This window comes from Bos indicus x Bos taurus, chromosome X, assembly GCF_003369695.1.
Source record: "Bos indicus x Bos taurus breed Angus x Brahman F1 hybrid chromosome X, Bos_hybrid_MaternalHap_v2.0, whole genome shotgun sequence".
Lineage (NCBI taxonomy): Eukaryota > Metazoa > Chordata > Mammalia > Artiodactyla > Bovidae > Bos > Bos indicus x Bos taurus.
Genome location: NC_040105.1, coordinates 114,266,986 through 114,339,074, shown reverse-complemented (window position 1 = coordinate 114,339,074; position 72,089 = coordinate 114,266,986). Strand labels below are relative to the sequence as shown.

Sequence of the window (72,089 nt, the reverse complement as noted above, 5' to 3'; positions counted from 1 at the left end):
TCCTGGCAATCTTGATTCCAGCTTGTGCTTCATCCAACCTGGCATTTAGCATGATATACTCTGCATATAAGTTAAATAAGCAAAGTGACAATATACAGCTTTGACTTAATCCAAATCCTGATTTGGAACCAGTCTGTTGTTCCATGTCCGCTCTAACTGTTGTTTCTTGACCTGCATACAGATTTCTCAGGAGGCAGGTCAGGTGGTCTGGTATTCTCATCTCTTTATGAATTTTCCACAGTTTGTGGTGATCCACACAGTCAAAGGCTTTGGCATAGTCAATAAAGTAGAAGTAGATTTTTTTTTCTGGAGTTCTCTTGCTTTTTCCATGATCCAACGGATGTTGGCAATTCGATCTCTGGTTCCTCTGCCTTTTCTAAATCCAGCTTGAACATCTGGAAGTTCACGGTTCACGTACTGTTGAAGCCAGTTTGGAGAATTTTGAGCATTACTTTGCTCGCGTGTTAGATGAGTGTAATTATGTGGTAGTTTTAACATTTTTTGGCATTGCCTTTCTTTGGGATTGGAATGAAAACTGACCCTTTACAGTCCTGTAGCCACTGCTGAGTTTTCCAAATTTGCTGGCATATTGAGTGGAGCACTTTCACAGCATCATTTTTTAGGATTTGGAATAGTTCCACTGGAATTCCATCACCTCCACTAGCTTTGCCCATAGCGATGCTTAAGGCCCACTTCACTTCATATTCCAGAATGTCTGGCTCTAGGTGAGTGATCACACATCATGGTGCTACTATTCAACCCTGAAAATGGAAACGTGCAGCTTGTGCCAATAGGATGACCATAACAATTCATTTCCATCAAGGCAAAGTGGGACAGCAACCTCAAAGGGAATTACTCAGTCTGGGCCCTAGCAACAATGGGTACTATATACCTCCACTTCCCTGCCTTGTCTTCCCCTATCAGATTACAACCTGCCTCCCAACAACCTCATCCGTAGACCTGTGGTTTACCAGGGCTGTCCAGGGGGCTCCCAGACCCTCTCGCTAGGACAGTGGGAAAGCTATTCTGGAGTAAAGGTTTCCTGGCCCCAGGTTCTCCTCACTGTTTGCATCCAAAAGTGATGCCTTTTTATTTCATAACTGACCCCCTTCACCCCTTTCAAAAGATACAAACTTCTAGGACTTCCCTGGTGGTCCATGCTTTCACTACAAGAGGCACAGGTTCAATTCCTGATCTGGGAACTAAGACCTCACATGCCTTGCAGTGCAACCCAAAAAAATTTTTTTAATATTTTAAATATATCAAATTTTCAAAATAAATAAATAATTTTTAAGTACCAACTTTGTTATAAAATAGATGTCATGTACAGCATAGTGGCTATAGTTAATAATGCTGTTTTACATATTTTAAAGTTGCTAAGATATTAAATCTTAAAAGTCCTCCTCACAAGGAAAAAGAAAAGAAAAAAAATGCCATAACTTTGTGTGGTGATGGCTAGTAATTATACTAATTGTGGTAATCACTTTGCAGTGTATACAAATATTGGATCATTATATTATACACCAAAACTAATGTAATGTTAAGTGTCAATTATGCTTCAATTAAAATAATATCTCCAGATATTGCCAGATATCTCTTAGGGGACAATATTGCCCTTGGTTGAAACCACAATTCTATGAATAGATAGAATATCACACAGCCTTCACAATGATAGGCTTACAAATTACATGTAACAAAAAGTGCCTATGCAGCAACACAAAAATAATAAAAATATATACTCATAATAAGGCCACAATAGGTAATAAAACAATGTGTGCTTAAAAGTTGTGAATGTAATAAACACTGAATGAAAAGATAAATGTCCCTTTAAATGGATGGTGAACACCAAGACACTGTGTGGTAGCTGTTCTGTAGGTAGCTTGAAGTCCCTTTCAGTACAGAGAGCCCAGCACTCTCCCACCTTCACCATGACCTGTCTGCTTTGAGCAGAGCCAGCCACTCTGTTTACCCACGCCTGAGCAAGCAGCTGATGGGAAGGTAGCCGATGCAGGTGGACATTCAGCTCTGGACAGTCCATGGATGAGTGTGCATATGTGTCGCCATTCCTTTGGTGCAGATGGGGACACCTGATACTCATTCACTCAGCACCAAGGTCTGGCCCAGAACTCAAGACCAACTCAGCAGCAGCAATCTGTCATCTGTCACTCACCTTCTTGGGTTGCCTTTCTCAGCTTGGCTGGAGCCTCTGAGCCATGCCCCAGTAATCATTTCAGAGATTGCCATAGACACTAGAATTCTGTTGTGGTAGAAGCTTTCAGAAGACAGATGCTTCCAAGAGAGGGATGGTGACCAAGATTTCTGGGCATGCTGACACCCAGCAGCATAGTATAGACTGGCACAAACTGGAGAGATTTTGAAGATGCAGAGGAATTGGAATAGTCCCATGCACAATAATGCAGGTGCTTTAAGGAACAAAGAAATATATAGCTGCCAGGGCCTCAGTGAGCTCCCTATTAGATGCAGCAATATGACGGAGAGAGAGATGGAGATAGGACTGAACATGAGTGTGTGAAAATGATGACAGACAGAATGTATTGGACCACAGCATGTCAGAGAATGGCTTCCTTAGGTTCCGTTCACAGCGCTGATTTCTGTTCTTCATGGATTCCTGGACATTCTAATACTGTTACTTCACAGAATGATTATCATCAAGCTCCCAACTTCCTACTATTTTTCTCTCTTTGGGGTTCTGTTCGCCACTCATCTTCCCTTCCATTACTCTGTGTCCAAAAATGTGATGTCGTATGATACAGAAAATTCATTTCAGTAAATCTGCAGTTTTTAAATTCCTTATTATTTTAAGAAACACTTTGTAAGGTTCTACTGTGTGCAAAGCCCTATGTTGGATGTTGGGACTATTGTGATGAATGAAACAAACATGGTCCCTGATCCGGTGGGATTTACTTTTTTTAAAACTTTTTATTTTGTATTGGGGTATAACCAATTAACAATGGTGTGATAGTTTCAAGTGCACAGCAAAGGGACTGATCAAACCAGTCAATCCTAAAGGAAACCAACCTTGAATATTCATTGGAAGGACTGCTGCTGAAGCTGAAGCTCCGATACTTTGGCCACATGATGCGAAGTGCTGACTCACTGGAAAAGATGCTGATACTGGGAAAGATTGAAGGCAGGAGAAGAAGGATGAAATGGATGATCGACAAGATGGAAGAGAAGGACGACAGAGGATGCGATGGTTGGAAGGCATCACGGACTCAATGGACATGAGTTTGAGCAAGCTCCAGGAGATGGTGAAGGACAGGGAAGCCTGGCATGCTGCAGTCCATGTGGTTGAAAAGAGTCGGACACGACTGAGTGGCTGAACTGAACGTGGACCTACTGTATAGCACAGGGAACTCTGCTCAATGTAATGTGGCAGCTTGAATGGGAGAGGAGTTTGGGTGAAAATGGATTGTTGCTGTTGTTCAGTGTCATATCTTTTGGCCTTTTCATACTGTTCATGGGGTTCTCAAGGCAAAAATACTGAAGTGGCTTGCTATTCCCTTCTCCAGTGGACCACATTTTCCACCATGACCTGTCTGTCTTGGGTGGCCCTACATGGCGTGGCTCATAGTTTCATTGAGTTAGACAAGGCCGTGATCCATGTGATCAGGTTGGTTAGTTTTCTGTGATTGTGGTTTTCCATTTTAAATACAGCAGTGTGTACATGTCCAAAATCCAGGGGGATTTGCATTCTATCAAGGAAGAAGGATAGTCAGAAGTAAGCACATAGGCATAATGGAAATGCCACATAACATTGAGCAGAGTTCCCTGTGATATATCATCAAATAATGAAAATGACTTGGAAGACAGAGTAACAAAGTGACTATAAAGACAAAATAGCACTGGAGTTAGGGTGGCCAGAGAAAGCATCTGTCAACAGATAACCTTTGAGTTGAGAGGTGAATGAAGAGAATGAGGAAGCCACACAAAGACAGGGGCAGAGGGAGAAGCATTTCAGGCAGAGGGAACAGATGATAAAAATGGCAAGGCAGAAATGAGCTTAGATTGTCTAAAGAGCAGCAAGAACAAGGAAGAGGAAAGGAGGGGTCGGAGACAGCACTGGATAAGCAGGGTGGAAATGGATCATCTAAGTCAATGGTAATATGTTAGGGTTCTATTGCAAACCAGATTATCATTTACAAGAGAAGATTAAGCATCCATCCCTCCATCTTTCAGTAATGGCACCACAATTTCCTTACTGGATTCCCCAAGGTGAATAGTTGAGGTTCAGTTTAGGGCAAAATAGCAGTGAGGTGGTGGTGGATGGCTTCAGGTATTTATTGTGGTGAGGGGATGGAGCTGCAATGGGTATTTGTGGGGAGGGGGGCTGGGCCTTTCATGGTTTGAAATTCCCAGTGGTGCCAGGACAGTCCTGGAGAAGGGCATGGCAACCCACTCCAGTATTCTGGCCTGGAGAATCCCATGGACAGAGGAGCCTGGCAGGCGACAGTCCATGGGGTCGCATTGGACATGACTGAAGCAACTTAAAACACATGCACACCAGGACGGATCACCAGACTTGCTCAGACACCAGGCCAAAGGGAAAGAAGGATGAATGAGGCTTGAAAGCTTTCAGCAGTCAAAAACCATGGGACTTCCCTGTTGATCCAGTGGCTGAGACTCCGCACTCCCAGTGCAGGAGGCCTGGGTTCCATCCCTGGTTGGGGAACTAGATCCCACATGCTGCAACCAAGAGTTCACAGGCTGCAACTAGAAGGATGCCACATACCTCAACTAACAACAGAAACAAATAAATTAATTAATTAAACAAAAAACAAGTAAAACCTTTACAACAGGGCTGTGTACAAATTAATTTCTAATAGCCCACTAGGCTTCTCTGTCCATGGAATTCTCCAGGCCAGAATACTGGAGTGAGTAGCCTTTCCCTTCTCCAGGGGATCTTGCTAACCCAGGGATCGAACCCAGGTCTCCTGCATTGCAGACGGATTCTTTACCATCTGAGCCATCAGGGAAGTCCTTAATAAAGATTAGCTGCTATTATTTTTAGCATTTTTAAAAGCATTCTTTTTTTTTTTTTTGCTTTCCTAAGCCAGTATTGGAGTACTCCAGAGGCTGCTTCTGAGCTCTCTTTCCTCAGTCTACACTTCCTCCCCAGAGTGATTTCATCAATGCCTAACCCTTTCAATGGCACACAGATGGACCTCTGCCCAAGATCCAGTTCCCTACTTACCACCTCTACCTGGACCTCTAATAGGCAACTCAAGCTCCATCAGTCTTCTCCTAAGCTGAAGCCATGATCTTCCCCTGCAAATACTGGTCCTTTGGCCAGTATTCCCTACTCAGTTGGTTCACACTACTTTCCTTTAGGTTGTTCAAGCCTCTGATAAGGATACATGGGACTACATTTAGAGCCATTCAGGTAATCCAGGATAATGTCTTCATCTCAAGATCCATAACTCCATCACATCTGCACAGACTCTGTCTTCAAAGAAGGTAACATTTCCAGGTCCCTGCAGTTAGGGCCTGATGTCTCAAGGAGCCATTTTTCAGCCTACCACACATACATTGGTGCCCATACATCCTTGTTCCAACCTCCAAAAATCCTTGTATGGGGGAAGGTTGTCCAGTAACCCAGCCAGGGATGGCAGACACCTTGATCAAACAGCTATATTGTTCCCAATTCACAGACAACTGGACAGAGAGAACGGTAGAGCTCGGGGAAATGGGGGAAGATGAGTTTGTTTTATTTCTGTCAATAGGACTACTCCCTCACTACCTGAAAAAAAAACTCTTGGGTCCTTAATAGCAAACAGGCAAGAAGTGAAAAGGCCCTCTGCAGTGCGGTTTGCTGGCCTGGAAGTGTTGGAGGAAAAGAAGAGAAAAAAGTCAAGACCCAAAGACACCGATTCCGCAGTGTACACTGAGCTGATTGTAATGGTTGAGCAAAGCAAAAACCTTGAACGCATGCAGGGAGCTAGAAAGCAGCTCCAAATTACAGTGGATGTTTATATTTGTTGACATGGAAGTAAGGCTATAGTCACTATTCACCACCCTACTTTTAGTAAGCAGCACATACCGAATTTACCTCAATTGTTACTTCGACAGTAGTTTCTCTGATATAGTTTGTCATAATTATCAGGCTACCTTTGACATTTGTTCTTCACAATTCTTTACCAGTTTCCCCTGACAGTTAATCTAGCACATATGACTAGTTGCCTTCTTCAGCATTCCTCAGTAAGGCTGGATTAGGTTCAATTTCCCCACTGAAGTGAGAAGATCCGGGTTGAAGCCTCGTTTCTGCCACCCTTACTGCATAACATGGACCAAATTCTCCCTTCTCTCTAGGGTTCAGATTTTGCATCCAAAACACAAGGGAGTGTGTGGCCCTTTTAAAAAGCACACAATTGTTTCTAGTGGCTGAAGCATTCTGGACCTTCCCTGGAGAGAAGTGATCTAAAAGGCTACTCAAACCACAGCACCGCTGACCCACACAGGAGACTGCTGCTTTTGCAGTGTCTCAAGCTGGTCCTGATTCTAAGACGTGGCATTAGGCAGGGACAGGCCATCATTCTTCTTTACAATGACTGTAACAGAGCTCATTCTTGGCAATTACTGTAGGTGGGAAGGAGAGTTTTTTCATGATGAACAAAAGCTTTTGTGTCTTTTCCAAGCAATGGAAATCTGCCTAGAAGGACACACCAAACTACTCTGATGGAAGAATGTCTAATTTGAAAAACAGGCACATGGCAAGCCAGTGCAGGCTTCTGCTTCTCTTCTCCTCCATCTCTTTGCCTCTCCCCTACTTCTCCCTCTGTGCCAAAATGAAATCACCTTTTCTCCAGAAACTGTGAAACTTTACCATAGTAATTTTTAGTGGTTTTAAGTAAGTATTAAATTCCCTAGTAAAATTGTGTAGCCAGATAACCAGTTCAGTGAGCTCCTGGATGGACAGCCTTTAAAGAGGCTCTTTATTTCATAGCAGTTAACTAAACTCCCTCTAGCATAGGACAGTGGGGACCTGGGCTTTGAGCCTGATAAAGTCATGCTACCATTTGAATTCTATGATTTCCTAACTGTATGACTTTGGACAAGTTGTTAACCTTTCTGGTCTTCCATTTCTTCACCTATAAAATTAGTCTCTTAATAGCTATTTACTATGGTAAGTGATTTACATGGATTCTATCTTGTAATGCTCACAGCAACTTCAGAGGTTGGTGTCATCTGATTTCATTGTGAGGATTAAGAGGGATAACTCAGGTAGGTGACCGGTAGGTAGTAGGGTATTCGAGAAAATGGTGGCCGGTTATTCCTGCATGCTCAGCTTTGTGCCAAGAACTATAAAGCAAATCTCACTGAACGTGAATTGATCACCTACCATGTATTTATTTAAAAAGTGGAGATGAGGGTGTTCAAAGAAAGCACATGACTCAGTTTCCCAATCTTGACTGGTTCTCTTGTGTTTGGAAGGGCTTGGGTGAGGTTGGATTAAATAACCCTACTGGCCAGATGAGCCTCTAACTATCATATGTTTCTCTCCTGTATTTCTTAGTTCAGAGCTAAGGCTACAAACTGGGACCTGATGCTCTGGTAGGAAGTCGGGGTGTGAAGGAAGCCTCACTGGTGTTGCAAACGAGGCTGGATAGAAACCAAACTGAGGGCAGAAAAGATTTTGGCCATTCAAGTGGTCTTGACAAGAGAAAGTGGGGCTTGCACTCCCTTCCCGCACAGAATGACCTTGCCCACTGACTCTCCTTCCCACCTCCCCATCTGTCACACAGGCTCCTTGCAGATCCTGCCAGACCCCTACTCTTTGATCTTCTTGGCATCTTCGGTTATTCCCTAGGTCTGGCAGAAGACTTTATATGCCCATTGAAATTCAACTCATCTTGCGAGTTTGAATGGCCCCTCTGGAGACACTAGCAGGACTAACAGTTGAGGCTGCCTTTCTATGGCATATGGTGAGAATGGCAGCTCTTTAATATGATGTGAGCTGATTAGAGTTTAATCCATATTAAAGCCATCACAAATGTATGGTTAATTTTTTAATAAAAATAAAAGTGGTATTTATGTAGTATGCATAAATCAATTATAAAGATAAATCAATTAATAAGAAGTATCTGGTGGTACTCCACACCAGATGTCAGCTTATTGCCAGATGCCAATGTTTATAATCTTATCTCTCTATATTATACACATACCCTGCTGCATTGATTAACAGAAACACTTTTGAATGACATGATTACATGTGATTTATAGATTTATAGATGAGAAAATACAATTAACCAAGGGAAAAGCTATGAAGATGGTTGAGGCACTAAATAGTCTAAACAGCAAAAGAATGCCAAAGATTAGACTACGGTAAATGCAAGCATCAGTGATTTAAAGTGAGAAATGTTGTGCGTAAGAACCTCACACCTAGCTTTTAGGCTACCATGACTACAAGGAAACTCTGGTTCCAAGTTGCAGAAAAATAAAATAAAAGATTTTATCCGCTTAACCTTCCTGGGCCATTGTAGTAGGTTGAATAGTGCTGCACCCTCCCACACACCAGCCCCAATTCATGTTCACTTGGAACCTCAGACTGTGATTTTATCTGGGAATAGAGTTTTTGCAGTTATAATTAGTTAAGGATCTCAAGATGAAACCATTCTGGATTTAGTGTGAGTCCTAAATGCAATGGCTGTCCTTATGAGAAGACAAGAGGACACAGAGAGACACACGGGGAAAGCCACCTGGAGATGAAGGCAGAGAGTGGAGTGATGCGTCTGCAAGTCAAGAAATGCCAAGAATCACTGACAACCCCCAGAAGCTAACAGAGAGATGCATAGAACCAATTCCCTCATAGAGCCTCTAGAAGGAACCAACCATATCTACACCTTCATTTCAGATTTCCGGCCTTCTGAACTGTGGGACAATAAATTTCTGTTGTTTCAAGCCACCCAGTTTGTGATAACCTGTTACGGCAACCATTGGAAAATAATATAACCACCTTAACTTTTATATCCAAACCTAACAAACCACCAAAAATGAGAACTAAAAATCTAATTTGTGAATATAGAAGCATAAATTCTAAAAGAAATATCAGCAAAGCAATTCCTGAAAAATAATAATTTTTTAAGACTAGTTTACTAAGACCAGGTAGGTTTTATCTTAGATATTCATTAGAAAATTCTATGATTAGTATTCATCACATCAGAATCAAAGCCATATGACCATTCTGATAGATGTTAAGAGGGCATGTTAAAATCCACATGAGTTCTTAATAATCATTCTTAATAAAGTGTGATTATAAAGATACATCCTTAATAGGACATACAATATACATCTGAATGTGTATATATGTGTGTCTGTGTATACACATGTGAACTTTCTAGCTCTGTCTACTGAGAAGACCTGGAAGCAATGACCTGAATGGCAATGACCACACTTAGTGCCCACATCTTGATTTCTGAATATCATTCTTTTTGGAGAAATGGACTGGTGCAGTAAATGTACAAGATGTGCCTGAAGCATCTTATATACGAGAAAGTAGCAACTGTTCGAGGAATAAAAGCATGAAGACATGCCAAAGGAATTTAAGAGCCAACCTGAAACAGGAGTCAATGGTTAAAGTTGGAACAATCTTAGCAACAAAATAAAGTAGTATTGGAGTACAACCCAAAGTATAAAATAATTAATACTTGATTGAATAAATAAATGAGGTAGAAAGAAAAGCTGTTTCAACTCATAAATATAGGCAGAATAATGAAAATAGAAAATCACCATTTGGCAAACATCACAGTTTTCAAGAAGAATCAATAGCAGATGCTAAAATTAGTACATTAAAGTATGATGAACAACAGAATATTTACATGGTCTCAAATATTTTACCAGAAGATACTTAGAATTACTAAGGGAAAAGAAGAAACTTTACAGTGAAAAAAGCTAGCAAACAATGATCAAAGTTAACATGATCAGCATGGGACATAACACCATCATCCACCTCCTGATATGATGCCCTGCTGCCGCTGCTGCTAAGTCACTTCAGTCGTGTCCGACTCTGTGTGACCCCATAGATGGCAGCCCACCAGGCTCCCCCGTCCCTGAGATTCTCCAGGCAAGAACACTGGAGTGGGTTGCCATTTCCTTCTCCAATGCATGAAAGTGAAAAGTGAAAGTGAAGTCGCTCAGTCGTGTCCGACCCTCAGTGACCCCATGGACTGCAGCCTTCCAGGCTCCTCCATCCATGGGATTTTCCAGGCAGGAGTACTGGAGTGGGGTGCCATTGCCTTCTCCGGATATGATGCCCTAAAAGGGCACAATATCACTTCTGCATATTCTTGCCCCAAATGCAAAATACGAGTTTAATAAAGGAAACCTCAGACAAACCCAAATTCAACGACATTCTACAAAAGAAGTGGATAGTTTTCTTCAAAGTTTCAGAAACAGTGAAAATAAAGATTAAAGGACCATCCCAGATTATAGAAGACGAGGGAGACATGAACACTTCATGCCATGTGTGATCTTGGATTGGATCCTAGACCGAAAAAGAAAAACCCCAATGGTCCAGTGATAAATAATCTTCTGCAATGCAGGAGAGAGGGGGTTCGACCCTTTAGTCAGGAAGATCCCCTGGAGGAGGGCATGGCAACCCATTCCAGCATTCTTAGCTGGAGAGTCCCATGGACAGAGGAGACTGGTGGGCTACAGTTCATAGGGTTGCAAAGAGTCAGACATGACTGAGCATGCACACATGTTCATTCATTCACACCAAAAAAGGAAAATATTAATGTAACAATTGAAGCATCTGTATAAGATATGTAGATTGCTTAATAATATTGCATCAGTGCTAATTTCTGGTTTTGACACTTTTACTATAATTATGTAAGATGCTAACATTTGAGGAAACTGGATGGAGGGAATATGAGAATCCTTTGTACTATTTTGCAAATTTTTGTACATCTGAAATTATTTCAAAGTCAAAAGTTAAATAAATTGAAAAAGCCCTCTCAAAGTTTTAAAATCATATTGTATATCATACAATAGAAATTTTATGCAAGTATTAAACTTAGGGTTTTCTTAAAGTAATAAGGTACCAATGAGGAAATGTTCACACTATATTAAATGAAGATATGCCATGTATGTAAATTTTGTGTTCTGTATAATCCCAATTCTGTATAATTATTCATAGATATACAAATAGCAAATCAAGAAAAATGAAGGTAATACTGGAAAGAAGGAGACAAAATGGTCATATTTGCAGATGTTATCATACTCTACTTAGAAATTCAGGAGAATCAACTATAAGAACTCAAGAGAATTCAATGAGGTGGTTACAAAACAAATGTATAGGATTTAGAGTATCCCATATGTCTGCAATTACAAGTTGGAAAATACAATTTTAAAAGAAACTCACAGTTCACAAGTAAAACTTTTAGAATATTAGGAATAAATTGAGATTTTAGCAAGAGGGATTTGAAATCTAAGCTAGTAAGGAGTTTGGACGGAGTTGGTAGAATCAGTTAAAAATGGGGAAAAATAAAGTGAATCAATGTCCTACACTATATGCCATTGAAGAACAGAAGAATATGCCACCCCAAAATGTGACTCTTTGTTGAGGATTATTTTGAGCTGATTATTTTCAGAAACTGCAGACACATGAAAAGTTCTGAAAGCAGAGTAGCAGCTACCCTTTTGTAGAGACATTTACATTAGAAAGCAGTCTGAGCCAGGAAGAGAGCTGTTACCAAAGATTATTATTTTCATCTGAGACACTTTCCTACATGGCAGGGAAATTTCTATTCACTATAGATTTCCTCTTCACACCTTCCTGTGAGTGGCCTTCTTCCCCTTTGAAGCCCCAGAGCAGTGTCCCTTTCCTTAGCCCAGGATGGTACATAAGCCTGAAGTGCCTGGCTGCCTTTCTGAGACTCATATCTTTCTAGGGCTCCTGTATATAAACATGTGCATACGTAATTAAAATTGCTTGTTTTTCTCCTTTTAATCTGTTTTGTATTTCAGGAGAGTCTCCGTCAATAATCTAGAAGGGTAGAGGGAAAATTATTGTTCCTCCTCTACACCATTATAAATATCCTATGAAATAAATAGTTAAATGTGAACTATTTAACCATTAGGGGAAAACAAGCTACACAGCATTGAGTTCAGTTCATTCGCTCAGTCGTGTCCGACTCTTTGTGACCCCATGAATCACAGCACGCCAGGCCTCCCTGTCCATCACCAACTCCCGGAGTTCACACAGACTCATGTCCATCAAGTCAGTGATGCCATCCAGCCATCTCATCCTCTGCCGTCCCCTTCTCCTCCTGCCCCCAATCCCTCCCAGCATCAGTGTCTTTTCCAATGAGTCAACTCTTCACACGAGGTAGTCAAAGTACTGGAGTTTCAGCTTTAGTGTCATTCCTTCCAAAGAACACCCAGGGCTGATCTCCTTTAGAATGTACTGGTTGGATCTCCTTGCAGTCCAAGGGACTCTCAAGAGTCTTCTCCAACACCACAGTTCAAAAGCATCAATTCTTCGGCACTCAGCTTTCTTCACAGTCCAACTCTCACATCCATACATGACTACTGGAAAAACCATAGCCTTGATAGACGGACCTTTGTTGGCAAACTAATGTCTCTTCTTTTCAATATGCTATCTACGTTGGTCAAAACTTCCCTTCCAAGGAGTAAGTGTCTTTTAATTTCATGGCTGCAGTCACCATCTGTGACTATTTAATCCCAGGGGAAGGAATAATTCTTAAAGCATAAGTTGGTAGAAGCTATAAAGGAAAAGAGTGGTAGTTTTGACTACATTGAAGTTTTAAATCTATTTACCTCAACAAGACCATAAATAATAATAAGAGAAGTAACAAATTTGGTGAAAAACTGTAATATATGTGAAAGACAAGGATCAGTAACCTTAATATGTAAAGAGAGCTTACAAATAAGCAGGAAAAAAGACTTGGACAGAATAAAGAGAGAATCCTAAAGTTTCCACCCCAAAACTATTAGAGCTAATAAATTCAGCAAAGAATACAGGATACAAGAGTAATATTCAGAAATCTGATAAAATTTTTTTTGCCATGTCCAGCACTATGTGAGATCTTAGTTCCCTAACAATGGTCAAACCTGTGTCTCCTGCATTGGAAGTACAAGGTCTAAATCACTGGACTGCCAGGGAAGGCCCTCTGTTGCATTTCTATACACTAATAGTGAAATAGCAGACAGAGAAACCAAAAAAAAAAAAAAATCCCATTTACAATTGCCTCAAGAAGATAGTTACTTTGAAAAAAAAAAAAAAAGCATCAAAAAATAAAATATCAGTAAAATACCTAGGAATCAACTTAACCAAGGAGGTGAAAGATTGAAAACATTGATGAAGGAAATTGAAGGTGATTCAAAGAAATGGAAAGATATCTCGTGTCCTTACATTGGCAGACTCAATATTCTTAGTTTGTCCATACTACACAAAGAAATCCACAGATTTGATGCAATCTCTATCAAAATACCCATGACATTTTTTTAAACAGAACTAGAACAAATAATCCTAAAATTTATATTGACCCACAAAAGAACCCACATTGCCAGAGCATTTCTCCAAAGAAAACATACAGATGGACAACAGGCACATGAAAAGATGCCCAACATTGCTGATTATTAGAAAAAATGCAAGTCAAATTTAGAATGAGACACCGCCTCATGCTGGTCAGAACGGCCATTATCAAAAAGTCTGTTGCTATTTTTGTTGTTTAGTCCCTATGTCCAACTCTTTGAGACCCCATGGACTGTAGCCCACAAGGCTCCTCTGTCCATGGGATTTCCCAGGCAAGAATACTGCAGTGGGTTGCCATTTCCTTCACCAGGGGATCTTCCTGACCCAGGGATCAAACCTGCATCTCTTCTTGGCGGGTGGATTCTTTACCACTGAGCCACTTGGGAAGCCCCATCAAAAAGTCTACAAATAAGAAATGCTGCAAAGGGTGTGGAGGAAAAGGAACCCTCCTACACTGTTACTGGGAATGTAAACTGGAGCCCCCATTGTGGAGAACAGTATGGAGGTTTCCTTAAAAAACTAAAGTTGCCATACAATCCAGCAATCCCATTCCTGGGCATATATCTGGAAAAGACAAAAACCCTAATTTGAAAAGATACATGCACCTCCAATGTTCACAGCAGCACTACTTATAATAGCCAAGACATGGAAGCAACCTAGGTGCCAATAGACAGATGAATGGATAAAGAAGATATGGTATATATGTACAATGGAATACTACTCAGCCATAAACTTGATCTGTGCCATTGACACTGCTGCAGCAGATGTATTTGACATACAAATACACAAATAAATATACAACTACAGATTTCAGTAAGTATCTTGAAGAAATATTACAGGTTAATACTCTAGCACATGGGCTTCCCTGGTATCTCAACTGGTAAAGAATCCGCCTGCAAAGCAGGAGACCTCAGTTCAATTCCTGGGTTGGGAAGATCCCCTGGAAGAGGGCATGGAAACCCACTCCAGTATCCTTGCATGGAGAGTCCCCATGGACAGAGGAGCCTTGCTTCTATAGTCTATGGGGTCACAAAGAGTTGGACACGACTGAGTGACTAAACACAGCACAGCACTCTAGAACACAAAGGGGGACTGCTTTGTTATGAGGGTGGGGGTAGTTAGAAGAGCATATAAAAGAACTATGTTTCTTTCTAAACATTGAAAGTGATTATTATTTTAATGGGATCTCACTGGTAATCATTAGTGATTTTTCCTTTTTACAACTTTTTTTGCCTAAATTTTAACAATGAACCTGTATTACTTTTGTAATCAAAAAAGAATAAAAGACTTAGGAGTACACTTAACCAAGGAGGCAAATGGCTTGTATACTGAAAACTATAAAATACTGATGACAGAAATTAGAGCAGATACAAATAAATGGAACAATATCTCGTGTTCATGGACTAAAATGTCCATGTAATCCAAAGCCATATACAGATTCAGTGCAATCACTATTAAAATCCTAATAGCAATTTTTACAGAGATAGAAAAAAACAATCCTAAAATTCATATGGAAACACCAAAGACTACGCATAGCCCAAACAATTATGAGCAAGAGGAACAAAGCTGGATGCAACACACCTTCTGATTTCATAATATATGACAAGCTACAGTAATCAAAACAGTATCACATGGCTATAAAAACAGATATATAAACCAATGAAACAGAATAAGGAAGCCAGAAATAAATCCACAACTACATAGTCAACTGATCTTCCAGAGGGTGCTAAGAATACACATGGAGAAAGGATAGTATCTTTAATAAATGATGCTGGGGAAAATGGATATCTACATGCAAAAGAATGAAATTAGATCCTTCTATTGCACCATACACAAAAGTAAAGTCAACATGGATTAAATACTTAAATGTAAGACCTGAACAGAGGATGAGATGGTTAGATGGCATCACCAATTCAACGGACATGAACTTGGGCAAACTTTGGAAGATGGTGAGGGACAGAGAAGCCTGGTACGCTGCAGCCCATAGAGTCGCAGAGTCGGACATAACTTAGCAACTGAACAACAACAAGACCTGAAACTGTAGAACTCCTAAAAGAAAACACAGGGAAAGAGCTTCTTTGCATTGGTCTCAGCAATGATTTTCTTGGCTAGGACATCAAAAGCCCATGCAACTAAAGCAAAATAAACAAGTAGGATTACATCAAACTAAAAAGCCTTTGCACAGCAAAGGAAACAATACAGTGAAAAGACAACCTACAGAATGGGAGAAAATATTTGCAAACCATGTATCTGATAAACAGTTAATATGCAAAATATAGAAGGAACTCAAAACTCAATAGCAAAAAAAAAAAAAAAAAAACCCACAAATAATTCAGTTAAAAACTGGGCAAAGAACTTAAATAGACATTTCTCCAAAGAAAACATACAGATGACCAAGAGGCACATGAAAAGGTGTTCAACATCACTTATCACCAGGGAAAAGTAGATCCATACCACAGAGAGGTGTCACCTCACACCCATTAGGATGAATGGATAAAGAAAACACGGTATTGTCTCAGTTCAGGATGCTATAACAAAGTACCATAAACTAGATGGCTTAAACAACAAACATTCATTTCTCACTGTTCCAGAAGCTGACTGTACTATATTATATACTTAAAATCTGCTAAGAAGATAGATCTTTTGTTAAGTGTTCTTATCACAAAAAAAAAAATAAATAAATAAAGATGGTGGTAGAAAACTTTTGGAGGTAACAGATATGTTTATGACATAGATTGTGGTAATGGTTTCATGGGTGTATACTTGTCTCCAAACTCATCAAGTTATTTATATTAAATATTGATATATACAGCTTTTAATGCCAATCAGACCCCAATGAAGGATTTAAGACATAACCAGTAGATGTAAAATAAAATATAACAAAAATAAAATAAAACAGATTTTTTTAGGGACTTCCTTGGTGGTCCAGCGGTTAAGACTCCATGCTTGTGAGGGAAATAAGATCTTGCATGCCCTGTGGCATTACCAAAAAAAAAAAACCCAGATATTTTAAATATTAATGCTTACTTTTCCAATCCTCCAGAAGTCATACTGTCTAACAAGGACAAGCTGACTTGCCTAAAAATTGTCCCTGTGGACATCTCCCCACTGTGGCCTGATGAACACAAAGGGACACCTGAGCCTTGTCCCAACTGCCCCTCAAGTTGTCTTTTAAACTTGGTCATGACATTGATATCACCACCACTGGCTTATCTGAAATGCAAAAAGAAAGTCTCTTCTGAATATACTGGGAATCTAGAGCAAAAAATTTTATACATAGTTGAAATTTAAATACTGTGATATTATTAATAACAAAAAATTAAATCATATGATTTGAAGCCATCTTTGAAGTAAACTCCAATTGGATGGAAAAGATACTGTCTTTTTGTGTATTTAGATATCCTCTGACGTTTATAGGATATACATTCAAAAGAGAAAGGGGGCTGGTTCAGACAAAGTGTGATCCCTAAGGAACAATTAATGACATTAGGTGGAAAATGGAAATACACTGTTGTCCAACCAATACAAATGTATCCTTGTGTGTGCTCAGTCACTCAGTCATGTCTGACTCTTTATGTCCCCATGGACTAGAGCCTGCCAGGCTCCTCTGACCATGGGATTCTCCAGGCAAGAATACTGGAGTGGGTAGGCATTTCCTCCTCTAGGCCATCTTCCCAACCCAGGGATCAAACCCAAGTCTCTTGCATCTCCTGCATTGGCAGGAGGGTTCTAATTTGAGGGTTCAGTCTCAAATTGAGAAGCACTCAGTGAACAAAGGGCTAGAAATCAAGCTTCTAGACACACATGTAGTAGGACTGAAATTACTCGACACCTTTGGAGAATTTAAGTTGTATCTTCTTATTGGAAGCTCCAGGAGTTGGTGATGGACTGGGAAGGCTGGCGTGCTGCAGTCCATGGGGTCGCAAAGAGTCAGACACAACTGAGCGACTGATCTGAACTGAACTTCCCATTGGGGTTGACAAAGTCATTGCTTTGGCCAATGAAATGTGCAAGGAAGTAAGAAGATACTAGTGCCATTGTGATCACAGATGCCTGTACAGGGATAGAGCCAAGTTCCTGTGAGCTGTCAGGCAAGGCACATGGGCAACAAATCTGTTTTTATGCTAAACCCCTGAGGTTTGAGGCTTATATGTAACTACATCAAAACCTAACCCATGCTGACCCATACAGTTATTAATCCAAACCATCAGATGTCTTGGATCAATTTATCTAAACCTTTATTTCTTGTAATAGAAAGTTGAGTTGCTGTTATCTAGCCAGTTACAAAAATGACACTGGTCTAACTTTCACAGGAGAATGAGAAAGAAGAGCTAGTAATTAATAGCACAGACTTTGGAGCCTAAAAAAATAAGAAAACCGTATTCAAGTCCTGGATATTTCTATTTATTCTGTGCCATGGGTCAGTCATTAATGTCTCCAAGCACAAATTCTTTTTCATCTTGTAAATTGAATAGTAATGGCAACTATTTCTCAGGGGTTTTGTGTGTGTGTGTGTGTGTGTGTGTGTGTGTGTGTGTGTGTGTTTCCTTTCTCTTTATTTTTTTAATCTTTTCTTGCATTTATTTTTTTTCTTTATTTTAATTGGAGGCTAATTACTTTACAATATTGTGGTGGTTTTTGCCATACATTCACATGAATCAGCCATGGATGTACATGAGTTCCCCATCCTGACCCTCCCTCCCACCTTCCTCCCTATCCCATCCTCAGGGTCATCCCAGCGCACCAGCTCTGAGCACCCTGTCTCATGCATTGAACCTGGACTGGTGATCTATTTCACAGATAATATACATGTTTCAATGCTATTCTCTCAAATCATCCCACCCTCGCCTTCTCCCACAGAGTCCAAAAGTCTGTTCTTTATATCTGTGTCTCTTTTGCTGTCTTGCATATAGGGTCATCATTACCATCTTTCTAAATTCCATATATATGTGTTAATATACCTTATTGGTGTTTTTCTTTCTGACTTACTTCACTCTGTATAATAGGCTCCAATTTCATTCACACCATTAGAACTGATTAAAATGCTTTATTCTTTTAATAGCTGAGGAATATTCCATTGTATAAATGTACCATGGCTTTCTTATCCATTCATCTGCCAATGGACATCTACATTGCTTCCATGTCCTGGCTATTGTAAACAGTGCTGCAATGAACATTAGGGTACACATGTCTCTTTCAATTCTAGTTTCCTTGGTGTGTATGCCCAGCAGTGGCATTGCTGGGTCATATGGCAGTTCTATTTCCAGTTTTTTTTTTTTTTTTTTTTCATGGTGTCAAACATGGTGCAAGATGTTTTAATGATATTTATTTTTCACAATGACATCATGAAACACTGTAAAATAGATATTAATATTCTTGCTTTACAAACAAGGAAACTTAGTTTCAGGAAACATTAACTGAATGAGCAATTTATCTACTGTCATAAAGCTGCTATATGTTATACATGGTCACAAGATATATCATTTCCAGTTTTTAAAGGAATATCCACACTGTTCTCCATAGGGGCTGTACTAGTTTGCATTCCCACCGACAATGTAAGAGGGTTCCTTTTTCTCCGCACCCTCTCCAGCATTTATTGTTTGTAGACTTTTTGATAGCAGCCATTCGGACCAGTGTGAGATGGTACCTCATTGTGATTTTGGTTTGCATTTCTCTGATAATGAGTGGTATTGAGCATCTTTTCATGTGTTTGTTAGCCATCTGTATGTCTTCATTGGAGAAATGTTTGTTAGTTCTTTGGCCCATTTTTTGATTGACTTGCTTACTTTTCTGGAATTAAGCTGCAGGAGTGGCTTGTATATTTTTGAGATTAATTCTTCGTCAGTTGCTTCATTTCTTATTATTTTCTCCCATTCTGAAGGCTGTCTTTTCACCTTGCTTATAGTTTCCTTCATTGTGCAAAAGCTTTTAAGTTTAATTAGGTCCTATTTGTTTATTTTTGCTTTTATTTCCAATATGCTGGGAGGTGGGTCATAGAGGATCCTACTGTGATGTATGTCGGAGAGTGTTTTGCCTGTTTTCCTCTAGGAGTTTTATAGTTTCTGGTCTTACGTTTAGATCTTTAATCCATTTTGAGTTTATTTTTGTGTATGGTGTTAGAAAGTGTTCTAGTTTCATTCTTTTACAAGTGGTTGACCCGTTTTCCCAGCACCACTGGTTAAAGAGATTGTGTTTTCTCTATTGTATATTCTTGCCTCCTTTGTCAAAGATAAGGTGTCCATAGGTGCGTGGATCTATCTCTGGGCTTTCTATCTTGTTCCATTGCTCTGTATTGTTGTCTTTGTGCCAATACCATCCTTTCCTGATGACTGTAGCTTTGTAGTATAGACTGAAGTCAGGCAGGTTGATTCCTCCAGGTCCATTCTTCTTTCTCAAAATTGCTTTGGCTATTCGAGGTTTTTTCAATTTCCATACAAATTGTGAAATTATTTGTTCTAGTTCTCTGAAAAATGCCGTTGGTAGCTTGATAGGGATTGCACTGAGTATATAGATTGCTTTGGGTAGTATACTCATTTTCACTATATTGATTCTTCCAATCTATGAGCATGGTATATTTCTCCATCTATTTGTGTCCTCTTTGATTTCTTTCATCAGTGTGTTATAGTTTTATATATATATATATATATATATATATATATGTCTTTTGTTTCTGTAGGAAGATTTATTCCTAAGTATTTTATTCTTTTCATTGCAATGGTGAGTGGAATTGTTTCCTTAATTTCTCTTTCTGTTTTCTCATTGTTAGTGTATAGGAATGCAAGGAGTTTTTGTGTGTTGATTTTATATCCTGCAACTTTACTGTATTCATTGATTAGCTCTAGAGTTTTCTGATAGAGTCTTTAGGGTTTTCTATGTAGAGGATCATGTCATCTGCAAACAGTGAAAGGTTTACTTCTCCTTTTTCAATCTGGATTCCTTTTATTTCTTTCTCTTCTCTGACTGCTGTGGCTAAAACTTCAAAAACTATGTTGAATAGGGCACCTTTGTCTTGTTCCTGACTTTAGGGGAAATGCTTTCAATTTTTCACCATTGAGGATAATGTTTGCCATGGGTTTATCATCAGTTCAGTTCAGTTCAGTTGCTCAGTCGTGTCCAACTCTTTGCGACCCCATGAATTGCAGCACGCCAGGCCTCCCTGTCCATCACCAACTCCTGGAGTTCACTCAAACTCACGGGTTTATCATATATGGCTTTTATTGTGTTGAGGTATGTTCCTTCTATGCCTGCTTTCTGGAGGGTTTTTATCATAAATGGATGTTGAATTTTGTCGACGGCTTTGTCTGCATCTATTGAGATAATCATATGGTTTTTATGTTTCAATTTGTTACTGTGATGTATCACATTGACTGATTTGAGAATATTTAAGAATCCTTGTGTCCCGGGATAAAGCCCACTTGGTCATGATGTATGATCTTTTTAATATGTTGTTGGATTCTGTTTGCTAGAATTTTGTTAAGGATTTTTGCATCTATGTTCATCAGTGATATTGGCCTGTAGTTTTCTTTTTTTGTGGCATCTTTGACTGGTTTTGGTATTAGGGTGATGGTGGCCTCATAAAATGAGTTTGGAAGTTTACCTTCCTCTGCAATTTTCTGGAAGAGTTTGAGTAGGATAGGTGTTAGCTCTTCTCTAAATTTTTGGTATTCAGCTGTGAAGCCATCTGGTCTTGGGCTTTTGTTTGTTGGAAGATTTCTGATAACAGTTTCGATTTCCGTGCTTGTGATGGGTCTGTTAAGATTTTCTATTTCTTCCTGGTTCAGTTTTGGAAAGTTATACTTTTCTAAGAGTTTGTCCATTTCTTCCAAGTTGTCCATTTTATTGGCATATAGCTGCTGATAGTAGTCCCTTATGATCCTTTGTATTTCTGTGTCATCTGTTGTGATTTCTCCATTTTCATTTCTAATTTTGTTGAATTGATTATTCTCCCTTTGTTTCTTGATGAGTCTGGCTAGTGGTTTGTCTATTTTATATATCTTCTCAAAGAACCAGGTTTTACCTTTGTTGATTTCGGCTATGGTCTCCTTTGTTTCTTTTGCATTTATTTCTGCCCTAATTTTTATGATTTCTTTCCTTCTACTAACCCTGGGGTGCTTCATTTCTTCTTTTACTAGTTGCTTTAGGTTATTTATTTGATTTCTCTTCTGTTTCTTGACGTAAGCTTATATTGCTATGAACCTTCCCCTTAGCACTGCTTTTACTGAATCCCATGGGTTTGGGGTTGTTGTGTCTTAATTTTCATTCGTTTCTATGCATATTTTGATTTCTTTTTTGATTTCTTCTGTGATTTGTTGGTTATTCATAAGTGTGTTGTTTAGCCTCCATATGTTTTTATTATTAATAGTTTTTTTTTTTCCTGTAGTTGACATCTAATCTTACTGCATTGTGATCGGAAAAGATGCTTGAGATGATTTCAATTTTTCTGAATTTACCAAGGCTAGATTTATGGCCCAGGATGTGATCTATCCTGGAGAAGGTTCTGTGTGCACTTGAGAAAAGGTGAAATTCATTGTTTTGGGGTGAAATGTCCTTTAGATATCAATTAGGTCTAACTGGTCCATTGTATTGTTTAACTTTGTCTTTCCTTGCTAATTTTCTGTTTAGTTGATCTATCCATAGGTGTGAGTGGGGTATTAAAGTCTCCCACTATTATTGTGTTATTGTTAATTTCAGCTTTCATACTTGTTAGCATTTGCCTTACATATTGTGGTGCTCCTATGATGGGTGCATATATTGTTATATCTTCTTCTTGGATTGATCCTTTGATCATTATGTAGTGTCCTTCTTTGTCTCTTTTCATGGCCATTATTTCAAAGTCTATTTTATCTGATATAAGTATTGCTACTCCTGCTCTCTTGTGGTCTCTATTTGCATGGAATATCTTTTTCCAGCCCTTCACTTTCAGTCTGTAGGTGACCCTTGTTTTGAGGTGGGTCTCTTGTAGACAACATATATAGGGGTCTTGGTTTGTATCCATTCAGCCAGTCTTTGTCTTTTGGTTGGGGCATTCAACCCATTTACATTTAAGGTAATTACTGAAATGTATGATCCCATTGCCATTTACTTTATTGTTTTGGGTTTGAGTTTATAAACCTTTTCTCTGTTTCCTGTCTAGAGAAGACCCTTTAGCATTTGTTGAAGAGCTGGTTTGGTGGTGCTGAATTCTCTGAGCTTTTGCTTGTCTGTAAAGCTTTTGATTTCTCCTTCATATTTGAATGAGATCCTTGCTGGGTACAGTAATCTGGGTTGTAGGTTTTTCTCTTTCATCACTTTAAATATGTCCTGCCATCCCCTTCTGACTTGAAGAGTTTCTATGGAAAGGTCCGCTGTTAGCCTTATGGGGATCCCCTTGTGAGTTATTTATTGTTTTTCCCTTGCTGCTTTTAATATTTGTTCTTTGTGTTTGATCTTTGTTAATTTGATTAATATATGTCTTGGGGTGTTTTGCCTTGGGTTTATCCTGTTTGGGACTCCCTGGGTTTCTTGGACTTGGATGGCTATTTCCTTCCCCATTTTTGGGTAAGTTTTCAACTATTATCTCCTCAAGTATTTTCTTATGGCTTTTCTTTTTGTCTTCTTCTTCTGGGATTCTTATGATTTGAATGTTGGGGCGTTTAACATTGTCCCAGAGGTCTCTGAGTTTGTCCTTATTTCTTTTAATTCTTTTTCTTTTTTCCTCTCTGCTTCATTTATTTTCACCATTCTATCTTCTACCTCACTTATCCTATCTTCTGCCTTAGTTATTCTATTGTTGGTTCCCTCCAGAGAGTTTTTGATCTCAGTTATTGCATTATTCTTTATTGATTGACTCTTTTTATTTCTTCTAGGTCCTTGTTAAACTTTTCTTCCATCTTCTCAATCCTTGTCTCCAAACTATTTATCTGTAACTCCATTTTGTTTTCAAGATTGTATCATTTTTACTATCATTATTCTGAATTCTTTTTCAGTTAGACTCCCTATCTCCTCCTCTTTTGTTTGGTTTGGTGGGCTTTTATCAGTTCCTTTACCTGCTGAATATTTCTCTGCCTTTTCATCTTGTTTAGGCTACGGTATTTGGGGTGGCTTTTCTGTATGCTGGAAGTTTGTGGTCCCTCTTTATTGTGGAGGTTCCTCCCTGTGGGTGGGGTTGGATGAATGGCTTGTCAAGGTTTCCTGGTTAGGAAAGCTTGTGGTGTTCTAGTGGGTGGAGCTGGATCTCTTCACTCTGGAGTGCAATGAAGTGTCCAGTAGTGAGTTTTGAGGTGTCTATGGGTTTGGTGTGACTTTTGGCCTCCTGTATTTTTGTGCTTAGGGTTTTGTTTCTGCTTTGTTAGAGAATTAGTTTGGTATGACTTGTTCTCAAACTTGTTGGCTCTTGTGTGGAGCTTGATTTCAGTGTAGGTATGGGGCTTTTGGATGAACTCTTGTCAGTTAATCTTCCCCGGAGTCAGGAGTTTTCTGGTGTTATCAAGTTTGAGATTTAAGCCTCCTGCCTCTGGCTTTCAGTCTTATTCCTACAGTAGCCTAAAGACTTCTCCATCCATAAAGCACTGATGATAAAATGTTAATGGTGAAAAGATTCTCCATAGTGGGGCTCACCCAGAGAGGGTCATAGAGTTACATGGAGAAGAGAAGAGGGAGGAGGGAGATAGAGGTGACCAGGAGGAGAAGAGGGGGATTCAAAAGGGGAGAAAGCAATCTAGCTAGTAATCAGTTCCCTATTTACTCTCCACAGTCAGGAACACTCAGAGGTTCACGGAGTTCCACAGAGAAAAGAAGAGGGAGGAAGGAGATAGAGGTGACCAGGAGGAGAGGAGAGGGTGTCAAAAGGAAAGAGACCAATGTAGCCTGTGATCAGTTCCCTAAGTGTTCTCCACAGCCCAGAACACCCAAAGAGCTTCACAGAGTTAAGTAGAGAAGAGAGGGGGGAGGGAGGAGATAGAGGTGACCTGGGAGAGAAAAAGGAGAGTCAAAAGGGAAGAGAGCAATCAAGCCAGTAATCACACTCCTAAGTAAAAATGGGTACTGAAGATTGGATTCTTAAAGGTACAGAATTGATAACAAATACCAAAAAGCAAAGATTAAAAATCTAGAGTAGAGGTTAGACTTTCAAAAATACAATATTAAAAAAATAAAACAAAATCAGAAAAGTTATAAAATATGAAATATTATGAAAATATATGAAAAATATGAAATATGAAATATAAAATAAAAGTTATAAAAGTTATAAAATATGACATTTACTTTAAAAATAGGGTCTTTAGGGATGGTATGGGGAGGGAGGAGGGAGGAGGGTTCAGGATGGGGAACACATGTATACCTGTGGCGGATTCATTTCGATATTTGGCAAAACTAATACAATTATGTAAAGTTTAAAAAATAAAATAAAAAAAATAAAGAGGATAAAAAAATAAATAAATAAAGTATTTTCTGGGAAAAAAATAAAAAATAAAAATAGGGTCTTTTTTTTTGCAAGGTAATAGGTTTTAAAAATGAAAATTAGAGTAATAAAGAAGTTAAAAATTAAAAAAAAATTAAAAATGATAAGAGTAAAATATATCTAGGAGTTTCTCTGGGCTGTTGAGGGCAGTGTGGGGTCAGTTCAGTTTCAGATAGTTCCTTGTTCCAGCTTATACTTCTTCTCAAGGTCTATATGTCCCTTCCAATGTAGCCAGTGCTAACTACAGGATTTTAATCTGTTGCACCTGTCACTTCCAAAGCCTCTTCTTTGTTTATTTTGGCTTCCTCTGTTTGCAAGTCTCTTCAGTATCTAAAAAAGCATCTGTCTACAATGCGGGAGACCCAGGTTCAGTCCCTGGGTTGGGAAGATCCCCTAGAGAAGGAAATGGCAACCCACTCCAGTACTATTGCCTGGAAAATCCCATGGACAGAGGAGCCTGGTAGGCTACAGTCCATTGGGGTTGCAAAGAGTCGGACACGACTGAGCTACTTCACTTTCACTTTCAGTATCTAACTTCCACCCTGGCACAAGAGGGCGAAGTTGTTCATTTATTTTGGTTCACTTGTTCAATTGTGCTGCAGGGAGGGAGGAACACTGCAAACCAATGTCACTGGCATATGTGGGGAGTGCTCACAGTGTCTGGGCCACACTGGATTTGCCACCGCTCACGGCATGTGTTCTTTCCCAGTCTACATTGCTCAGGCTCCAGGTTGCTCTGCAGGGAAACTGTCTAAGGCGGGGCCTGGGTTGTGTGCACATACCAGGTCTGTGCTGCTCAGGTTCAGGTTCTCGGGTACTCCACAAGGGCACAGACTCGGCTGGGCTTGCATTTTGTGCCCTTCCCAGGTCTGAGCAGCTTAGGTGACCAGGTGCTTGGCAAGTGCACTGTCCCCAGGTGTGGTGCGTCTTATCACTTCCCCTGTCCGGGTCACTCAGTTTCCTGGGTGAGCAGCAGGAGCGCCGTCTGAGGTGTGCCCTGTGTCTCCTCTGGGGAGCTGATCTCTGGCTGTGACGCTCCTGGCGTATGTCGACTGTCCAGGATCCTAGGAAGACTTGGTTAGCAACTGGGAGCCTGCTCGCAGTTTGGTAGAGGATGCCGTCTCTGGGGCCGAGTTTGCCCCTTGCCTTCCAGCTCTGGCTGTCGCCCGCCTGCCTCCAGCAGGCAGTGGATGGGCCAGTCTGCTGCTGGCTAGCTCTCCTTGGTATTCACTCAGTCCTTTGTTCTGTGAGCAGGCCAGCAGTGTCTTAGGTTACAGCTTTTCACAGCAAAGTTCTCTCTCTCTCTTTCCTTTTTTTTTTTCCCTGTCTCTCTTTGGCTATCCCACAGTTTGGGTTGCTATCTCACATTAGCTCCCTCAGGTTGTCCTCAGGACATTCGGGCCTGGTCCTTACCCTAAGCAATGCAGCTGTGCCTCCCTGTTCAGCCCCCACTTGCTGGTGGCAGACGCAAGCGTCTGGGCTACTTCTCTGCTGGGAGTTGCAGTTAGGCACGTAATCTGTGGGTTTTATTTATTTATTTTTTCCTCCCAGTTATGTTGCCATCTGAGATTCCAAAACTCCCCACAGACCTGCTGGTAAGAGGGTTTCCCAGTGTTTGGGAACTTCTCCTGTTTTATGACTCCCTTCCCAGGATGAGTCTCCATCCCCAACTCTTTTGTCTCTCTTTTTTCTTTTATATTCTGTCCTACCTCCTTTCGAAGACAATGGGCTGCTTTCTGGGTGCCTGGTATCCTCCACCAGCATTCAGAAGTTGTTTTGTGGTATTTGTTCAGTGTTCAGATAATCCTTTGATGAATTTGTGGGAGAGAAAGTAGTCTCCCCGTCCTATTCCTCTGCCATCTTCGACCTTCCCCCTCTCAGGGTTCTCGTAAGGAGAAAAGAAGACAATGGATTTAAAGCACTTGGCACAGTGGGTGGAAGATGGTGAATGTTCAATGACTATCAATATCATCATCATCATTATTATCACTTCTGTGTATATATTTACAATTCTCCTTTTAAAATTCCATAAGACTGATAACTTGGTAGCCTTATGGCTCTCCACATATCAGGGATAAACATTTTTTTGCATGAAAATGTACTATATTTACTGATTCCTCTGTCTCTCTTCTGTGGAAGAAAATACTGTTGGTAGAAACAAAATATCAGCCTAAACTTGTACAGATAGCCAAAATCTTGTAAGTCATTACAATGTGTTTTTGAGAGTTGCCACGTCACTGCTCTATAAAAAGCTTCCTGGAAAAAGTATTAACAGATGGCCTCTTACTCCCTGAGACTGTTAGTAGCACACCAGATGGCAATCCAAATGAGAAGATTCAACTTAAATTCTCCAATCTGAAGGAAATGTGACACTAGCTTTTTAATAGGTGTGCAGCATTAGAGGTAGCAAAGAAATGATCAGTTAAGATAAAAACTCATTTATTCTCCTCATTTCAGCATGGAATACAATCTTCCTTGACTCACCAGTTTGCCAGGTCATTCTGATAAAATGCTGGAAATTGTTTGCCCAACACAAACAGAAAGTTTATTTGAAAAGACTGACAGATTTATGAGGTGTAAGGCTAGTCTACAGAATGAAAATACAAGGCAGTGCCTCAGGGACAAGTGCTCTGTGCCGCGATACTCCTTCTTCTCCAGGACCAGTCATTAGTCTGCAACATTTTGCTCTTATTGTTAGAAATATTAGGCCCTTGCTCAAATGTCAAGGTTTTGACAGGGAGGTAATAACTGTTCTAAGATACTCATCATCTTTCCAGATGGCCAGCTCACCTACTGATGAATAAAAGCCTTGGCTGGTGGTTCCCTTCTCAGGCATTGCTACTAGACCAATTCTCCCAGGTGCCCTTGTATGCCAAAATAACCTTGCCCCTTAAGGGTTCAGAAAAGGCCAAGGGAGTCTTTATGTGGGCTTAGAAAGGCATCCTTCTACCATCATAGGTTACAAGAGTCAATGAAGGTATTTTTGGATATCAAAGAATACCCAAACATCAGTGTTTCAGGAGGCTATGCAACCCCCAAAGTTGGCATTCAACTATTTCATTTTGCAGGCCCCTTGGATCTTCAAATATGGAAGCCAGTGGGGCACACTTTTCAGATGGATTTTTGGCAAAGTAGCTGGAAATATGGTCTGCAGTACAAACACACCACATTAAAATAGGCATATATGTGCTCTGAATCAGTCATCTGGGGAAAATGGTAGATCACAGCCTCCCTGACCACACAGGCTGCTGTCCTGTCCTGTCCCAAGTGCAACTCTACTGCAGGGCTGAGGTAGACACAAAGGAAACACGAAGGCCACAAACCACATCAAATTGTCAGGAGCTCCTTCCAGTTTTCTTGTAAGCACCTAGAACAGCTAAAGCCAATGAACACAAGGGATGGGCTCCATCCTCAGCTCTCATGAACTTTCCATACCTGTGATCTTGAAGCTAAGACTGTGGGCATCCTTTAGTTGGACAACACACATGGCTCCAGGGTTCCAGGAAACAGGAAATTTCTAAAGAATAAATGAATCCATCGAGGGGACTTATCAGCCTGGAAAATCAAGTTCAAAGAAGTGCAGATTGTCATGTATATCCAGCACCATTGGAAGGACAGAGATCCTGTATCTGAGCTTGGTAAAGAGATGGTCTTTGCTCAAGACAGGAACAGAGCAGCATGGTCCCTCAGTGCTGGAATAAAATGCCCACCCCAAGCCACCCACCTCTCCAAGCAATATTTGGCATAATGATTCTGCTCCTCAGGTCTCTGGATACCAAGAAGGAGACACAAAAACACTGGTTATTATAAAGACGGAAATGCCATTATAGATTCTTTGACTTCTTGCTGATATTTCAGTTTGCATAAGTCTGTCCTCATTTCTGGCACCCTGATGTGACAGCTTCAGACTGAGAACTAGACTGCAGCAACTGTAGGCTACATGTAGGGTTCATGTCCTTTTAGGAGAGGTCTTTAGGAGTTCAAGGAATTCCATAAAGTTACATGTATAAATGTGTACACAGGTGCATATGAGCATGTAGTGATATAAAGTAAAAAAAAAAAAAAAAAATTCTTTCAGATTCCCAAAGTGGCCCATGACTCAAAAAAGGGTCAAAACCACTTCTTGAGACATCCCTGGGGGTCCAGTGGTTATGAATCCATGCTTCCACTGCAAGGGCATAGGTTCAATCCCTGGTCAGGGAACTAATATCCTACATGGCACACAGTGCGGCCAGAAAGTTAAAAAAAAAAAAAAAAAACTGATTTAAAAAACACATCTGTTGCTTCCCAGTTGATGAACACATGTAGGTGCTGGGGAGATGGCTTGCCCAGAGAGAATATAGAAGGTCCATGCCACACCCTACACCAATAATACCTTACCCTATGCATCTCTTTCATTTGGCTATTTCTGAGTTGGGCCCTTTATAAGAAACTAGTAATAGTAAGCTTTTAAAAAATCACTTCTCTATAATGGGGTGACCCAACCAAGAAGCTGCTCTTGAGGAACCCCACCACCACTAGCCATCCCCCTAGATGGCACGTAGGTATCTAGACAGCATCAGTGCATGCTAAGTTGCTTAAGTCATGTCTGACTCTCTGCGACCCTAGGGACTGTAGCCTGCCAGACTCCTCTGTCCATGAGATTCTCGAGGCAAGAGGACTGGATTGGGTTGCCATTTCCTCCTTCAAGGGATCTTTCCCAGACAGCATCACTGCCTCCCCCTAAACTGCAACAACACAATGCCTAAACCATACCAGGCGGGACCATGTCTTTTAGTCCTAAAAACTGTCAGAAAAGATTCTATCACTTCTCTCAGTTACAATCCCAAAAAACAATTGTCTTCAAAGTAAATAATAATTCTATTATTTGCTACCAAGCCTCACTCCACAGAAAGTTTGTCTTTTCTATACTTCTGGGTCTTAGCACAATGGACTCATCTTCTAGGAATTATATGAGAGGTCTACTGGAAGAATAGCTTTTCTTAATCCAAAAAGGTCTGGGTGTTCTTCACCATGTGATGTATCTGAGCTCAAAAAGAGGTAATCTTTTTGCAGTAATCTTTTTTTGCAGTAATTTCCTAACAATTAAATGAATCTGTGATGACCAGTGAACAGCAGAGGACAATGTATGAACTTGCAAACCACACACATTTCCTCTCAGACAAAGAAAGCATTTATAGAAAGTCAAATATACTGATAATAACGTCACATATTTATCATAGTGGTGGATGCAGGCAAAATCCCACAGAGAATGCCTTCCTCTGGCTTGGGCCTTGGCCGCCAGCCAAAATTCACAGACTATAAACAATGAAAACCTTTCCATGAAGAAAGTCCAGAGTGGAACTCACTCGGGGTCCACAACTTTCTGAGGAAGTGCTCAAGCCATAAGTCAAAGTAACATTTTCATCAGCCCAAGGTGGCAGGCAGGATAAATGACCTGGCCATGAATGCACACGTTGAGAGGGAACTGTGACAGGGGCCCTCAGGAAATACCTGAAAATTCTGACTCCCATCTCCGTGGGCTGCACTGGAGATGAAGGCCCCATTGAACGTGCTACCCCACCGTGGGAAGTGGAGCTCCTCTGAGCCTGTCTAACTCCAGTCAAACACAACAGCTTCATTGTTGACTTTCTATAGAAATAAGGTTCTGGTTTCACGAGCAGCCTAATTCAGGGAATGTGATGCCTGGCCTTGCGTGTTATACGAAGCTAAGAAGCTTGAAGATGGCTCTAAGTTAGGTCATAGGCCCTGAAGCCTAGTCATGCCCTGGTCCAGAAGATCACAGTTCTGTGATCACTGCCACTCCACGCAAGCAGATGTCCACAGATTTTCCACTCCATTTTTCCGAGGTGTTGACGTTTCCCTGCTTTTGAAGATGTAAATTTGTGATGTGTGAAATGAAAAGTCCAGTACTTGTTCCTTTGAAAACATAAAAGAAAAAAGTCACTTAAAAAAATTCTTTCCCCTTGAGGTCACTGGGTTGATTCTACCCGAGGCTGGTTGTTACCAAAGTTCATTACTCAGACAATTTCTAAATATCAAGGTTTCAGTGCATTGAGAGAGGAAGGGAGAAAGGGGAGCTGAGAGGAGGCTAAGGGAAAGATGAGGGCACCAGAAGTCTTAGCAGCTGGGCCAGTTGGGGTCCAGACTCCAAAGAAGGAGTCCATTATTGTTAGGGGGCCAGAACAATGGTCTCAAGTCCGTGTGGAGCCTGTGGGAATGAAACCTCCTCATTCTTTTTTCCAGTAGTGAAATATCTGCAGGGTGTGCTTAGGATAAAGGAGGGGATCCGGTCCTCTCCTCCTGCCCAGTGAATCACAGTCACTCCCTGCACAAGAGTGTTTTCATGATCCTGGTCTCCCACTAGGGACAAGTAGAAAGTCAGAGGTGATGATGAATACTTATGACTCCCAGAAGACTTGCCATCACAGAATCAGGGTTCAAAGATGACTGCAACACATAGAGTCATAGAGTCCCCAGAAAAAAGAGGTATCACTGGGAAATTTAATGGGCATTTTTGAATCCTTAATTAGAGCTTTTCTGTGGGCAGGGATGGGTAGAGAAGGGCAAAACCATGTGAACCTGCAGATGCTGGATCCTGGGCTAGCCTCCTTTCCATTTACCAACCTCCCAGTGCCTCCATTAGAGTTCCAAATGCTGACATATTCGGAAACAGTCATTGAAACGACATAAAATATATATACCCCTAAATGCCAAAGTCCTACTGAATATGTCAAGTGCCTGGCACAGTACAGAGAAGTCAGCACATGGTAGACATTATTATGACCACATAGTTGTCTGAAACTGTTACAAGCATCTTCAACTGGATAGAGTTGCCTGAGAGAAGATACTTCTTTCTATCTCCCTGCTGTACAGAGCACAGTTCAGGAAAAATCGAGTCAATGTAGGCAATGGCACCCCACTCCAGTACTCTTGCCTGGAAAATCCCATGGATGGAGGAGCCTGGAAGGCTGCAGTCCATGGGGTCGCTGAGGGTCGGACATGACTGAGCGACTTCACTTTCACTTTTCACTTTCATGCATTGGAGAAGGAAATGGCAACCCACTCCATTGTTCTTGCCTGGAGAATCCCAGGGATGGGGCATCCTGGTGGGCTGCCATCTATGGAGTCACACAGAGTCGGACACGGCTGAAGTGACTCAGCAGCAGCAGGCAGCATTCAGTAAATGTTTTTCAATGAAAGAATTAATGAAAGCATGGAAGGAAAGGAAGGAAGGGAGAGAGGGAAGAAGGAGGGAGGGAAGGAAGAAAAAGAAAAAGCACTGCATAGTCATTGCATGAAAAAGAGAACTTTCTTTTATCCTGCATATCAAATCAATTCTGCTGATTTTACTCCCCAATATCTTTAAACCCATTCCTCCACTTCCTCTATTGCCACTACCACCATCTTGTCATCCACTCCAGCCTCACCTCTTCAAGTCTGACGACCGGTCTTCCTTCCATCTGTCTCAACTCCCCTTCCAATTACACTCCACTCCGTAGACTAAAGGATCTGTGTAAAATTCATATCAATCACTGTGTCGATCTCCTTCTTAAAACATTTCAAAGGATGAGCTGCACTTGGAACGAAGACCAATTCTTTACCGTGGTGTGGCCAACTCAGTGTATGCTGAGAAGACCAGCATGGCCACAGTTGTGGCATTCTTAAAAGCAGAGCACACGAGAGGTTAATTCAACTTCCAAGGAACAATATCCACTCCAGGGGAAGGCAGCTAGGCAGCAGCTGCTGAAGAAAGCCTGTGGCTGAGACCAAGAAGACTCAGAAATTAGAAGAAATTGTGGGCTTTAATTTCTTTGGAGTTAAGAAGTCTAAGCTTTGGACTTCACTGGAGAACTTTAAGACTACCCATTTACTAATCAACAATTGCCATGTTGATAAGAAGTCCTTAGTGTCTCTTCATTAAAGCGAGTTCTCAAAGATAACTTCTGATCCTGGTCTGAGTTATTGAATGAACTTATTTTACAACAATTGCTGATCCATAATGGATTCCAAGAAAGGTTTTCCACTATATCCTCTTCATTTTTTTCATCAAATAATTATTGAGTACCTACTATGCTTCAGGTACTCTCTTAGGTGATGGGGTATCAGTAGCATAAAAAGAGAGAGAGAGAGAGAGAGAGAGAGAGAGAGAGACATGGTTCCTTCTTCCAGGCTGGGAAGTGCTCTGAAGGAAAAGAATAGGGTGGTTTGAGAGTATATCACATGGGACCTGACCTACCCAGAAGGGACAGAGTAAATAAGACATTCTCTCTGAGATCAGAAGGATGAATAGGAATTAGCCTGACATGGCATCTGTCAGTAAAATCTTGACTAAATGGAATATTCAAGGAATAATAGATTTAGGTAAATTGAAACTTCTAGCTTTTAAATTAAATTATTAATTATATTGGTACGTCGTTCATAAAGACTAAAATTCCAGTACTTTCATTTCTATTTTCTCATTTTACTGTTATAAACTCTCACTTAAGGTGATTGAGAATGTGACTATTATTTTCTCTGGTTTTGTAGACATTTTCAGGGTTCTATTCTTTGTCCCTCAGCCCTCATGCACACTGGCCTTGCCTCCAACTGCCAGTTGCTTTGCCTGGGCACTGTCTCTGACCACTAGCATCTGCTCCACCTGCCCATGGGGCAGGCCTGAAGGATGATGAATTCACCCTATGCTGGGAGCAACTCTGAACCCATGACTGGTGGGAGTCGGTATATGAATGACCTAGTCCTTCACCTCATGGGCTGCACCGCTTGGAGATACGTGTTCTACTCTAAAACCTAGAGAACTCCAGAAGGATTAAGCTCCCATTGTTCAGTGATAACTGACTTCATAACATACCCTTTGGTGGCTGCTTTCCTTCCCTGTATCCTCTTTTTATTCCTCTGTAGATGTTTTCTGAGATTACTTCTCTAATGGTTAATTTTATATGTCAACTTGGCTAGGCCATGGTGCTCAGTTGTTTGGTCAAACACCACTTTACATTTTCTATGAAGGTATTATTTAGATGTAACTAACATTTAACTCAGTAGACCTTGAGCAAAGCAGATTGTACCCCCCATGTCAGTGGGCCTTATTCAATCAGTTGAAGGTGTTAAGAATAAAAGATTGAGGTTCCCCTAAGGAGTAAGGAACTCTGCTCTGGATGGCCTTCAGACTTGAGTTCCAACAAAAATTCTTCCCTGCATTTCTGACCTGCTGTCCTGTCCTGCAGATTTCAGACTTTCCAGCCCCCAAATCCTTAAAATACATCATAAATCTATAGCTATATCCATATGTACACACACACACACACACACACACACACATATATATTTGGATAGATAAACAGAACTAAGTGACTTAGTAAAGCCACAAAATTTTTGATGTAGAGCTCAGACAAGCAACCCCATCTCCTCACTTGCATTGTTTCAACTTATGAAGATTTGGTAAATGCTTGCTTAGCCCACCTCTTCCTGTTTCCCTGCAGACACTATGAGTTGATCTTTTCCTCTAGGCCCAGTCGCATCTTCAGAAACTTTCTCAAGCTTCACTCTGGACAGCCTTTTGCAGTCGGTAGGGCCTGGTGTACAAGAAGAGACTGTTCACCATCCCTCTTCAGACAGCATTCAGAACCTCTCTGAAACACATGGCCGTGCTTTCTGACTTTGGCAGCAGCTGGCAGAGTCTGACTAGTTCTCCCTGCCTCTGATGCCTCATCAGTAACTTGAAACTGGAGTCAATGGTGCCTTCCAGCCCCATCCTACCCTGCCTACCCCCACCACACACTTATATGCCCATTCAAACCTACTCCATTTCCTGATATTCCCCCCTGAATACCCATGCCCAGGACACTGAACTGTGATGAAGTAACATTCCCAGAGCCCAGATGGCACTCATGGTAAAGAACCTGTCTGCCAATGCAAGGAGATGCAAGAGATGGAGATTCAACCCCTGGGTTGGGAAGATCCCCTGGAGGAGGGCACGGCAACCCACTCCAGTATTCTTGCCTGGAGAATCCCATGGACAGAGGAGCCTGGCAGGCTATAGTCCTTGGAGTCACAAAGAGTCTGACACAACTGAGCGACTTAGCACACCCAGAGCCCAGATTTGACAGTCCATGCAGAGTGGGGTTCTAGTGTGGACCTGACAGGAAGAGGTGGTACTGTACACTGATGGGCTGAGAAAAGCAACTCAGGAAGGAACAAACACAGAGAGTTATTTCCAAGGTTCCCCCTCCTGTGGCCTTTAGGAGAGCTAAGAAAAGAACAAACTGGTATCACAGAGCTGATCCTATTCTTCTCAAGTCCTCACTCATGAGCCTAGAGCTCGTTCAAATATTTGCCCAAGTGCTTACAGATGCTTCAACTTCTCTTGTCATGGACTCTAAGGCCACAGATTTGGGTAAGTTGATTCACAAGATAAACTCAGCAGAGATGGCAAACCCTAGGGAGTTAAGAGCAGCAAAACAAAGGGGGCTGGTGCAGGGACCCCTGGCCCAGCAGAGAATCTTCCAACTTCCCCCTGAGACAAGACTGCCCACGTGGTCTGGGCCACTCCTGGAAGATGCAGGTAGGTGTGGAAACAGCTGGCCCCTCCCCCATCCAGGCTGTAGGTGGGCAGCACACACAGCTGCAGCACATAAAGAGGAAAAGAAGAAAATGAAAGGGCTCTAGCGGCAGATCCAGGGGGACATGATGATGAGGACAGCAGGAACCTTCCATGAGAGGAAATACTTTAGCAAACAAGGCCGGGCCTCTGAGCCCTTACCGGCCCCTGTCTGACCTGCTTTGATCAGCACCAGTTGAGGCTCCCTGTTCCCAGTGGGAAAACCATTCAGCTGTTCTCCTACCTGGGTACATATACATAGTTTGTCAAGGTCACGTTGATGAGACCATGAGCAGTGAACCAAAAGCCACCTGGATGAAAGATTAGGAGACCAGGGTCCAAGTGTCAGCATGGCCACCAACCCCCAAGCTGACACACACGGTGTCAAGGACTGTCCACGTGCCGGGTGATGTCACAGTAGCAGAACCTCTCTAAGGCTTTGGGTTTGGAAAGTCTGTACACGTCAGTGTTCTGAGCAAATCCTGGAAGCAACCCAGTAAGACAGGAAGATGTATCATCCCATTTTACACATGAAGTGACTAAGGCTCAGAGAGGTTAATGCACTTACCTAAGGAGATCCAACCAGTCCATTCTGAAGGAGATCAGCCCTGGGATTTCTTTGGAAGGAATGATACTAAAGCTGAAACTCCAGTACTTTGGCTACCTCATGCGAAGAGTTGACTCATTGGAAAAGACTCTGATGCTGGGAGGGATTGGGGGCAGGAGGAGAAGGGGATGACAGAGGATGAGATGGCTGGATGGCATCACTGACTCAATGGATGTGAGTCTGGGTGAACTCCGGGAGTTGGTGATGGACAGGGAGGCCTGGTGTGCTGCAATTCATGGGGTCGCAAAGAGTCGGACATGACTGAGCGACTGATCTGATCTGATCTGAAGGCCACACAGCTAGTTGGGGGTAGGGGACTCAGAATTCACTCTCAAATCAGGTCTGTTCACATCTGCCATGGTTTCTCTTATAAGCTTTCAGACAGTGATCAAAAATTGATGCAACAAATATCAAGAAAGTTTTTTCAGATTTTTCTGTTACATCTTATGGAAAAACCTGAACAAACTTCTTGGCCAACCCAATACTCCTCAAGCACCCTCGAGGCCCTGATCTGAGTGCTGACTGTGAGAAGGCATGGTAAAGGAGATACCACAAGGTCTCTGTTTTCTGGATCTGATATTCCAGTGAGCGAAATGTACAATGACCCACTCGTGAGAACAAAACAAGTTCAAAAAGAGCAAAGCCAAATAAGACGAGAGAAATCTGTAGCAGCAGGTCTGAAGACTGGATAGGCAGGGAAGCGGGCAATTGGGCTGTCTAGATCAGGGGCTGGCCTCTGGAGCTAAGGACCCAAAAGATAACCCTGTGACCCCACCTCTTCTGCCAGAAAGCCTCTCCCAGGCTGGGAGCCCATCCTGGAAGTGGCCCTCAAGCTGCAGGCTGACCTGGTGTCAGGCCAGCCCTGGACCCTGTGGCCCCAGGAAGTCAGGAAGTGTGTGTGTGTGTGTGTGTGTGTGAGAGAGAGAGAGAGAGAGAGAGAGAGAGAGAGAGAGAGTTTGGTTTGAGGCTAAACTCATCCAACCCTAGTTTATAAAGAAGGAAAATAAACCCCAGAGATCATGTTGTTGCTCATAGTAAACACAGCTCTTGTGGGGAGAAGAGCTGGCCTTTCACAGGACTCTTGAAGGTGACAGCTGGGCAGGATCAGCCCCAGATGGGGTGACCCAGGCCCAGGAAGGAGATCTGTCCCAGGTCACCCCATAGGTCATGGGCAGGGTCAGGGTCAGGGTTTCAGTGTCAATACTGGGAGGGTAGAAATGGAAACACAGTCCCTAACCTCCAGACAAACAATGAAGAAATGTTTCAAATAATTGCCATAGACCTTAATACTTAGAGTAATTTTATTACCTAGCTTTTTTTTTTTTTTTGCAAAAGTATCCTCTGACCAGAGGCCCCTTTCCCTCTTACTATTCCTATGCCAGCAGTCGCAGCTTGGAATGTGCAGATTCCTCAATTTCAAGAGGGTCCCTGATCTCATGGAGCTTGGAAAAAGAGGCCAGACACTGCCAGGAGTTGGGCGATGGGGAGGGGGGGTGTGACACGTTGGAGGGGGCATAGCTTGCACAAGGTCATTCAGCCTCCACGTGGTAGAATGGGATCAACCCTGATCTGTGTGGGCTCTTCTGGACCTTCCCAGGGTTTCTGCTTAGATATCTAAAGGCTCAAGCCAACCAAAAGAGGGGTCCAGAGACAGGGTGCTCCTTGGGAATCCGATGTACTTGCCAAAACCAGAAGACAAAAATTCTGTCATGGCACATCCCCACTGAGTCCTGGACCCCTCCAGGCAGATGGGACAGCCTTGTGAAGAGTCTGGAGATGTGGGCAGGAATGTGCAGGGACCCCAGTGATCTCAGGAGCCCCATGTTCAAAATGCCTGCTGTTGCTTCCTGTAATACCAGGCAATCGCCCCTTGGCAGGTTTCGCCTCCTTCTCAGGCCACCCAGGTTTACATCAGTGCTGGTTCTTCCACTGTGGGGTGTCCATGCCAGAGGCAGGGCCTGTAGCAGTGCGTCCTGTGTGCACAGGGCCTACCGGAGCCATAACTGGGTGATCAGTGGTTGAACTCGGTTGAGCTCAGAATAAAGTCCCCTGAAACTGGTGTCTCTGTGTAGGTGTTAAATCGAGGGCAGTAAACAAAAAGAGAAAAGTCAACCAATACCTCTAGTTGTTTCTGCTCATTGAGACTCCCATCTGCTAGGTGGGTCTAAGGACTTATATGTTCTCTGAATGACCACGTGGTGCTCATCACTGCTCAGCTTGGACTAGAACTCTCAGTGCCTGGTTTCAGCCCTAACTACTCCCAGGCTCTAAGTCCCCTCAGGGCAGCTCACTGCTACCCCACCGGAGTCATCCTGCCAGTGGAGGGTGGGCAGAATGGGCAAATCATAATCCCAGATGCCCAGTCAAATTGGAATTTCTGGTAAACAACAAATCATTGTTTAGGTAAGCGTGACCCATGTGACATGTGGGACGTACTGATAGTAAGCCACGTATTCACTGTTCATCTGAAATTCATAGTTAACCGGGCATCTTGGATTTATCAGGTAGTGCTACTCCTGCAGCCCACTTGGTGGCTGGCACCTGCCGCCAAAATGGTTGCTGGAGAAACAGTAAAATATCCTGCTTTGCAAAAGTACTGGGGGATAAAATACTACAGGCTGCAGCCGCGGTTTTTCTTCCCCTTGTGTCATTTCTGGAGGGCGTTTTCACCATACAGAAAGGATGCATCTCGTGGGATGCAGATGAGACCCAGTCCCAGAGAGGGAAAATAAGTTATAAAGTAGCTAGAAAACAACCCCAGGGAAGCTGAGACCCGCACTTCATCTGCCGAGTCTTTTCTTCTTGTTAATTCATAACACCATCTTTTAAATCCTGGACTAGAATTCAAGAACTGTTGGTGCGTGAGTGTGCCAGTCCTCCTAAGGGACTCTCGCTCCGCCAACTGCGCGCCCTCCGCGCGTTCTTGGTGCCACAGTGGCCTCCAGTGGTCGATCGAGGAACCGCAGTCGGTCTCCACCGCCGGCCAGAACGCGAGGCCGGCCTCGCAAGTGCTGTAGGCGAGACACCTCCGGGGCCGGGATACGTGGGAGGATCGCAGCCGAAAGGCACAAATCCAAGTGCGCCACGTGGAAACAAAGCTCTTGCCTGTGGCTGTGAAGCTCCGACCCGACCAAGGTTATATTTCATCTTGCGTGCCAACGTGGAACGCGTCTGCTGACCCAGTTTTACAGTCGTTGTCTTCCAAATGGACTCGGCTTTGTGAATCTTCTTTAACTATCAAGCCCTGATGACGGAAACGTCAAAAAAAAATCATTTAAATAGAAGACTGGCCTCGGAATTGATTCTTATTCTACCAGTTGGTGATACTTAAAGAGCTAGCTGGAGGATGTGGGAAAAGTAAAACCAATGGAATGAGGACTCCCACCCCACCCCTTGCCTCTTACCTCCAACCTAGCAACAGTCTCGCTTCATTTCCGAGCAAGGGCTGCACCGCCGATCCATTATTGAAAACACACGACTCCCAGAACCTTGTTCATTTTCATATATGCAGCTCGGGGCAAAGGGTTCTCTGCTGCAGCTTCCCTTTGATTTGAAAGCAATACAAAGAATAAAGGGAAATGAAAAATATGGCCATAGAGGGCCCGGCTCTTGATCCTTAAACACACACACACACACATACACGTGAATCTTCCAGGTACATACAAAGGCACTTTTCCGAACGGGTGGTCACCAGCCTTTCCCCTTTCACAGTGTGATATTCTGGCAGCGCCACAGCTTTGAGCCGGCTCGTTTACACATCATTTCAGCTGAAATCTACCTCCTCGGTGGGGAGACCCAAGGAAAGGAGCTGATACCCTTGCAGCAGCCCCTGCAGGGGGGCCATGGAGAACTGGATCACAGGTGGTGGGAGAAGTGTGTGAACCTGGGTCCGAGGCCTGCCCCCTGGGGCACCTGCGAGTCCTTGGCCCAGAGGCTGCCAGGCTCTGCGCTTCAGCACCCCCTCATGGAATAACGAGCTGCCTGGGCGTCCTCCCAAGTCTAGTGTCTCTTAATGCACTGGAGCCTTTGTGCATGTGTGTCTGCTCAGTTGCTCAGTCCTGTCCGACTCTTTGGGCTCCTCTGTCCATGAGGTAATCCCGGCAAGAATACTGAACTGGGTTGCCATTTCCTGCTCCAGGGGATCTTTCCTACCCAGGGATTGAACCCGCATCTCCTGAGTCTCCCACACTGCAAGAGGATCCTTTACCCCTAGCACCACCTGAGGAGCCCCAAGATGCCTTTAGTCTTCTTCAAATTGTTTTTTTTAATTCCTTTTGTTCATTCATTTCACAAACATCAGTTCAGTTCAGTCGCTCAGTCGTGTCTGACTCTATGACCCCATGAACCACAGCACGCCAGGCCTCCCTATCCATCACCAATTCCCAGAGTCCACCCAAACCCATGTCCAATGAGTTGGTGATGCTATCCAACCATCTCATCCTCTGTCGGCCCCTTCTCCTCCTGTTCTCAATCTTTCCCAGCATCAGGGTCTTTACAAATGAGTCAGCTCTTCGCATCAGGTGGCCAAAATATTGGAGTTTCAGCTTCAACATCAGTCCTTCCAATGAACACCCAGGACTGATCTCCTTTAGAATGGACTGGTTGGATCTCCTTGCAGTCCAAGGGACTCTCAAGAGTCTTCTCCAACACCACAGTTCAAAAGCATCAATTCTTCGGTACTCAGCTTTCTTTATAGTCCAACTCTCACATCCATATATGACCACTGGAAAAACCATAGCCTTGACTAGATGGACCTTTGTTGACTAATGTCTCTGCTTTTTAATACACTGTCTAGGTTGGTCATAACTTTCCTTCCAAGGAGAAAGCATCTTTTAATTTCATTCCAATCCCAAAGAAAGACAATGCCAAACAATGCTCAAACTACCACACAATTGCACTCATCTCACATGCTAGTAAAGTAATGCTCAAAATTCTCCAAGCCAGGCTTCACCAATATGTGCACCGTGAACTTCCAGATGTTCAAGCTGGTTTTAGAAAAGGCAGAGGAACCAGAGATCAAATTGCCAACATCTGTTGGATCATCAAAAAAGCAAGAGAGTTCCAGAAAACACTTATTTGTGCTTTATTGACTATGCCAAAGCCTTTGACTGTGTGGATCACAATAAACTGTGGAAAATTCTGAAAGAGATGGGAATTCACAAACATGAGTGTGCCTAAAGTGTGCCAGGCACTGGGTTAGAGGCTTAACATAGGGAAATGAATAGGGAATGCCCCTTTCCTGAGAACAAGGTCATTGCAAAGTGACAGAAAGTGTACCTGAGGAGAGGGATCAGCTTGGTGCACTGCCCTGCTGATGGGAGTGCAAATTTGGGCCTTCCTTCAGAGGCCAGTTTGGAATCAGCTTCCAGATTGTCACATGCATACCTTATACGAGTCAGGAGTCCTGGTTGCTTGAAAGCAGAAAAGATGTTGGCTTTTTTTTTCTTAAGGCTATGGAGTAACTCACAGGGTCCCAGGGGAGGCTGCAGTCTCAGGCTCAGGTAGGGACATACGTGAGCAGGCAGCTGCCACGACCATAGCCAAAATTGCACTACAAAATAGTCAGGTATTGGTGGCCGCCACTTGCCTGCTGTGGGTGCAGAGCCTGTGTGCTGCGCCACCATCACCTCCTACGGCCAAATGGGGGGAGGGTGTCTGCCTAGCTGGGTGGACGTCACACACCTGCTCTCTAGACACGAGGGAGCCACAGGGAAGGTTGGCACCCAACATTTTGTGCCTCCACAATGGCAAGTGTGCTATGCCTTCCACCCAAAAGTAGAGCCCCACAGGATGGTGATGTTGGTGGCCAAAATCATGACAAATGTCCTCCACACACACCTTGACCTGGAAATTCCATTTCTACATTTTAATCGTTTAGAATTATGTTAATACTTCATAGGTACTCATTTATCCCACAAATATTTGTTGTATATATTACCATGTACTAGGCACTGGGAGATAAGAGTACAAAATGGATACTCTGTGCCCCCATGGAGCTTCCTGGGGAAACAGATATAAATGAAATCAGTCCCAAAGCAAGAGTGAAAGTACAAGTGAGCTGAGGGCTATGAAGGAGTCGGATGGGCATGATGCCACCTGGCCCAGTCAGAGGCAGCAGGGAAGAAGGCTCTTGGGAGGTGAGGGTCCAGCTGGCCCTGAAGACAGAGGAGGAGGCATCAGGACCTGGAGGCCTGTCTGTAGGGACAAAACCATGAAGGGCCTAAAGAAAGGCCAGGTTAAATCATTTTCTGCTTGCCCTCATTTCACTGGGAAGCCACTGACACATTTGGAGGTGGTGGTGGTGGTTTAGTCACTAAGTCGTGTCCGACTCTTTGCAACCCTATTGACTGTACCCTGCCAGGTTCCTCTGTACATGGGATTCCCCAGGCAAGAATACTGGGGTGAGTTTCCATGCCCTTCTCCAGGGGATTTCCCACCCAGGGATCGAATCCAGGTCTCCTGAACTGTAGGTGGATTCTTTACTGACTGAGCCACCAGGAAAGCCTGTGAGGGATGTGCAAATGGTGACATGACCAGATTTGCATTTTGCAAAGATCAGAACTGTGTGAACTGGACTGGGGTGCAGAAGGAGCAGGAAACCCAAGGAAGTGGTTATGCATCCAAATGTTTGGAGACGGCGGCACAGACAATATGAAGGTCAAGGCTGGGCTGAGCAGCAGTCTTGGTGTTAACCTTTGTAGAAATAGCCACATGGATTAGCAGTCATGAGAGAGAAAGGACACACCAAGTTTTCAGGCTTTGTCCTCCAGGAAACAGCATCACGTGCTCACATGGAAATGTGTCAGAATTGCATGTCAGAAAGTTGGGGCTGGGGAAGCCCTTAGAGATCATACAGTGCGAAAAGCAGGTTGTAAAATATGGAGAAAAATAGGATGCAGAACAAGGTCCAATCGTTGCATATATTGGGCACAGGAAGGGCTACATCGAGTTCACTGTGGTGTTAGATTATCTTTCCTTTGTATATTTTGTGATAAATATGTAAATACTTTTGCAATCAGGGAGGAATTCAATCTTATTTTTTAAAATAAATTACCTAGTATATATATGACTCTTGTTATCAGAGAGGAAGCTGAGATGGGAAAATCTCTGGACAGGAAGAAAGGAGCAATCCAATTAATTACTACCATAGAAACCTTTTTTTGTTGTTGTTGTTTGAAAATGTTCATCTGTGTTTGAAAATGTTCATCTTTATTTGAAAACTCCTTGCCCTCTTGAAAGATTTTTTTCAAAGCTATATGCAAAGGGCCAATCCCCTTATATAGCCAGCACACTATTTAATAATTGAATGTGACTTCCCCAAATCATAAAAGTTCCAGAGACAGAAGGGGTGTTTGGAGTCAGCTGTGCTCCAGCAAATGATTACCTGCCAGGGTCTCTGGATCTTGGCACTCCTGCCACATGGACCAGCTGACTTCTGTCCTGTGCATGCTTCCTATCCTCCCTGGCCTCGCACCACTCAATGTTAGCATCCCTCCCCCAACTTGTGACAACAAAAAGTGACTCCAGACATTGCCAAATGTCCCCAAGGGAAGAATAACCCACACTGAGAACCACTGGCCTAAGTGTTGCTTACATACCTCAGGTGACAGAGACATCACCACACCTATAAGCAAGCTTTTCCAACCCGGAGTTGCTGTTGGAGAGTTCAGCATTTCACTGAGCAACCATCTGTCTCCCTCCAGCTTCTTTCCTTGGGGCCAGTAGCAACTGTGTCCAATCTCCCTTTCTTATGATGCTTCTGCAGAGATCAACATAGTGCCCTGCTCTGCTCCCCATTGTCCCCCTCCACCTGCTGCCAAATCTTTTCTCTCCCAAGTTGAGCATTCCGCCTTCAGCTGTCCCTAATAGGACACGTTGGATCTTCTGTGGGTCCATGACTGCTCCAGGTCCTCAGTTACATATGATGCTTCAGGTGCAGGGTGGCCGTGGAGTGATCACCTCCCTCCTCTTGGATGCTCGTTCATGTAGTCCGCAGCTGTCACACCAGGACAGCATTCTAAGCTGCTGGCCAAAATGCTGAAGCTTTGTGTTGACACCATTCTCTTCGTGTTGACACCATTCTCTTCGGTCACTCTCCACACCCACACCCTCCCCCTGCCTCATTAGGACTATGTTTATCCTTCTCAAATTTCACCACTTCACAAGAAGTCTGTAACCGTGCTTGTCTCAGGGGACAGCAAGGTGGCCAGGGACGGGATGGAAGAGGAACTGAATTGCACACAATGAAGACTGCATATACATCTGTGCTTTTAAAACTTTTTGCTGCATGCATGTATTCCCTGGTCACAGTAAACAAGCCAGCAAATAGATCCATGGGACATACTTCACCTGCTTAGGGTCACGCAGTCCATCCAATCTGTCCTGACCCATTTGGAAAGGGATGATGGATCTTCCAGAGTCCTCACTTTCATCCTCAAACACCTTCCAATACTTCACTTAAAGCCATCCATGAGGCCAGGTGGAAAAAGATAAGGCTAGGCTCACCAAGGTACTTTTAAATCAAGGTACTGAGTGGTGACTTTTGCAGCTGGGACCCCAGGATTCCACCCATTTCATTCAAGAAAACAAAATGGCCCTCCTCTAAGTCATTACTATTGTGTATCTGGTTTCCCTAAACAGAGACCCACCGACTGGCCACCTTGCTTGCTTCCTCCTTCTTTCTGGGAAGTCTCTAACTGCAGGGCAAGCTGGTAGAAGTATCACCACCCAGAAAGATGCTTCTAGAACACTCTGGTGCAACTCACCCCTCTCACCATGAACCCAGCTCCTGCAGCCACCCCACGGCACACCTGGACTGTGGTGCTGAGAGCTGCTGAAGGCCTCATTCATTTAAGGGCAGCAGCAAGCCATCTTGAAGCAGCAGTAAGAATTGCACACACTGATAATGGCAAATTTATATGATTTATTCATACAATAACTCGTGGTGCACTTAACACACAGACAAGGCCACATTTTCAATAGCGTGGAAGAGATTAATTGATAAAACCTGTTAAGTAAATAATGAGTTTTGAATATAAATCACTCGCAAAAGGTTCTTTCCAAAACACTCGAAACAAGGATAAATTAGGACAAGGGTTTGGTAAATGTCAGCCTAGGGCCTGCTACAAACCCTCTCCCCTGCATAAATCCCAGTGCCTGTTGCAGGCAGGAAAAAGCAAAAGCCCTTATTAACTCTTGGCCTTTGTTTGCATCCTAATTCTTGCTCTCTGGCAAGTGCCAAGTACACTAGACCTCGTGTCTTTGTTTCCCAGGGCTCTGCTCCTCCTGCCCAGGCTGTGCCATGTGATCCTGTGTGGGTACCTCATCCAGAGCCAAGCCAAACCACAACTGTCTTCTCCAGCCTGTACTTGTCTCCATCAGAGGCCCTGAATCATGGCCCCGAATCCAGAGCCAAGTATGGCCATCATCTGGTGACTAGGGCCATTGGCTCCCAGCCATCTTGGGCAGGAAACTCTGTTTCAAAGAAAAGCCCTTGAGGGTGGGCTCTTGAGAACATCAGAGACTCGACAGGGAGGCAGCCTCTGCCCCAGCAAGTGAGTACATGGAAGAGACACCCAAGGAGCTTCGGTAGCACATGGAGGGCAAGTCCCCAACAGAAGTGAAGGCTCTGAGCATCACAACAGTATGGTGACCCAAGCGCCCCTATCAGTGACAGCCTTCTTAGCTTCAAGGTCTCTTTCACAGAAGAGAGACTGCCCAGGGTGGGAGGGGTGAGGTTGACAGCAGGTTCAACCACAAGGGGCTGTACCTAAGGCCCAAAGAGATGATGGGCAGAGGCTGACATGGGCAGCTGGCTTCCAGCTCACTGTGAGCCCAAGTCAGAATCTGAGACTCAGAGGAGGAGCTATAATCGGTTGGACTTGGGCACTGGGGAAGAAGCTGAGCCTCATTTGGGAATGTGTACACTCTCGTTCTCACAGTGAGGTGGGACAGCTTGGACACCTGGCAGGTGTCGCTGAAGTTGGCCTGAAGGAGGAGGGCCAGCCCCTTGCTAGGGTCTGGAGAAATCCTGCCTTCTGTAGCCGGCTGAGTCTTATCTCTCAGCACACCCCACCATTTTTAACTGCTTAGAGGTGAGCATGGGCTGGGTATTTGTACACATACATTCACAGCAGCATTATTTGCAGCAGCCAAAAGGTAGAAACAACCCAAGTGCCCTCAGGGATGAATGGATAAACACAATGCAGTCTATCTATGCCATGGAACGGTATTCAGCCTTAAAAGGGAAGGACATTAAGGTACCTGCTACGATGTGGGTGAACCTTAAAGATATTCTGAGCGAAAGAAGCCAGGCACAAAATGCAACTAAATGCATGATCTCACTGATATGAGGTTCACAAAGTAATCAAATTCAGAGACAAAAAGTAGAATGGTGGCTACCAGGGGCTGGGGGAAGGAAAGAATGGGGAGTAACTGTTGGATGGGGACAGTTTCACTTTTGCAAGAGTTCTGAGGATGGATGCTGGTGACAGCGGCATAACACTGACTGTCCTTAATCCATGGTGTGTGCACTTAATAATGTGTGAGATGGTAAATCGGACATTATACACATTTTACTACAGTTTTTTAAAGCATACAGAAGTTGAGAATTTCTGTAAAAAAAAAAAAAAAAGATTAATGTAGGAAGGGTGGTGCAGTCATGACAACTGTTAACTAAGAACTGCCGGCAATGTGAAAAAGCAGGCTAACATTACCCTAGACCAAAACACCTGAACACAGGATTTAATGTGGTAGGTGTCCAGGTGTCTGGAGGTGGCTACTGGTCATCCTCACCATTTCCCATGTCTTCCCGATTTTACAAAATGAGCATATATACTCTTCTGACCATGGGGTGGAGAGACAGGGTAAATTAAGTACAAAAACCAACCACAAGAAAAGGAGAGGAATATGAATATTTATTAAATCTCTAGATTGGGATGGGTCTCATGTTTAATAGGAAAAGACAGGGAAGAAATCACATAGGAAAAGAGCAATTTGTTTGATTACTTAAGAAAGCAAAACCCGAAATTTAAAGGCAAACTCACATGAGATATACAAATGCCCAACAAATGTACACAGAGAACAATGATCAAGGCCATTAATAAGCAAAGAATTCAAAGCTCAAATAGGATTCTACTTTCAGCTATTATTGGGAGGGTGGGTTTTTTTGTTTGTTTTTATGGTCTGTATTATCTGTATCCTTGTTTGCTTTATTTTCAGTTTTACTATCCTAAGGGAGCAGGAGAGGACTAAAATGGAGATGCTTTCGGCAACTTGGCACTAAGCGTCCATCCTAAGGGATTAATATGAAACACACAAAAACATTTTACTCATAAAGTTGCTTATCACAACATTATTTACAATACTGAAAATCTGGAAATTGACTAAATTGCCAATAACTGAAAGAAAGTTTAGAAAATTAAGATAAAACTACACCACACAATATACCACCACCAATATAAAGTATCTGTAATAACCACATAGGAAAACAGGAATATAAAACTGCATGATAAAGCACATGGTATGATTACAACAGTGTAAAAAATTTACACCCCAAAAAGGCAAGATATTTAGCGACTATCTTGGTGTAAAATACTGATGTGTTTCCTTATCTTTTATTACATTTCTGTTCTCCATTTTTTTCTAAACTTAACACATTAATTTTACAATCAGAAAAAAAAACCTTTTATTAAAGTAAGGTGCCCACAAGATTCTTCAATGATGTTCATCTCATTCAAGAACGCAGTCGAGAGAGTTCAGAGCCCTCACTCTCTTGGAAGTAGAGGCATAGAAGGGGGCTGAGGCAGATGATTATGTATGGATGGATGGTGAAGGGGGGAGGGAAGAACCTAGGGGCGGGCTGGGAGGGAGGGATTGGCAAAGGAGAGTCAGGCACCAGCTCACAGACTGGCCAGCCAAGGAAAGGGGCTTTGTGGAGTCAGGGAAGACTCTGACTGCTCAGCGGAGGTCTGTGTAGACCCAGAAGTAGGCACTAACGGTGTTCTCAAAGGGCAGGATCAAAGAGGGATTTCAGGAAGACACATGGATTTTGAGGGGAGCAGGGAAGGAAAGAGGGGGGGAGGTAAACTACTTGGGAAGGAGGAGGGAAGGGCTGTGGTGATAGCGATGGTGGTAGAGAGGAAGAGGTCAGTTGGCAGAGGGAACTCCCTGCTCTGCACTTACACCAAACACACATGGCTCCTCGCTGGACAAGTTTTTGCGGGCAAACAGGAGACAATCAGCCCACGGGAGGAACCTGTCAACAGCTAGGCGGATCAAGTCAACCAGTTCAGAGTTAACCTAGGGCACCTCTGTTCAGTTCACTTTCTGCCACACGGAAAGGCTGTAGCATCTGTCTGATACAGTGCCCCAATGCCCTACCCACACTGGCTCTTGAGCACTTGAAATAGGGCAAGTGCAACAGAGATTCTGCTTTTAAAATGTTGGTTGTAATTTCATTCACTGAAATTTAAAGTCACTGGGGCCTAGTGGCTACTGGTCAGCACACACGTGGCATAGTTCTCAAAGGGCACTCTTTGGAGGAGAAGGGTCAGAAGTGCAGGCTCTCAGACCCCCGCCCAGACACCCTGAAGCAGAAGCTGCCCCCTCATGTATCTGAGCCTCTGAATTAGGGCCACTCAAGATTTCTGAGATCACTGGTCTGGGTTTCAAGTAAACTGCATGAAAGACCCCCTGGCTCAAGTGCAATAGGGATTTCCACAAAGAATGACTAGAGAACCATTCATAAAATGTGTCCAGTTCAGCAGCATTGGAGAAAAGTTACGTGATGCAACAAAGATGTGGTTTCCCTAAGCCTGGTCAAGATAAGGAATGTGGTCAGCTTTGATATGTGAAAACCAGAGAGCAGCTGCTTGTCTCGATGAATGCTGGAGATGTGCACAAATGGCTCCACCCTGGCATCAGTGTCAAAAACACAAAAAGCAACCGTCACCTGTGAGCTGATTTAGAAGAGCATGCCCCTGCATGTGAAATGCAACCGAGATTCTAAAAGGAGACATATGTAAAGGGAGGCCAAGGAAAGCTAAGACCTAAGGAGGGAAGAAGCATTCTGAGTGTGCACCCTCACCGACAAAAGAGAAGACAGAAGCTCTTCCTGCAGAGTCAGATCTACATGCAAAACGCCCCCAAGCAGACCCAGCAGAGGCTTTTGTCACGCAGGTGAGAGACAGCCAGAATGCCAGTCACTCTGCTCTTTTCAGCACAGTTCAGCTTACAACTTCAGCAAGAGGACAATTTGGAGATTTTCTGATACTAAAATGTGCTTCAAGAAATAAAGAGAAAAAACGATGAGTGTACAGATGATAGTCAACCAGGAATTCGAAATAAAAGCTTCAAAATAAAAGCTTTGTAACTGTAAAGTAGGAGATAAAGCTAAATACCCTGAAAAGACATCACGAGAAACTGGACTGGATTGTAAAATTCTGCATCGAAGTGATGTGAGCAATAGAGAGGATGGAGAAGGGAAAAGAAAAGGCTGACGGACACCATCCACAAAAGTGGAGGCTTCCAGAAGAGAAATGGGATCAGCAGAGAGGAACAGGGCCCTTCACTCCTCAAGTACAAACTGTTGGCAGAACATGAAGTCACTGATTCAATTAGAAGACTGTTTTGCCACCATATATGCGTCCACTGTAGGCTTAGTAAAAACAAAAGTCTGTATTTGAAATTTTACTGATTTGAAGTAATCTTATAATATCTTGCCTTTTTGGTTACAATGTAATACAATGCAGTAAACTAATTTGCTGTATTTTGGCTCACATTTACCTTTTAAACACCAAAGCAGCACATGTAAAGAATTACAAGAAGTTACTTTGATACAGGAGTACATTAATGTTTATTAACAGAGTGCTTCACTCTTCTGATGACTACTGATGACTGATCAACATGTAGTGAACATGACCTGTGAATATTCCATTATTTTTAAGATGACATAGGCTAAGCTTATTACTACCACCTGCTTTTCCTGGTAACTTTATTTAGTGAATACAGAACTACCATCTGGGGAATTAGAAATCACCTAATATGATATTAATGAATAGCTTTCACAGTTCTCAAAAGAATTTAGAATTTACTAAAATTAATGCTATTTGTAATAGCAACTAACAGTGATTATTTCCTTCCTGCCTCCTGGATAAATACATGTCTGCAACCAACAATCTCCAGAGAAGAAGAACACTAATGGTTTTGAATGTCTCAATTCAGGGATACAGTTATGCCTTCAACTATTTTCCACTGTGAATAAAGATGCCTTTTAAAGATGGCCGTGGTGTTCAAGGGTCATATTACTTGCTAGCAAATTATTGTCTGTGCCAGAAAGTCTCTGAAAATTTTTAACTAAATTTCTCATACATGGCATGCCTCTCGTTTACTTAGCATTATTTATTATTTGATATAGAAATTCCACAGTAATCACCTCATGCATATTTGGTTTTTGGATTTGAAGATTTGCAATCTTGGAAAAGTTAGAGCTAGACTTTCAGGTATTGGCATCTAGCATTATTAAGTTTACATTAAAAAAACCTAGGGTACATGTTGATATAATATTTTGAGTATATCAGGCTAAATTAGATATATTATTAAATTATAAACAAAAGAACCAGGAATTTATAGTGTCAAACCTAATTTGACATGTGGTTACATTTTGAAATGTACTACATTTCACAAATAATTGAAGTATTATATTTCTTGAGTACAGTGCTATGTTCAGTCACTATGCTCCTGATAGCTGAAGCTATGACAATTTCAACTTGCTCACTCTGTGCTTATTCATTCAATAAATAAGCTATGACTGTTACCAAAAAAAATAATAAAAAAATGTAAAGGTTCAGCCCGATTATAATGACAAAATCAAAAGTTGTGGCTGTTACATATTCTTAGGCCAAATTACTGATGCAGGTTTTAACTCCCTGCCCCTGGGGTCGATTCCAATAGTATGGGTAATCATGAAAAACCAGCTCTAATTCCTTCTCTCACTGGCATTATATATGGTCTCTGTGGTTAGCGAACTCAAGGCATGAATGACTGGGGAAGGGTTCCACCCTGGGAATCATTATACACATTGTGATCCTGCAAAGGGTCAGAAGCTACAAAATACAGTTCCCCTGCATGAATGTCTGAAAAATTAGCCAGAAACTCCTGGGGATTGAAGCCCACCCACACAGTATACCTGTAGTCTACCGTGCGTATGGAATAGCCCATGACCTTTATATCTTCTAAGCTCGGCTTGTCAGAATTCCACTGAGGAGAGTCTGCGGGCCGAGGATACTGGCTATAGGCCACCAACTCCCGGGGATTACTGCGGACATGGGGCTCCTCTTCCTCACCATGGTCTTCAAAGAGCTTCAGGAGGTTCCGGCCTTCTCGGCACAGCTCCATGTGAAACGAGGGGATGGGGCAGCGTGGAGGGACATGGAGTCCCGCAAGTCCAGCAAGTGTGGGGAAGAGAGAGAGCAGCTCCACCAGGTCCCCAGTTTGCCGGCCTGAAAGAAGAAGCCACCCCATGGAGCAGGTTACAGCCCCACACGCTGACTTGTGTTCTTTTACAGCATTTATTTTTAGCCCAAGAGCTTTAGGAACAAAACCAATTCAGGTCCTCACCCAACAGCAGGGCAGAATGAAGGTGCCCTCAGCTTGCTGGCACTTTTAGCAAAGATTTAAATGTAGGACCCACCAGTGTCTGGGTGATTCAGGCAAGGCTCAGACTGCTGGGGAAAGTCTGTTGAGGACAGTCTGTTCCCAGCCTCACAGCATTGCCCGGCCGATCCCTCCTTTCTGGATATCTGCATCTCATCCATCTCCTTCTTATTATTGTAAATTACAAACAACATGAAATTTACTGCTGTGACCAGTTTTTTGTGCCCAGGTCAGGGGCACTCAGGATGTTCCCACTGTTGTACAGCCATGCCCACCACCCAGCACAGAACTATCTTCACCTTGCACAGCTGAAACTGTCCCTGTGAAATGACACCTCCAGCTCCTGGCACCACCCTTCTACTATCTGTCTCTGTGTGTCTACTGCTCTAGGCACCTCACAGACATGGAATCACATAGTGTTTGTCCTTTTGTGCCTGGCTTCTTTCATTTAGCATCATGTCTTCCAAGTCTACCCGGGTCATAGCACACATCAGTTTCCTTCCATTTTAAGGCTGGATGATAGCCCACTGTATGGATGTGCCATGTTTTGCTTATCCATTCATCTGTCAATGGACACTTGGGTTGCAACCACCTTTGGGCTACTAATAATGCTATGAAAATTTTTATGCATAGTTTTCTTGGAGTACCTGGTTTCAGTTCTGTGGGATACATACCTAAGAGTGGAACTGCCAAGTCACACGACTGTTCTATGTTTAACTTTTTGAGGACCCACCAAACTTTTACACAGGGACTGGATCATTTCACATCGCCACTGGCAAGGCCTGAGGGCTCCTGTTTCTCCACACCCTTGGCAGTGCTGCCATTTTCTGTCTGCTTTGATAAAGGCCATTCTAACAGGCATGAAATGATATCTCATTGTTGTTGATTTATCTTTAAAGGCTAAATCTTGTACTTTATTGTGACTCCTGTTAAAATTTACTGTTACTCTGGGCCATAACTCTAGCCTTTTTGGATCTTTAAGAGTTTGCTTTATATGGCTCAATTTTATTTCCAACATATTTGGTTTGTAAGTAAAATAAAAATAAAAGTAAAGAATATTTTTTAAAAGATACCTTTACAATGGCGAGGCCTGTCTAACACAACCACCTTAACCAGACAGTCCAGCTTGACTTCACTAATAAGGGCACAGGCCACCATGAAGTGTCCCCAGTGGTATACAGGTGGAACCCACAACCTCACAGTGTGCAGCATGTGTCCAAAGGGTTCACCCTGAATCTAATTCTCAGGAAGCAGTCAGACAAACCCAGACTGCGGAACACTGTACAAGATAGCTGCCCTGGATACTTGAAAAACATGAGTTCAGGGAGATACAAGGAGCCCAGGTGACAGCTGGCCATTGTAATAACTTTTCACTCAGAGTTGAGACAGGCGTGTAGGAGGCCCCAGAGTAGGGTTCTGAAGCCACCTGCTTGGGATTTAACAAGCTCACTGAAGCTGTTAACATCAGGCTCACTGAGGAAAAACTCTAGGGATCAAGGGCACAAGCCAGGAGGTTTTACCAAGAGAAGGTGGCAGCGTGGTGCATGATGGCGGCGGTAAGTGGGAGAAATGGTGTAGACAGATTCTGAATGAATGGTGGCAGGAGGGCTGAAAGACTGCTCATCACGTACAGACCGTAAGAGAAAAGACAGGCCACTATCAGCATGGTTTTGATGGGCCACTATCAGCATGGTTTTCTGGCCCGGGCAACCACTGCCATTTCCTGAGAAGGGGAAGAGTGTCAAAGGCTTAAAGTCAAAGGTCAAATATTCAGCTTTGAGCATGTTAGACTGGCTATTGGAAATCCAAGTCCAATGATCAAAGAAGATATACAGGCTTGAGAGAAAATTTGGAAAGAAATGGGATGACAGTGCAGCAACATCAATCTATAAGCTGCTCAACACCTCCCCTCTGAAGTTTCAAAAAGGATTCTCAACGTGTCAGAAGATTTCTCCCAGCAAATAAAGGGCTACGGTCATGTTTTCAAACTGTTTAACGTTTTTATCAATGACATGAAAGAAGACAGTGCATGCAACACACAGAAATCAAAGGTTCAGGAAAAAACTGGGCAGTAGAGAGCAAACTTGGAAAGATCCAAAAAGGCCAGAACGATGGACTAAAACCAAGAAAAATTTAAACAAGAGCCACTGATGGGACAGACCTGGCACCACACCAGATGGAGGAGCTGAGGTGGCTAAAGTTCCCTTGCAGAGGGCTGAGTCCCAGCCAGAAGGACGCAGGTAATGAACTTCTGCTCACCTGTAAGGGGGAAGCCCCTGCCCCCTGCCCTGAGCTCAGAGCACATTCCTGTCACCTCCATGATGGCTCTCCACATCTTGGGGTGGCCCCTGCTCTACCCCTCTCCCTTCCAAGCCCCCTATGAACAGGGGCCACCCTCATCAACTCTGGCACTGCCGCTCCCCTGCCCTAGGTAGAAAGGCCTGTGCTGGGTGGTGAGGGGGTTTCTGTACCAACTAAAGGCATCCCTGCTGTCAAGTAGCATCACTTCTGCATTTCCATACCTGGCTCTGGCACTTCTGAGACGGAATCAAAAGGGTCGAGATAAGGGAAAAACTTCTCGCCTTCCACCGGAAGCGGGGCTGTCCTTCCGGGAACATAGAACATCAGAGGCACTCGTGTAGTGACGTCAAAATTACTGTATTTCGCCCATTCTCCGTGTTCACCCAGAGCCCATCCTGGTCATAAAAATCAGAGCATGACAGAAATGAATCAGCACCTCACGGCTTGCTCACTTCAGTTAGACACCATTTCATTCCCTCTTGTAAAAGCCAGAGGAAGCAAAAACTCACCATCTAGAAGAAATTCTGCTAGAATTACCACACAGAAAGGTAGGAGGTGGAGTCATTGTTGACTCAAATCACACAAGCTCAGATCTGCACTTGTGAGTGTGTACCACAAAAACAAGATCTGTGAGACTGGAGCACAGTTTCTCACATTTAAAAAGACATGCGTATCTTTTTCAATTTTTACGACACACCACAGACCAAAGAAAATAACTTCTGGTTCCACATGCTTAACCTTGATTTAACAACAACTCCTAAGCCTCCTTTAAAATACCTCTTGTAAAAGACAGCTTGAATACCCCAAGTTGGCAATTTCCAATCACTTTGAGTGCTATTTTTGATATAAAAAATATAAAAGAGAGAGACTGTACATTAAGTCGGAGAAGGCAATGGCAAGCCACTCCAGTCCTCTTGCCTAGAAAATCCCATGGATGGAGGAGCCTGGTAGGCTGCAGTCCATGGGGTCGCTACGAATCAAACGAGACTGAGCGACTTCACTTTCACTTTTCACTTTCACACAGTGGAGAAGGAAATGGCAACCCACTCCAGTGTTCTTGCCTGGAGAATCCCAGGGATGGCAGAGCTGGGTGGGCTGCCGTCTATGGGGTCGCACAGAGTCGGACACGAGTGAATTGACTTAGCAGTAGCAGCAGTACATTAAGTATTTCATATTAAAAAATAAACAAAATCACGTCAAGCTGCCATGCACAGGTTCAAGAAGGCTTCTGTGGTTCAGATGTAGGCAGTCCCAGGAGGGCCCTTTGGGAAGGGCCATTTGTCATCAAGTGCAATTGCCTCAGAGCAGAAGCTAGCTTCCAGCTGGCCTGGGCTTCACAGGGCTGCAGGGGCCATGGTAGCACTGGAGGAGGAAACTGGGCACTGAGAAGGGGGTTCTGAAGCTGATGGCAGATCATTAGGGAAACAGTGAGAACTTATGACACCTCCATACTTAACAAAATAATATGGGTCTTTATGAGGTGTAAGGTAGGCTTGTGAGAAATGACATAGAGAACTGTCTATGACATTAAGTGGAAAAAACAAACCAGGGAACAAAACAGGACACAAGCACAATTGATCTTGCCATGTTTTACAGCTATACATTATGCACATACACACTCATGACATAGAGTCCCATGTATATGCGTGACTGAAGGATGGATGGCTATCCGTCAGCAACAGTTAGCTCTGGGCAAGTAGGATAAAGGGCAGTGTGCTCTGTGTGCTTCTTTCTCATCACAGTGAACACATGCTATGATCTAAAATTGTCCCACTTCATATCTGACAATATTAAAGAATTATTTTCCTGTTTCTAAGTAGGACAATAGTAGTATAGTCAAACTTCAAAAGAGCCAAATTTATTAGAGATACTGTTTACAAAACTTAATTACCTGAGCCTGGCTTCAAAACAATTTGGGGATGGGCGTGTGGGTGAGAATGAGACCAACAAGACTGCTGTGAGTGGATAACTGAAGCACAGGAACATGGGGAAAGGAGCTCACTGGCCCCAAACACACCCCAGAAAAGAATTCTTTTAAAAATATATTTTCATTATTGGAACAAGTGAGAAACTGCCTTAGAGACCCATAGTAGTGAACCCCAGGATCCCAGCAGAGAGGACAGCGAGGCTCAGGCCTGAAGGCCATGTTGGGCTCTGCCAGCATTGTTCTGCACCCTCCTCAGACAAACTAAGAGTCATTCCAACCCTCTCCGTGAGAAATGGGGGCTCCTGCTGAGTTCACCAAGAAAGGTTAGTATGAGGTCCATCCTGCCCACCCACCTCCACCAGCCAAGATACTTCTTCGACTCAAAAGAGGCCTGGCCTCCATGGAGAGAAGTCCTGGGTCTAACAAGGTAGACACAAAAGCACCCAAGACTGCCGACTCAGGGCACTCCTGATTCACAGAAGAGAATATACACCTATTTCACGCAAGTTAGGGAAGTTTTCACAGACAAGTTCAGATGCTTTGAGTGACTCGCCAGGGCCATTCAAAACACTTACCATGATCCGAGGTAAATGCCACAATCGTGCTGCTGGCCAGCTGAAGGTCGTCCAGAGCACTCAAGAGGCGGCCGACCTGTGTATCCAAATAGGATACACAGGCAAAGTAGCTCTGGCGGATTTTCCGCTGCAGATAAAAATAGTAATGCAAGTGACTACGATTTAACGTGTATGGCATACCCAGATACAGTGCTTGTTTGAGCGCCCCTCTGAGCCCCAGCCCTTTGGTGCCCTTGGTGACATTTTCAACAAGAACAGAACCCTCATTCCCTCCCCATACCCTCGCCTCCACATGTGTGTGTGATAAGTTGCTCAGTCGTGTCTGACTCTTTGTGACCCCATGGAATATAACCCTCCAGGCTCCTGTGTCCATGGATTCTCCAGGAAAGAATACTGGAGTGGGTTGCCATTTCCCTTCTCCAGGGGATCTTCCCGACCTAGGAATTGAAACTGCATCTCTTATGTCTCCTGTATCGGCAGGCAGGTTCTTCACCACTAGTGCCTTCCACAGCCACAGCCAAATTCCCACTTTCGGGGCAAATCACCAAATCAGTTTTCACTTTTGGGCACAGATCACAGTGGATGGATATGCCTCTTACTATTCTTTTCTGTCTCCTTCACATATCCTTATGAGTCCCAGGAGATGACCATGTACACAGAAACTGACCCCTCAGCCTCCCAAACTCTGAAGTGAAGTGAAGTGAGGTCACTCAGTCGTGTCTGACTCTTTGTGACCCCATGGACTGTAGCCCACAAGGCTCCTCAGTCCATGGGATTTTCCAGGCATGAATACTGGAGTGGGTTGCCATTTCCCTCTCCAGGGGATCTTCCCAACCCAGGGATCGAATCCAGGTCTCCCGCATTGTAGACAGATGCTTTACCATCCCAAACTCTGAGAGTCACGCCAAAGATGCCATAAAGCTGTATTCATATCCTGGGCTGCTCTAACAAAGTATGACCTACTTGGTAGCTTGAAACAACAGAAACGGATTGTCTCCCAGTTGTGAAGGCCAGAAGTCTAAACTGAACATGTAGGAAGGGCCAGGCTCTCTCTGAAGGCTCCAGGAGAAGGATGTTCTAGTTTAGGGTGGTGGCTGCAATCTCTAGGGCTCCAGCCTCTGCCCCAGCCACCCATGGAGTCCTTCTCCTGTCTCTCTCCTCTTCTAATGAGAACCCGTCACAGTGGATGTGGGCCTGCCTTATGGCAGCATGAGCTCACCCATGTTACATCTTCCAAACAAGGTCACATTCTGAAGACCTGGGGGTCAGGACTGTCACGGATCTTCCTGAGGGATACAACTCAACCCTAAGGGCGGCCATGAGCAGGCCTCTCCTCTGGGCCGTTTGTCACCTGGCAGGAGATCATAGCCACATTCTCTCCAACAAGCTGCCTACGGTGCACCCTCCCCAGACTCTCACCCCAAGTGGCTCCTGGAGCAGAAAGTGTCTGCTGGCCTGACTCTGCCCCTGCCTTTTTCATGGGAAGGAAGGAGATTGTGTTTTCAGTGTCTTCCTGGGCCGCCTGCATCAGAATTCCCATAAAGACTTGTGGGCTGCTTGGTGTTCTCGCCCCACTTAGACTCAGAGAGCTGGAAGGTGGGAGTGGAGTCCGAGAACCTGCATTTCCCACAAAGCACACCTGGCAATTCCAACAGGAAGACAGTGTGAAAACACTGTTGTCTGCCTTCCCATGTAGAGGGCCTGTTGGAGTGTTCATGTGTAACAGAAGGGCAGGGCCACATATGGAATATTCCAGAAAGAGTGTCCTCAACATCCACTTTGCACTTCAGGGAAGGGGGGCTGGAAAGTCAGCACAAGGATTCTAACTCTGGAATTGCTCTACCCCCACATCATGACAAATGGATCCCAGACACAGCAGCTGGACAGCGCTGGCCGTGTACGTGCCCCGCTCCCTCTGCACCAAGGCCCCATTCACTAAGCCACCTCCTGACACCAACAGGGACATGTGTCAGCTTTCCCACAGAGGGGACTCACCAGGACCAGCAAATCCAGAGTTTCAGCTGGCACAGGAGTCGCCAACCACCCTCCACCTGACAGACTGTCACCTGGATTCAACATCATCTCCCATCAGTGAGGGTCACCCAGGCTTTATCTCCACCCTGGGGCCCCAGCCAGTGAGTTCCCAAGTCTCCCAACAATCCTCTTCTTTGGAATGGGGATGCTGAAGGGGAGATCTGTTGATCCACCCAGCACATCCATCCCTGGCCCCTGTGCTCCACAGGATGCTTCACACATAGAAACTTGGTACCTGAAAGTCAGCAGGAATCGGGCCATAGGGCACACTGAGATTTAAGGCTTGGATGTCCTCCCGCTGCCTGAGGTCCATCCAGGGGTTGTAAGCCACCAGAGGAAGGCCAGTGGGGACCTGGGGGTCAGGAGCCAGGCTGACGTTCTCCAAGGGATACAGCTTCTGAAATTCCTTGGGGGAAAAGCACACAAAGCCACCAGGATGTCACTCTTCTGGCAAAGGCACATGCTGGACGTCTTCTCTCAATCTGTGATGCACTGACACAGGTGTCTCCCCCTCTGAAAGTCACTGTCAGGAGACGCCAGTGCTAATGAAATCACTCGACTGGTTTCCTGCAAACCAATCAGTAACAGCTCTCTTCCTTCATAGGGACCGATGCCCTCCTATTTCTGTCACCACCTCCCCTCCAACTAGAAAACATGTGGAGAGGTGTTGCCAGCTCCCCGAACCACTCTCGTGTTCAGACAGTCACTGGGAGAGCTCACAGGTTACGATTATAACAGTGAAAGCACATGAGACACAGCAAAGTGGACAGTCTGGGGGACACCAGGAACAGCCCTAGTTCAGTCACACAGGATGTGAGTCATTCCCCCAGCAATGAGTTATTTGACATTTATGCCACGCTGCCAGCTGGGAAGCGGAGGCTCATGAAAGCCTCAGGGCCCAGGGCCTTGACGAGCCTGGTCACCCAGGTACCCTCTGCCTGCACAGATCAAAATCCCAGACTTGAGGCAGGAAAACAGAGCTTTCTGTGGACAGTCCAGGCCTAGGGAGCAACTTGGCAGTTCTGGGAGAGGGGAGAACACTCACTCCCAGGAGCCAGGTTCCCCAAAGCTGGGCCAAGGTCCAACCTCACGAGCAGGCCCAGGGGTAGGCTAACTCCTTCTCCACGGGACACAGAAGTGAGTCCCCCTCTGGCAAGGGGACTGACAGGTCCTGTGAGGAAGGCCCGATGCCCTGGGCCAGTCAAAGGCAGACAACCACAGCATCAGAGAGCAGCCTCTGGTCTCCACTCCCATCGCAAACGACGGGCATGCTTTGTGAAACCAAAAGGATGGGCTGCTTAAGCCCGGGGAAAACATGATAGGGAAAACTGAAAAATATTCTACAAAAGAAGTGACTAAATACTCTAAATAATATGCATGTAAGCACAGGATTTTAGGCTCAAACAAACCACACAGGACCCTGTGTTTCAAAGCTCGGGGGAAAGGCAGTTAAGTTGACCAGGGTTGCACAGCCCCTGGAGGGGTGTCTCAGGGATCATTGCTTAGCACGGGCTAGGGTGGCCGGCTCTGCCACCCTTCTCCATGATGATTTCACCATCCACCACCACATGACTCACTGTATCCAAGGAAAAAACCCTCCAGTGGAGGAAGTAGAAGACCCAGCGTTTCCAACTAGATTACTATCCTAAGTCTACTTCTTAGCCTTGACCTCTGAAACCCAGCATCCCACCACTGAGTACACCAGTGCCATCAGGTAGCCCTGGTGACCGGGGACAGCCAGATGTGGCCACTTTTATGCTGACCCAGCTACTGCAGCTGTGCTGGACCAGCCCTCAGCCAGCTCTTCACCTTGGGGTATCTGAAGGGGATGTGTGGCTTATGGTACCCCACAGCCAGGAAGAAAGGACTGGCCGATGTTTTCATCTTTCCCAACAACTGTATAGCTTGCTCAGTGCTCTGCTTATCAGGCAGGGTGCCTTCAGGCACATCCACCACATCCACGGGGCACAGCAGGTTGGCATGGAGTTCTCCATCTGGTCCCCTACAGGTCTTTCAAAACAAAACATACAAAATCAGCTTTGTAAATGCAAGAAACAGAAGCCATGAGAGTTTCACACAACCAATTCAGCTTTTTTACCTCCAGAACATTAAGTATTAGTCATCCAGACTAGACAGGCACACAGGAAGCAGTACCGAAACACAGAAGTGTTTCTTGTTTTCCAGGCAGAGGCCAGAAGTCCACCAGCACTTAGCTTCCTGTTGTATATCTTCTGTCTCTACACCATAATTAATTAAAGGAAACCGAAGTAAACTAACGATTAAAAAAATAGCTGTCTCCAACTCAACAAAAAAAATAGACAAAGGACTTGAATACATATTTCCCCAAAGTAATTACATGTAGAGATACTTAATGTCATTAGGGAAATGAAAACAAAAAAGTTTTCAATTTCAAAGCCAGACTAAAGCTTCTAAGTGACAGGGCTACACTTAACTGGATAAAGTGATAGTTGGTAGAATTTTGAGGTCCTCATGTACATCATGCACAGGATGGAACTGAAACTACTGCTTCATTTCCTAAAGCGGCCACGTTGGCCACAAGGCCAATTTCAGTTTGGACCATGGTTTCTACCTCACAAACACGCAGAGGCAGTGGCAGCTGCTGCCACATCTCGCTGGAGAGCATCCTTTCACAGGCCTGCCTTGCCCACGCCGCCCTGCCAGGAAGCCACCTGCCTCTCAGCACCCACTCAGCCGCCATGCTCACATGGTCTGCAGCACCCCTGGGGATGTGGTGCAGTCAGACCCATCACTGTGAGAATGATATGAAGGATGGCTTCAGGGACCTGGCATTTGTGAGGCCACTAAAAGGAGGGAGATGATCTCAGGGAACAGAAGGCTTGAGATGCAGTCTTTCAACCTCATTCTGTTAACACTCAAGCCACCGGCCAAAGGTCAGAGCCCTCTGGCTTTCACTGTATTCTGAAATAAAAGTTGTCACAAATTTAGAAAATTCTTCTGCACCCTACCAATCTCCGCCAATCCATACCCTTCTCCCACATGGTGGCTCTAAAAACCTCTGAGAAACATGTCATTTCTCAGTGCTCTAGCTGATGTTCTGAATTTCTTAAATGTGAGTTTTAGTTGCATTTATACATCGGGGGGGGTGGTTCCTCTGAACCATCATTAAGTTTCTTTATAGAGTCCTTTTTTTCATAATGCTCTAAAATTTTAAAGCCCCTATCAAAGGTATCAGCACCAGAACACATCCATTAGGCACAAGACAGAGAAGACAGACAGTTGGAAAGCCTTTCTCCCCATCTGGGCTGAGACACTCAGTGCACAGGTCTGTCTTCTCCCTTCCATGTCTCAGCATCTCCTCTAATCCTCTGCACAGAGCTTTATCCAGGAACACAAAAGAGCCATTAAATAAGTCTTGAACATTAGAGCAGAAGCTTCTAGAGTGACACATCCCAGCCAGCTTCTAAAAACTCAGCCACCTCTCCACTGGACCTAATGCCAAAGATCCTAACACTTGTCTCTGTCAAGTCATGATCACCAACCAAAGCCACAAAGCTCACCATAGAACCAGCTAGAAAGAATATAGAATACATGCAATAGTTGACTTTGTTAAACAGAGAACAAGAGGTTCCTCTTCAAAACAGTACCCCTTTCAGAGCCTCACCTTGGTGTTTTCATACTTTTCAGAGGAGGGATGATAAGGTGGAACAGACCAGCTATATGGAGAATCATCACTATGATTGGAAGATATGCCTTGGGGGGGAAAAGGAAAAGTCATTAAATACAGCATAGCGAGTCCCTCAATGCCCTCCCCACCCAAAATGTACACTTTGCACACAACTGGGGAAGGGCCAACCCCCTCTTCTGGCCTCAGTCTCCTCATGTATAAGATTAGGAGCTAGGCCAGATGACAATAAGTCCCCACAAGAGCTGTCCCTCTGGGCTTCTTCCTGAGTGCTGGACCTGGCCCGGAAGAGCTCTCACTGGCACCTCTCCCCACCCAACGAGGAAGGCAGCAGAGGCACGGGCACAACCAGGGATGGCTAGGCCAGGGGAGGTTCCACGAAGGGGGTGCCTTGTTGGATGCCAACCAGACAGGAAGCGAGGGGAATGGGACTTGAACCCCTGCCTTAGGACGTCAGGTCCAGTGCTCATTCATGACGCAGAAACCCACCCAAGCTCAGCAGTCCACAGTCTATTTGGGAAAACAAAATAACAACATGCAACACTCAGGAAGGACGGCAGGCGTCTGGGGAGGAGAAGCACTGTGGAAGCAGGGAGCCCTGGGCACAGACGGGACATGGGTCTGGGCAGGGGGCACAGTGAGGGCCCTGGACAGAGGGAGGGAGGGAAAGCCTGTGCGGCTCAGCAGGGAGGAGTTGAGAGGGCAACACGGGCACACAAGGGGACTGCCATGACGAGCTGGGCAAGGTGGGCCTGAGGCAAAGGCAGAGGGCTTCTCAACACCACAGGCACCGAGACATGGCTCAGACCTGCTCCAAACCCCAGCGCTGCCCTCCATGCCCATGCAACCTTGGGCGAGTGACCTGACCTACCCAGCCTGTTTTCTCCCTGGGGAAGTGACACCCATGAGAAAAGCCCGCCCCCAGCCTGCCAGAGGATCAGGGCGGTGGCCAGGCACTCAGTCGAGGAGGCCAAGTCAGCCTCGGGCAGGCCTCTCCCTGACAGAACAGGTTCTTGAGAACAAAGACCCTCTTGAAAAATGTGTCTCCAGAAGGGCTGCAGTGCTGCATTCCTCGTCCCCACTAAGACAATTCCATGAGCTCATTCTTGGGAGGAAGGAGGCCCCCGTCCTGAAGCACCATCTCCCCTCCACTGTGTCTCCTTTCCTGCACTCTCCCTCCAGTGGTGCTCAGGCAAGGGTGTCAAGATGGGAGCAGAAAGTTCTAGTGCTGCGAGCCTTTCGGCCACATAACATGATTCCTGGCAGATTCGCCTTCAAAACTCCCAACTTTGCAGCCCCTCCTGATAAGTGCTCCGTGGGACAGAGCTTGGGCTCCCAATGCACCCCCATGCTCCCCTGGGAAGGGAATCAAGGCAGCTGCCACTCCAGCTTCCCAGAGGAGGAATGGGAGGATCAAAGATGATGAATGATTTGCCTGAGGTCAACTGCACAGCTAAGCAGTGGCAGGATTGAAGGCAGGAGGAGAACGGGACAACAGAGGATGAGATGGTTGGATGGAAGCACGGATTCAATGGACATGAGCTTGAGCAGGCTCCGGGAGTTGGTGATGGACAGGGGAGCCTCGTGTGCTGCAGTCCATGGGCTCACAAAGATTTGGACCCGACTGGATGAGGGAACAACAACAAAGCAGTCGCAGAGCTGGGACTGGAAGCCAGGGGCCCGCACCCCAGTGCTACTGCCCATCAGCAGTTCACTCTGCCTCCAGAGATGCTCATCCCATGGAAGGTGGAAGTGAGAGAACCTGAAAACAAGGGGGACTAAACTACTGTACATGTCTCTGTTAGACCACCATGCTGCCATTAAAAATGATGGTGTGAAGAGTCACTACGTGGGGAAATGTTTGTGCTTAAAACACTCACAGTATATGACTGTATATACAGGCAAATCTCAAATCAGAAAAATAATGCACTCATCAAAATACAGCTCTTCTCCATGTGCCACAAGTACAAGTAATTTATATTCTTTATACTTTCCTTCTTTTCCACCCAACTTTTTGCAAAATAACCATGAATTACTTCAAGGTAAAAAAAAAAAATAAAGTATGTGCTTCAGCATTCTCATTTTGGCATTAAAGAGAGCTAGTTCACCAGGTAGTGTTGAAAGTCAGAGACCCTGGTACCAGCTCACTCTCCTCTTTCTGACCTAACTCACAGACAGTGGGCAGACAACCCCCACAAAACTGCAGCCTCTTCACTGGGCAAGTCAACAGAGCTGCCCTTATCTTACTTTACTGCCAGGGAGCCTGGAGTACAGGGGGTCAGGTGCAGAGCTGGACTCACAGGCAGTGCTAGCCCCCGCTTCCTTCCCCCCATCACCAGTATCTGAAAGGAAGGAAAAGCTCTTCTACCATTTCTCATTTGGGTGAGAACACAAAGTCAAGGTGAGAAGTGCTACTTTGGACAAAGATGTCAGTGACTAACAAGGTGTCCACCGAGCCCAAAAAGGCCTCTGCAGAGAGAGCGCCAACCCCAGGAGGGGTCTCCAGTCCCCAGGCACGAAAAAAGAGAGAGCCCAGACTCTGCAGGGCAAGCAGTACCAGGGTGAAAGACTTTTCCAACCGACATGGTCACGTAGCCGTTCTCCTTGAAGTACTGGGGGATGGTGGAGAAGTTTCCAGCGTGCACCCTCCAGTAGGAGTTGAAGTCATACAGGCGGGTAGTGTCTGGTCTCCTCCCAGTGAGGAAGGACACGCGGCTCGGGGCGCACACGGCTTGCTGGTAGGGAGCAGAAGCAGAAGGACACGTCCTCAGAGGAAAACAACGTCTGGCAGCTAAAAGGTAACCAGGCAACCTCCCGGGTCCTCAGCTAACAGCTTGGTGGCTGAGTCATGCAAATCTCAAAGCCAACCAGCTGGATTTGGGCCTCATGCCAGAAAGAAGTCTTTCCCAAGAGGAACGGAAGGCCTCAGCCCCTCCATCCAGCAGATGACTGTGTCCTGCCTGATGGCGTCTCTCGGGGGCCTGGAGCGGGCAGGGTCTTGGGGGCACAGGGGGGAGGACCACCATGGCAGCACCCCCTCCTTCTCAGCACCAGGCAATCCCCACTGTGGGGGAGAAAGCTGAGCAGGACTGGCCTGAGCACGACAGGACCAGGGCACACCCTCCACCCCAGGAGAAGTACTCCTTGAAGGCAACCAGCTGTCTTGCCAGTGGACAACCAGGTTTGTCAACCACCATTTTCCAGACCATGCTCCCCTTTAATAAAGAGATGCCATCCCACAACCCTCAGTGCACATTGGGAGGGGGGCACACCCAGAGGTGCCCAGACATACCTGGGCAAAGGCATTCTGGAAGAGAAGGCTGCGGGAGGCCAGTTGGTCGATGTTTGGGGACCTTATGAGCTTGTTCCCATAACAGCCCAGGGAGGGGCGTAGGTCATCCACGATGATGAGAAGGACATTCAGAGGATCTGCACGGGGGAGGGGCTGCAGTGAGATCACCTGGACTGACACTTAACCCCCACCAGTGGCAGATGCTAGGGTGCCAAGAGGCCTAAGGCTGGCACCAGAGCCTTGACAGCCCAGTCAGCCAAGCCAGGGAGAGTGGAAGCGGACGCGCAGTGGAAGCCCCAGTCCTGGGTGGCAAGGTTAGGCTCTGGCCATGGCCTCAAGCCTGGATGAGGGAGGGAGGGAAGGATGGAGAGAAAGAACAGGGAGGGAGGGCAGGAGGGAGGGGAGAAGCGATGGTCCGTAGGAGGGAGGGGAGGAAGCATGGACGGAATGGTAGGAGAGAAGGAGCGAGGGAGTTAAGGAGGGACGTAGCCAGGGAAGGAGAGACGACCGAGCCGCGCAATGGGGACGAAGGACGCACCTGTGGCGTTGCCTGGCGCCGCGGGTCCGCGGGAGGCACAGACAGCACCCAGGACCAGGCCAAGCCATAGCAGGGAACGGCTGGGTGGCGGCATTTCTGCCCCAGAGCAGCCGCTCCAGGGCGACGGCGACAGGTTTCGGCAGGGCCGGGCCGCCCCCGCCGCCTGTCCCTCATCGGAAACCCAGGAGAGAAGCGAGGCGGTTGTAGCCGCCGCACAAGCCGGGCCCGGGGCGAGCGCGAGTACGCCTGCGCGAGATCCGGGCCACAGTGGGCGGAGCCCTGACTCTAGCACAGCGCCCGCCCCGCCCAGCGGCCCCGCCCGCCTGGTCGACCTCCTCGCGGGGAGCGGTGGCCCCGCCCACCTGGCCAAGCGTCTTGCGGTGGCCCACCGCCCCTGTAAGACAGGAGCACAGGGGCTCTTTCCAGGTGTCCTCAAAGATTTCCGTTGCAACCACTGTCCTCAACCAGCAGTTTCCCGCCTCTTTGCCTTTGCTCCTGCAATGCTTTTCACCTAGAAGCCCTTCCCTTCCCTCTTCTGTCTATAAAAGTCATATTTCTCCCTGCAGATAAGCCCTAATGCCATTCTCCTTCCATAGTGTCCTTTGAGAGCCCACCTTGCTCCATCTAAAAGGACTCCTCTCCTATGCATTTGTTCAACACTTATGAAGTACACCAGATATGTATCCTGAGCACTGTTGGCGGCTTGTGAGTTCTAAGTCCCTACCCTGGTTGAGCTTGTGGACAATAAATGACCAAATAATTTGGGGGGGGGGGCATGGGGAATTTCGTGTTATTTTCTATGGGGTGACCAGGCAAAGCCTCAATAGTAAAGTCTCATTTGAACAAAAACTTGAAAGAAGTGAGGGACCATTCATTGTGGAGAGCATGCTGACAGTGTGAGCCAATGGCACAGTGGTTGGTGTGGCTGGAGGGGAAACAGGAGATGGGGACCAGGTAGGAGGTGGGAGAAGTGACAGTCACAACTCTTTGATGGCAAAAATCATTCAGTGTCTGTCTGGGGCTTAGGGTTGAGAAGGATGTCACAATCCTCTCTCTGTCTCTGACTCACCTCTCCCAGTGTAAGAACCTAGCAGAATGCCAGGCAGATTGGAGATCTTTTCTTGCATACAATAATCCATACATGTTAGTATTGTTACTGAGAGTTTCCTATGCCCAGAACACGTGCTAATTTTCTCCTCACATGAACACTGTGAGCTAGATGCTACTATCATTCCCATTTCACAGATCCAGAAATTGCAATTCAGAGGGGCTAAATCACTCACTCTATCACACAGCCAGGAAGTGGAGGCACAGGGTGAACTTCCATGATAAGGAACCTAATCTGTTGGTAGCCACAATGCAGTCATTGCAGGAGGCCTGCTACCATTGCCACAGCACCTGCTTTGCTGTTTCCTCAGGTCCCCGCAGGGTACCTGTTCACACTGCAGCCTGGCTGGCTTTCCCCTGCCTGCCCTGCCTAGGAAGGGCCAGCTTCCACCTGCACTCACCAGACTAGACCATGCTGAATCCTTTAGGATGGGCCAGCCCAGCCAAGTGCCCAAGCTGCCAGGCTTGAGGTGGCATCTCATCTGCCCCTCTGCATGCTGACATTACACTTGCATTCAGTTCAGTTCAGTAGTACAGTTGTGTCCAACTCTTTGCAATGCCATGGACTGCAGCATGCCAGGCTTCCCTGACCATCACCAACTCCTGGAGCTTACTCAAACTCATGTCCATAGAGTCAGTGATGCCATCCAACCATCTCATCCTCTGTTGTCCCCTTCTTCTCCTGCCTTCAATCTTTCCCAGCATCAGGGTCTTTTCCAATGAGTCAGTTCTTGGCATCAGGTGGTCAAAATATTGGAGTTTCAGCTTCAGCATCAGTCCTTCCAATGAATACAGGGCTGATTTCCTTTAGGATTGACTGGTTTGATCTCCTTGTAGCCCTTGCATTGGTGGCTGCCTTTTCCTTCCCCAAAGTCTGGCCTCTAATGTTTCAGGAAGCTCTGAGCCGACCCAAGGACCCCAGTGTCTATTTAGAAAATTGCCACCTGAGGGCCGCCTCCAGGCAACATTCATTAAGAAGCCAAAAGATCTCAGTCATAGGACCACAGGGTAATGGATTTGGCCAATAACCACGTGAGCCTGACAGAAGACTCTGTGCTCCACAAGGGAATGCAGCCTTGTGACACCCTGAGCAAAGGATCCAGCTAAGCTGTTTCTGGACTCCTGATCCATGGAAACTGTGAACTAATAAATGTGGGGTGTTTTTAAATTTTTTAAAATTTATTTGTTTATTTTAAATTTTATGTATGGCTCTGCTGGGTCTTGGTTGCTGCGTGGACTTTCTCTAGTTGTAGAAAGTAGGGGCTACTTTCTAGTTGTGGTATGTGGGCTTCCCATTGTCTTGGCTTCTCTTGTTGTGGAGCACAGGCTCTAGGACATATGGGCTCAGTAGTGTAGCTCCCAAGCTCTGAAGCACAGGCTCAGTAGTTGTGGTGTATGGGCTTAGTTGCTCTGCAGGATGTGGGATCCTCCCAGATCTAGGATCAAACACATGTCTCCTGCATTAGGAGGCAGATTCTTTACCACTCACCTGCCAGGGAAGTCCAATGTATGTTGTTTTAAGTTACTAAATTTGTGGTAACTTGTGAAACATTACAAGATAAATACAACATTGTTCATTCATATAATGAATAGGCCTTTGACTGCAAGGTCAGATTCCTTCCTAGGGAGACCCTAAAAAAACTCAGGCAGGTGTGGAAGTGCTTTGAAAAATGAAATGCAGAAGTAAAGGGAGATGATAGTGGAGGAAAGTGAAAGCAAATGCTGAAGACGGACATTGTTGAACACATAATCCAATTTCAGGAACACAAAGCAGCCTTCATTGCTGTAGACACCCTTGATTTTAATGATTCTCATGACTTAAAATTTCAAAACTAATTTTTTTAAGCACTTAAACACCCCAACAGACCAGAATGTGAAATGCCCTCCTCCATATCAGCTGCACTCATACAGTGGCTCCAGTTCATTGAGCAGTTTTTAAGGGAGTGACTTAGTTTCACAAAGAGTTGGACATGACTGAGCGACTGAACTGAACTTAGTTTCTCTAAAAACTAAAATATTTAGGTGGAAACATAAAATCAGAGCTTGGGTGTCTCAGGATTGGCACTACTTTGTAGCTCATGAGATTTCATAAGGGCATCCAAAGCACACAGCCCCAAATCTTTCTATATAAAATAGTTTATACAAGCACATCTTAAATTCATTTCTGGAATATTAAAGAAATAATTATTGGTACCACTATCAAATTAAATTAACTAAATTTCAAACTCTAATTAACTATCCAGACACATGCATTTATTGTCTTGTATGGGTTGGGTTTGGGCTTCCCAGGTGGCTCAGTGGGTAAATAATCCACCTTTAACATAGGAGATTCAGGAGATGTGGGTTCGACCCCTGAGTTGGGAAGATCCCCTGGAGGGGAGCATGGCAACCCACACCAATATCCTTGCCTGGAGAATCCCATGGACAAGAGGAGCCTGGTGGGCTACAGTCCATGGGGTCACAAAGAGTCAGACACAACTGAAGTGACTGAACATGCATGGGATATGTTCATCAGAAAGCTGACTCTAAAACAGAGTTAAGTGTGCAGGATGTTTATCAGGAAGTGCTTTTAGGAAAAATACCTGTGGTAAGGGTGGGAAGGCAGCAAGAGTGGACAGAAAGATCAATCAAGCAGTGATACAGGCCTGGGCAAATACCACGGGGCAGTCTAGAGCTAGGACTGGCCTTCAGAGTTGTCTCAAATTACGGCCAGATGTCCAAGTATCTGTACATCACTTTGAGAAGTCATTGAATGTGGTTACCCTCAGAGGGCTGTGACCTTGGGCAAGGAGGTTCTCTGTAACTGAGGCAAGCCCTGAAGGTGCATATGGCCCTGAAGCGCCACCCTCTCAGCCACTGCGGCAAGAAGGCTTCCACTGAGAGGAGTCTTAGGTTGCACATATCTGTTTTCATATCTCTTCTGCCCTTTGAAATCATCATGAAAGAACAAAATAATATAACCTGACAACAAGATAGAATGGGAGAAATGCTCAAATTCATTTGTTATTGGGGAAGTGCACCTCAAAACCACAGTGAAGTAGCACTTTACACTCGCTAGGCTGATTAATATCCCCACCCCCCAAAAAAATCTAAAACTAGCAAGTGTTGATGAGGATGTGGAAAAATTGGAACCCTTATACATTGTTCTTAGGAATGTCAAATGATTCATCTGCTGTGGAAAACAGATTTCAGTTCCTCAAAAATTAAATGGAATGACCATATGACTCTTTGGTAGAAGGTTTGAAGATCTGAAAACTGGTTGTTGTTCAGTTGCTCAGTTGTGTCCGACTCTTTGAGACCCCACGGACTACAGCACACCAAGCTCCTCTGTCCTTTACCATCTCCCGGAGCTCACTCAAACTCATGTCCACTGAGTCTGTGTTGACATCCAACCATCTTGTCCTCTGCCATCCCCTTCTCCTCCTGCCTTCAGTCTTTCCCTGCATTGGGATCTTTTCCAGTGAGTCAGCTCTTTGCAACAGGTGGCCAAAGTATTGGAGCTTCGGCTTCAGCATCAGTCCTTCCAATGAATATTCAGGGTTGATATCCTTTAGCATTGACTGGTTTGATATCCTTGCAGTCCAAGGGACTCTCAAGGGTCTTCTCCAACACCATAGTTCAAAAGCATCAATTCTTCAGTGCTCAGACTTTTTTATTATCCAGCTCTCACATCCATACGTGACTACTGGGAAAACCATAGTTTGACTATACAGACCTTGGTCAGCGAAGTCTCTGATTTTTAATTCACTATCTAGGTTTGTCATAGCTTTTCTTCCAAGGAATGTCTTTTAATTCCATGGCTACAATCACCATCTGCAGTGATTTTGAAGCTCAAGAAAATAAAGTCTGTCACTGTTTCCATTGTTTACCGATCTATTTGCCATTAACTGATGGGACTGGATGCCATGATCTTCGTTTTTTTGACTGTTGAGTTTCAAGCCAGCTTTTTCACTCCCCTCTTTTGCCTTCATCAAGAAGCTCTTTACTTCCTCTTTGCTTTCTGCCATTAAGGTTGTGTCATCTACATATCTGAGGTTATTGATATTTCTCCTGGCAATCTTGATTCCAGCTTAAACTGGTGCCCAAACAAATATATGCAAGTACATGCATGTTCCCAGGTGGCTCTAGTGGTAAAGAGCCTGCCTGCCAATGCAGTAGATGTAAGAGACATGGGTTTGATTCCTGGGTCGGGAAGATCCCCTGGAGGAGAGCATGGCAACCCATTCCAGCATTCTTGCCTGGAGAATCCCATGGACAAAGGAGCCTGGCGGGTTACAGTCTATGGAGTGGCAAAGAGTCAGACACGACTGAAGCAACTTAACACACACATGTTCATGCATCACATCCAATAGCCAAAAGCAGAATAAGCCAAATATCCCTGGTGACTCAGTCAGTAAAGAATCTGCCTGCAATGAGGGAGATATGGGTTCGATCCCTGGGTTGGGAAGATCCCCTGGAGAAGGGAGTGGCTATCCACTCCAGTAGTCTGGCCTGGAGAATTCCATGGACTGTATAGTCCATGGGGTTGCAAAGAGTCGGACACAACTGAGTGACTTTCACTTTCACTATCCATCAGCAGATGAACAGATAAATGAATTGTGGGAGATACATACAATGGAATATCACATAGACGTATAAAAAGAATGAAATACTGATGCATGCTACACCATGGATAACTTTTGAAAGTATCTTGCTAGTTGAAAGAATCCAAACACAAAGGATCATGAATTGTATGATTCCATTTCTCTAAAATATTCAAAATAGATAAATCTGTAGAGAGAGAATTCAAATTGGTGGTTGCCAGGGATTGGGGGAGAGGGGATGGGGAGCAACTGCTTAA

General features: G+C 44.5%; 1 protein-coding gene across 2 annotated transcripts; it reads right to left on the bottom strand.

Moving 5' to 3' along the window:
- Positions 1-47,052: 47,052 nt before the first annotated feature.
- On the bottom strand, positions 47,053-66,394 carry IDS (iduronate 2-sulfatase). 2 transcript variants are annotated; one of them, XM_027535502.1, is made up of 9 exons: positions 66,143-66,394; positions 65,605-65,741; positions 64,870-65,047; positions 62,292-62,380; positions 60,458-60,658; positions 58,884-59,054; positions 56,615-56,741; positions 54,334-54,507; positions 47,053-51,657 (listed from the first exon to the last, which is right to left on the bottom strand). In XM_027535502.1, the coding sequence occupies exons 1-9, from the start codon at positions 66,234-66,236 to the stop codon at positions 51,185-51,187; spliced, it is 1,644 nt and encodes a 547-aa protein (XP_027391303.1). In that variant the 5' UTR covers positions 66,237-66,394; the 3' UTR covers positions 47,053-51,184. The 2 variants fall into 2 exon arrangements, with proteins under 2 accessions (XP_027391303.1, XP_027391304.1); XM_027535503.1 differs by lacking the exon at positions 60,458-60,658 and having other exon boundaries at positions 66,143-66,390.
- Positions 66,395-72,089: the final 5,695 nt, after the last annotated feature.

Excerpts from the sequence above, each read along its gene's own strand:
- IDS (XM_027535502.1), bottom strand. The coding sequence starts at position 66,236 with ATGCCGCCACCCAGCCGTTCCCTGCTATGGCTTGGCCTGGTCCTGGGT. Across the intron at positions 60,659-62,291 it reads AAAAGTATGAAAACACCAAG|ACCTGTAGGGGACCAGATGG; the intron begins GTGAGGCTCTGA and ends TTGTTTTGAAAG. Across the intron at positions 56,742-58,883 it reads CGATTCCTGCTGACTTTCAG|CGGAAAATCCGCCAGAGCTA; the intron begins GTACCAAGTTTC and ends TTTTATCTGCAG.